This window comes from Colobus angolensis, unplaced genomic scaffold (assembly GCF_000951035.1).
Source record: "Colobus angolensis palliatus isolate OR3802 unplaced genomic scaffold, Cang.pa_1.0 Scaffold117, whole genome shotgun sequence".
NCBI classification, from domain to species: domain Eukaryota; kingdom Metazoa; phylum Chordata; class Mammalia; order Primates; family Cercopithecidae; genus Colobus; species Colobus angolensis.
The window spans coordinates 3,251,387-3,317,720 of NW_012112808.1; the positions used below are offsets into that span (position 1 = coordinate 3,251,387).

The 66,334-nt window shown below is 41.3% G+C and overlaps 2 protein-coding genes across 5 annotated transcripts; both read left to right on the plus strand.

Moving 5' to 3' along the window:
- The first annotated feature begins 27,912 nt into the window (after positions 1 to 27,912).
- SNRPB2 (small nuclear ribonucleoprotein polypeptide B) lies at positions 27,913 to 39,682 on the plus strand. 4 transcript variants are annotated; one of them, XM_011962713.1, is made up of 7 exons: positions 27,913 to 28,016; positions 29,629 to 29,730; positions 30,126 to 30,298; positions 35,495 to 35,635; positions 36,740 to 36,790; positions 38,234 to 38,322; positions 38,757 to 39,682. In XM_011962713.1, exons 2-7 carry the CDS (start codon positions 29,667 to 29,669, stop codon positions 38,914 to 38,916), a joined length of 678 nt encoding a protein of 225 aa, XP_011818103.1. In that variant the 5' UTR covers positions 27,913 to 28,016; positions 29,629 to 29,666; the 3' UTR covers positions 38,917 to 39,682. The 4 variants fall into 4 exon arrangements, with proteins under 4 accessions (XP_011818103.1, XP_011818094.1, XP_011818120.1 ...); XM_011962704.1 differs by having other exon boundaries at positions 27,916 to 28,116; XM_011962730.1 differs by having other exon boundaries at positions 27,965 to 28,016; positions 30,161 to 30,298.
- A 6,563-nt stretch (positions 39,683 to 46,245) lies between these two features.
- Positions 46,246 to 49,506, plus strand: OTOR (otoraplin). Its single transcript, XM_011962739.1, has 4 exons — positions 46,246 to 46,408; positions 46,758 to 46,897; positions 47,798 to 47,905; positions 49,002 to 49,506. Exons 1-4 carry the CDS (start codon positions 46,294 to 46,296, stop codon positions 49,023 to 49,025), a joined length of 387 nt encoding a protein of 128 aa, XP_011818129.1. The 5' UTR covers positions 46,246 to 46,293; the 3' UTR covers positions 49,026 to 49,506.
- Positions 49,507 to 66,334: the final 16,828 nt, after the last annotated feature.

The following is a 66,334-nucleotide window of genomic DNA, read 5'->3' on the forward strand; positions in this document are numbered from 1 at the left end:
TGGAATTATATAAGATTTATCCTTTTTGTGACTGACTTATTCACTTAGCATAGTGTCTTTAAGGTCCATCCGTGTTGTAGCATGTGTTAGAATTTCTTTCTTTATAAGACTGGATAATATTCTATTGCATGCACATGGCCCATTCTGCTTGTTCATTCCTCTGTCAACGGACACATGAGTTACTTCTACCTTTTGACTATCATGAATAATATTGCTGTGAACGTGGATGTCCAAATATCTATTATGATTTACTGTTTATATTTTTATCATCCAGTTTTGCATCTGCAACCAAGCACTTTTGTTTGGTCCCGAATCTTCCTTAAAACTGATATTCCTTTTAATTCACTTTTAATCTTCAGATTTTTTTTTTTTTTTTGAGATGGAATCTTGCTCTGCTGCCCAGGCTGGAGTGCAGTGGCAGGATCTCAGCTCACCACAACCTCCGCCTCCCAGGTTCGAGTGATTCTCCTGCCTCAGCTTCCCAAGTAACTGGAACTACAGGCATGTGCCACCACATCCAGCTAATTTTTGTATTTTTAGTAGGGACAGGGTTTCACTATGTTGGCCAGGCTGGTCGCAAACTCCTGACCTTACGATCTACCCGCCTCGGCCTCCCAGTGTGCTGGGATTACAGGCATGAGCCACTGCGCCTGGCCTAACCTTCAGTTTTAAAATGTTATCTCTTGTCCTGACAAGCTGTACTCATTAGGACTATTACTGGTCCCATTATGCCGACGAGGACATCGAGGTTGCTCAAGGCCACCAGAAGAGTGATGGGTAAAGCTATGAAAGACATATGCTATGTCTGAGAGACAAAGCATATATAGAAAAATGTCAAACTACTTCATCTATATTGGAGAATGTCTGCATTTGGGGACAGGAGAAGAAGGAAGACAGTGTCAGAGACTAAGAAGAAATGGACAATAGGCTATGAGGACCAGGACAGGGTGGCATTGTGAACAGTAGATTGTGTAGTCTTTAAGGTTCACCATTTATAGTTTATTTACTTTGGTCGTTAGCTAGAGTGGGTTCAGTTAACCACATTCTCAGGTCACAGAACATATGTTTGTATGAGGCCCTCTTGTTGTATGTCTTTATTCTCTTTTACTTCTGCCTCCACTTCTACCTCCACTTCCATCTATCTTCCCTTAATTGCTAGAATTGTCTTTGAAAATAGCCAAAACATTGAGAGGTTAATCTGGTAAGTGAACTGGGTAACTGGTCAAAACAATGACATTCATTCCAATACTAGATAAGTTACCTCTTTCAGTGATGGTTAGTTGAAATCCAAAAGCCTTCTTCAATTCATACAATACGTATTTATAGAGCATCCTCTCAATGCCAGAAATCTTTCTAGGCACTCATGATTTGGCAGGCAGCAAAATAGACATGATGCTTGTTCCTATGGATCTATGTTGGTTTGGAGCTATGTGATGAAATTATAAACGGATGTATCAACAGAAGAAATTCAGAAGAAAATTAAAACAGGTAGAAAACAAAACAGGAGGTTGTGACTGGGTTGGGGTGCAGGTAACTTTAGGCAGCATGGTCAGAGAAAGTCTCTCGGAGGTAGTGACATTTGAACTGAGACCCAAATGGCAAGAAAGAACCATCATGGTTCTTTCAAGTCAAAGAAAATAGGTTTGAAGCAGAAATATTAGCAAGTTCAAATGCCTTGAGGTGACAGAAGAGGCCCACTCAAGGAACAGAAAGGTTAGTCTTACTGGAACTGGCTAAGTAGATGTCAGAAAGAGACACTTATAAGGATGACATGTTTACCACACCATTGTTTACATGTTAAGTGATGAGAAATGGGCAGTTGATTTTATCATTTCAACTCATAATTCTTTGAAGACTGTGATGTTTTCAAAGAGAAGTGAGGTGGAGCGCGGTGGCTCACGCCTATAATCCCAGCACTCTGGGAGGCCAAGGTGAGTGGATCACTTGAGGTCAGGAGTTTGAGACCAGCCTGGTGAAACCCCGCCTCTACTAAAAATGCAAAAATTAGCTGGGCATGGTGGCGGGTGCCTGTAATCCCAGCTACTCGGGAGGCTGAGGCAGGAGAATCGCTTGAACCTGGGAGTCTCTGCAGTGACATGATCTCGGCTCACCTGCACTCCAGCCTGGCGACAGAGTGAGACTCCATCTCAAACAAACAAACAAACAAAACAAAACAAAACAAAGAGAAATGATTATGTTTGACAATGAAGGTCTTTAAAGTTTTATTTCTGAGCAGAAGAAAATGGAGAGTAATTTTTCAAGTAGACTTTCCCCTTTCATTCTTTAGAGAAATTAATGCTGCTCAGTGATGTTGCTACGGTCAAAAAATAAATAGTGAGGTCAGTGTGATATGACCTGGATTGAGATTGAGTTGCTTTCTATACAGACTGTGCAAGTAGTTGGGCACACAGTCAATACAGTGAACTCCCCATATAAGTGTGTGTTCTCTCTTGAGGCCTGCTTTGTGGCTAATTTTGTAGGATTTGGCTATTATACCTCTTGAATTAAAAAAAACAGGATTGATATGATTTGGCTCTCTGTCCCCACTCAAATCTCATCTTGAATTCTCATGTGTTGTGGGAGGGACCCAGTAGGAGATAATTGAATCATGGGGACAGGTCTTTCCCATGCTGTTCTCTTGATAGTGAATAAGTCTCACAAGATCTGATGGCTTTATAAGATGGAGTTTCCCTGCACAAGCTCATTCGCTGTTTGCCTGCTGCTATCCACGTAAGATGGGACTTGCTCCTCCTTGCCTTCCACCATGATTGGGAGGCTTCCTCAGTCACATGTAACTGTAAGTCCAATTAAATCTGTTTCTTTTGTAAATTGCTCAGTCTCAGGTATGTCTTTATCAGCAGCATGAAAATGGACTAATACAGTAAATTGGTACCAGCAGAGTAGGGTGTTACCAAAAAGATACGTGAAAATGTGGGAGTGACTTTGGCACTGGGTAACAGGCAGAGGTTGGAACAGTCTGAAAGGGCTTAGAAGAAGACAGAAAAATGTGGGAAAGTTTGGAACTTCTTAGAGACTTGTTGAATGGCTTTGCCCAAAATGTTGATAATGATATGGACAATAAGGTCCAGGCTGAGGTAGTCTCAGATGGAGATGAGGAAATTGTTGGGAACTGGAGCAAAGGTGATTCTTGTTATGTTTTGGCAAGGAGACTGGCAAGATTTTGTCTCTGCCCTAGAGATTTGTGGAACTTTGAACTTGAGAGAGATGATTTAGGGTATCTGGCAGGAGAAATTTCTAAGCTGCAAAGCATTCAAGAGATGACTTGGGTGCTGTTAAAAGCATTCAGTTTAAAAAGGGAAACAGGGCATAAAAGTTTGAAAAATTTGCAACCTGACAATGCCATAGAAAAGAAAATCCCATTTTCTGAGGAGAAATTCAAGCCGACTGTAGAAATTTGCATGAGTAACAAGGAGCTGAATGTTAATCCCCAAGACAATGGGGAAAATGTCTCCAGGGCATGTCAGAGGTCTTTACAGCAGACCCTCTCATCACAGGCCTGAAGACTTAGAAGGAAAAAGTGGTTTCATGACCAGACCCAGGGTCTCCATACTATTTGCAGCCTAGGGACTTGGTGCCCGGCATCCCAGCTGCTCCAGCTATGGCTGAAAGGGGACAACATAGAGTGTGGGCTATGGCTTCAGAGGGCGCGAGCCCCAAACCTTGGCAGCTTCCACATGGTGTTGAGCCTGTGGATGCACAGAAGTCAAGAGTGGGGTTTGGGAACCTCCACGTAGATTTCAGAAGATGTATGAAAACTCTTGGATGCCCAGGCAGAAGTTTGCTGCAGGGGTGGGGTCCTCATGGAGAACATCTGTTAGGGCAGAAGGCAAATGTGGGGTTGGAGACCCCTGCACAGAACCCCTACTGGGGAACTACCTGGTGGAGCTGTGAGAAGAGGGCCATCATCCTCCAGACCCTAGAATGGTAGATCCACTGACAGTTTGCACCATGCACCTGGAAAAACTTCAGACACTCAATGCTAGCCCATGAAAGCAGCCAAGAGGGAGGCTGTACCCTGTGAAGTCACAGGGGCGGAGCTGCCCAAGACCATGGGAACCCACCTTTTGCATCAGTGACCTGAATGTGAGACATGGAGTCAAAGGAGATCATTTTGGAGCTTTAAGATTTGACTGCCCCACTGGATTTCACACTTGCATGGGGCCTGTAGTCCCTTTGTTTTGGTCAATTTCTCACATTTGGAATGACTTTATTTACCCAATGTCTGTACCTCCATTGTATCTAGGAAGTAACTAACTTGCTTTTGATTATACAGGCTCATAAGTGGAAGGGACTTGCCTTGCCTCAGATTAGACTTTTGACTGTGGACGATTGAGTTAAAGCTGAAATGAATTCAGACTTTGGGAGACTGTTGGGAAAGCATGATTGGTTTTGAAATGTGAGGACATGAGATTTGGGGGGGTCCAGGGTGGAATGATATGGTTTGGCTCTGAGTCCCCACTCAAATCTCATCTTGAATTCCCATGTGTTGTGGAAGGGACCCAGTGGGAGGTAACTGAATCATGGTGGCAGTTCTCTCCCTTGCTGTTCTTGTGATAGGGAATAAGTCTCACAAGATCTGACGGCTTTATAAGGCGGAGTTTCCCTACACAAGCTCATTCTATTTTCACCTGCTTCTATCCATGTAAGACAGGACTTGCTCCTCCTTGCCTTCTGCCATGATTGTGAGGCTTCCCCAGCCACGTGGAAGTGTGAGTCCATTTAAACTCTTTCTTTTGTAAATTTCTCAGTCTCAGGTATGTCTTTATCAGCAGTGTGAAAACGGACTACTAACAAATATATGCATAAATATTATATTAAAACAATGTGATTAAAACCATTTCACTTGGACACAATCTCACTTTTGTGGTAGGCCTGCCGTAAACACTTAATGACTCTCCTCACAGGAAAACACAAATCAAGTGACAAGCAGCCAGTACTCTTCAAAATGGCAAGATTATGAAGAACAAACAAAGGCTGAGGAACTGTTCCAGATGAAAGGGAATTAAAGAAAATTATCAACTGTATTCAGTATTTGATCTGGGATGGCAGGGTGTGCCATCTTCTGGACATGAGTAATTTCCATTACCCTTTTTGGTTACCACCCCCTGAGTATGTTCCTACCTCTCTCCTTCAGGTGCCAGATTCAGTTCCTCTGCTTGGACTAAGTCAGTCCTGTTGAGCTCCCTCTAGCGCTATACAGAGGTAGAAGGGGAGGAGGAGTCAACCATTTGGCTTGTCTTGGTGGTAGTATCCCAACCAGTGATCCAGGTGCTGACATACCCTGATCCTCCCATACTCCCGGTTTTGCTAGCTCTGGGCTGGAAGCACCCCTGAAGACACCCTACATTTTACAGCAGTCTTCTCCTAATGGGCTTCCACTTTCTATGCTACAATCCCACTGTAGTAGCAAGCCTACTCCTATAGTCTGGATGTTTGTCCCTTCCAAACCTCATATTAAAATTTGATCTCCAATGTTGGAAGTGTTTTCGTCATGGGGGTGGCTCCCTCATGAATAGATTATGCCTTCTGTCCCTCTGGGTGAGTCCTCACTCTATCAGTTTCCACAAGAGCAGGTTGTTAATTCTCTTTCTCACTTGTTTCCTCTCTTGCCATGAGTGGAACCAGCACACATCACTCCCCTTTGCCTTCTGCCATGAGTGGGAGCAGCCTGTGGCCCTCACCAAAAGCCAGTGCTGGCACCATGCTTCTTGTAAGCTAAATAAACCTCTTTTTTAAATAAATTACCCTCCTCAGGTCTTCCTTTATAGCAATACATAATGGAGTAACAGCTACCAAAAACACCCTTCCTTCTTTTCTAACCTAATTACATATTTGTTTCCAAATAAATATCTCTGTTGCAATGTCTGAGATTTTGCAGTGAGAAGGAGAAGTTACAGAATATTCTCAGGAGTCTGTCTCTTCAGAATAGACTTGCAGAGTGTTTTCTTTTAAGTTTTCTTGCCCCAAAGTACAGGAAATAGTGTTGAATCTATTTATTACATGGAGTTATCTTTATATTCTATCAGGGTTATATTTCAGCTCCTTGAAAGCATATTGTATTATAGAGTTGCTCTTGTTAAAAGAGAAATCTTTGAAGGATGCCAAGGGTTATCTTGGCAGGGATCCACGGTAAACAGAGCTCTGGCTCTAAGAGATCACAATATGCAGCCTACTGGATAGATGGTCCTGTAAGAGGAGGCACAATTCTGCATCTGGTAGCATAGCGTGCCTGTGGGTGGGGGGGGGGCGCTTTTATTTGAAAATTTTTGTTAATTAGTGAAGAGCTATTGGCCAAGATTTGGAATTAAATTATGAATAAGTGTAATGAGAACTTGAATCCTTCACATGAGGAAGATTCTCCTAGGGAGGAAGAGATAAAATATAATTTCTGCCTTTATTCCAAAAAAAACCCCGGCAAATTCAGCATTGAGGTTTTCCTGTATGGTATGTAAAGTTTAGGTTTCAAAGAAGCCACAAGCCATTTCCTGTGGCTAGCAACAGAGCACTGTCTTCTCTTGAACTCACTTGTTCTATGCTCATCATTCATTCTTATATTCATTGGATTAGCTAACTTTTGCTTTGCAATGAACTACTCCAGCTATCAAAGACTTAAAAGGATAGCCATTGATTTAGCCTAAGAATGGGCTGGGCAGTTCTCTGTCTGGCCTGGGGTTGGCTGATCTCAGCTGGGCCTGCAGACTCAAGCATCTGCAGTCAGTTGGTGAGCTGGCCAAGGCTAATGGCTGAAGTGGCAGGGGCAACTGCTCCAACCGGCCCACCTGTCTCTCACTAGCCTGGATTCCATGTGGGGACTGGATTCCACTGCAGCAAGAAAGTATGCCCCAAAGCCTGAGCACCACTGAGGCCTCAGCTAGCTTCATCTTGTTAATGTCGCCTTGGTCAAAGCAAGTCAGAAAGTGAAGAACATGTTCAAACAGTGAGGGAGGGAAATAACTTGTGGCCATTTTGCAACCTACCAAGCCACATTTTAGTTAATTTTTTTTTTTTAAGATGGAGTCTCACTTTGTCACTCCTCAGGCTGGAGTGCAGTGGCACCATCTTGGCTCACTGCAACCTCTGCCTCCTGGATTTAAGTGATCCTCCCACCTCAGGCTCCCAAGTAGCTGGGATTACAAGTGTGCGCCACCACGCCCAGCTAATTGTTGTATTTTTAGTAGAGACAGGGTTTCACTATGTTGGCCAGGCTGGTCTCAAAGTCCTGACCTCAAGGGATCTGCCTGCCTCAGCTTCACAAAGTGCTGGGATTATAGGTGTGAGCCACCACGCCCCACCTAGTTAATTCTGTTAACGTGGTTTATCTATCCACCTGAACAGATTTCTCCACAGAGTTAAAAGTATTAAAGAAAATGCATAATGGGAAAATAACATAAATTACATAGTAATTTCTTATTATGAAGGAACATGAGATTAGATAGGAAACTGAGTTCTAACCACAGTTCATTTTGTAGCAATGTGACTTGGAGCAAATAATTTAGCTTAGGAGTTAGTTTTTACCTTTAGAGTGAGGAAGTTGGTTTATCTCTGAGGTTTCTCTTGGATTACCAAGATGTTGGATTATCTCTGAGCCTTCTCTTATCACGCCATTATTAGTAGAAAGAAATTTGACATGAGATGGATAAAAGCAAGCAGCTTTATCCTAAAGAATTTACCAACAAAATTTGTTTAAATCCAACAAAAATACAGGAATTTCTAGCCCAAGAATATGAGCTCTAAGTATTTCCAGATTTGGATTTTGAGTATTTAATCTCCAGAGAACTTTTGTTTTCTCCCAAAACTTCTCCTACCTGTCCACTCGGTCTTTGACCAGATGTTCAGGTTTACTATGAAGCTCTGACACCGGTGGATTGGGGCTTCATGTCCTTGCCTTGCCATATTGTTCTCCTGACTACCCACATTAAAAGATTGACCTCACTGAGGCAGACTGCATCTTCTTGTTCCTAGTAGTTAGCAAAGTGTCACATATCAGTAACCAATAAACATTAGTTGAATGAATGGAATACAATTGAGCCGATTTTTCATGAATAGCAGATGACTATGTTTTTTTTTTTGAGGACTGTAACAGTATATTTTGGGGACACTGGAAAACACTGGAGGCTCTACTTAGAGTTATGGTTTTCTGCCTTAAGCAAAGTGATTTGATTTGCTTTGACTGTGAGGAGAGGATTCAGGGGCTCTGTGAGGTGGTGGATGCCTCACCTCCTCTGGAAGGCAAATCAGAGATCCTGTGCTGCTTGGAATAGAGGAAGGCCGCCACGAAGTGCAAGTTCAGCCACCCCTGGGGCAACAGTGATATAGAGGGCTCAACGCCCTTGAATGGGGGGCACTCTAAGGTCAAACTTAGACCTGGCGCCCCCTTTCCCAGAAGCAGGGAGGCCAGACCATTAATGCAGTCCTATTGGGCTCCATAGCCTGCTCTAGCCCATCTCTCATGAACAGGATGAGTTCCAGGAGGGAAACAGGGAGGAAAACAGCTCTATCATGAGCACCCCAGAAAACCACCACTTGGATAATCAGATCAGCAGCTGATCGCAGACTGTTTTTAATCGTTCACTTTCCACTGAGGGTCTGTCATTTTACGGTCCTGGGTTTTGGCTGAGATTGTCTCTGAAGAAAAAAGATGAAAAGAAGCAAATCCATATAGGACTATGGAATTTCTTCCATTTACCATAAATAAGCAACAATAACAACAACGATAAAGCATATTAAAAGCAGAGAAAAAAGTCCTTGTCATTTTCATGGATTCACAATAGAACTACTAAATTTAGTACAAGATATTATATTGATTAACTCAGTGATGTGATACTAGAAATCAGTCTTGCAGGGGAAAAAATCTGATTTAGAAAAAATTATATTAGAGATTCATGTTCATTTTAAACCTCAAAGTGTGACTGGTAATGAAAAATTGAGGCCCTATGCTTCTGATTAAAACTGACTTAGAGGTGGCCTTGCCCACAGCCAAGAAAATTCAGTAGAAACCTCTATTAACTCTCTAATGTGGTTTTTCTCCAATTAATTAATTAACCCTTAATTATTCCACATAATGCTTCTGTGATGCAGGAAACTGGTGAAGTTACTGCTGTCTTAATGAGAAGGAACACGAGGCAATGGGATGTGAAACGATCTCTGGAGTCACAGAGGGAGCCCACACTGAACTCAAGAGAGAATGCAGAAAGCTGGGAATCTTCCTCTTCTGTGCAAAGAGGGGTTTCTCACAAGTAAGCAGACTACTGCTTTTGATTCTCCATCAAAGTCAGCCTCCTTAATTTAAAGCAGGAGGAAGTCAGACTCTGCACCCAGTTATCTGCAGGCTTTCAAGACAAGAAGCTATGACGCAATATAGAACCTACATTTCCAAATCTTGAATATTTAAAAAGAGTTTCAGAAAAAGAGACAAACATGGTTATATATAACCATATAATAATCTTTATCTTATGACTGGCTGCATCTGAACTGTTTATTTTTCTGTCTTCCAAACAGATGCAGAAATTTTAAGTTGGGAACATATTTTCAAAGCATGGTATAGGCGATGCATTGTGATTGCTCACAAATATTCCTTTTTAAACTTTTTAAAATGATTCTTCCAAACAGTCTTGAGGGATTGAACTAAATGAATGTTTTGGTGGCTATAATACACTTCTGGGTCCTAAAGTACCTTATTTCAAGATTAAGAAGACTAAGAGAAAATATAATCAGAATAAATTCTGAAAACTGGAAGGAGTAAGTGCTTTTAATAAGTGGGCAGATAGACTGTGAAATCCCATCCGAAGAGCAGGAACAATAGGGTTCTGCAACGGGGTCCTCATTCAAATTCATGCAAGAATAAATCAACAGTGTTTGAAGTGGCTCAGAGCAAGGATGACCATGATAAGCACAGAAAGGTTCACTGAAGCCATGAATTTGACTTTGTGTGGTAGGGGTTGCCAAAATCCAGTTTATTTACTTTTGAATCATTCAGAAGGAACCATCAAGAGGGGTAAAAAAGGAAGAAAAACAGAGTATAAACAGATATTTCCTTTTTAGTTTTTTTTAGCATGCACTCTGGGTGACTGGACACGCTTGCTTCCGTTGGTCCATAAAAGCCATCGTTGTATTATAGCTGGTGAGTTGTTGGATGACAAACAACAGGAGCAAAATCCTGTTGCAGGAGTTCCTCCCCTGCACGCAATGGTAGTCAGGGTTTAGGTCTGGAAAGATTCCCCTTTTTGTGAACATTGCTTGGGGAAAAAAACCTTCCAGCTCCGACTTAGAGGGATGAAGTTCGAGTCCATTATACTGGTGGACAAATCAAATTGTCCTCCCAGCTGTTATGGACTAAATTGTGTCCCTTTCAAACTTGTATGTAGAAGCCCTAACCCCCAGTGCTTCAGAATGTAACTGTGCTTGGAGATGGGGCCTTTGAAGATGTAATTATGTTAAAATGAGGCCATCAGCGTGGGCCCTGATGCAACCAGGTTGCTGTCCATATAAGAACAGGAGATTAAGACACTCCTGGAAAGACCAGGAGTGCACATGGAGGAAAGGTCCCATGAGGACACAGTGAGATGGCAGCTGTCTGAAAGCCCGGGAGGAGGCTTCAGAAGAAACCAAACCTGCCGACAGCTGGATCCTGTCTATCCAGTTTCCAAAGCTGTGAGAAAATAAATTTTTGTTTCTTGAGCCACCCAGTCAGCAGTATTTTGTTAAGGCAGGCCTGGTGAGCTAGTAGATCAGCTTTGGACCATGTGCTGTTCAGCACTCATGTGGAATTGAGCAGACTTTCTACGTCCAGACATGCAATGGCAGTTCAGTGGTATGTGTTGAGTGAACGAATGGATGATCTTCCTTTTCACAGTTTCCTTATTTTCGGAAACAGGCCTCGTTGTAATATCTCCATCACAAGGTTGTAGCTGTAAGTACCTGTAAAATGCTTAGCACATCCACTGGCACACGGTCAACACCATAACAGTGTTTGTTCCAATGATTTTTACTGTTAAGCATTGTATTCATTTTTATCTTTTGGTAGTGTTATAGATAATGATTCTTAAGCTAGGCAGTGGGACACATTCATGAGCATCATGAGTATTTTACTTCCTGCAGTTTCAATAGAACTTGGGCTGTTTTTCTCTAACGTACTGCATTTGGTCTGTGGACCAGGAAACCATAGGAATCAGAAATGGATGAGATGGGCGCCATCACATTGGGCTTATCTTTTCGTAGCTGGATTAGGTGGTTTGATGACTCTTTGGTATTTTGCATCCGGGGTGGGAATGGAGGGTTGAAGGAACAAACTGATGTTCTTCCCTTTTCTCGATTTCCCACTTCGAAAGTCCCAGCAAACACATCGGACTCAAAGCAGACAGAACTTGAGCCTAAACTGTGCTTTAGGGTGAAGGGAAGGAGGAAGGCTATGTTCCTCAAGTGTAATGAGTGACAGAACTTTCACAGTTTGTGTCTTAACAAGTCTTCCACGATGGACTAGATTTTACTTCTCTGGGCGAAAATTTTCTTAGCTTTATTCAGTTACCTTCAGTTAGTCCCCTTTCTTCAGAAATAATCTTCCACAGTAAAAACCCCCAAATAAAGTGCACAGAGCTAACTTTTGTGCTCTCTGTATTTCATGATTATTGAGCCAACCTGCTGCATGCTCCATTAATCTCTCAAACCAGCCTCAGACTTGGGCTTCGAGGAAAGTGTTTCCAATTTTAACCTGTCTGCATTCCATGAGGCTTTGTTTATGAAATTGACACTGCCCCAGAAGGCCCCATGGCCCTTCAGTGTCCCTTGTGTCATTTCCATTTCATCACTGTGTTATTATTAATTTGAGGCTTCTCATTGTTGATTACATATGCATTTGTCCTCATCTTGGAACCCCTGTAGGTGGGGAGCTGTGGACAGCCTGCCTGATGTCCTTTGTGCTTCTTGTTACCTGTACTACTGCATGAGCACAGCGTGCCCCGTAATGAGCTGATGGGATGGGAGCAGCTGGCCACGTGTCCATTTTCACCTTCCATCAGTCTGTGCATCTGTATCGCCTCTATTTTATTTTCTCTCCTTGACTATGTTTTTTCTGAGCTGTGTAGTGTAGCACTTTGAGATTGACAAGTATGCCATCAAGAAAGCAGGCAGAGAGAGAGAGAATGTCTTAAATTTTTAATTTTGAAATGCTCTGCACCACCAGAAACAGCAAACAGGGCAGGTTCAGCAATTTGGGGCTGGAAAACACAGCACACAGAGGATACATGAGCTCACAGCAGCGGCTGCCATAAGGAGGGTTAAGACAGATGCCAATGAGAGAAGAGAAATACAGGCACTTTTCCCAGCCAACTGTCCATCCTGAAAGCAAATGGTGCCAGCCCAGAAGGCCTCTGACAAGGAAAGAAAGAGAGAAAAGGGGGTCATGGAAGAGAAGATGAGGAAGAAATCTAGAAAATGTGATTGTAGCAGCAGCCTTCCAGTCTCTCATTCTTCTGTAAAGGATGCTCTGCTCTGCCACACACATGGGGAATGGTTAGCTCCAGCACAGTGGGGCGGTTTGCCCCAGAGCCCCCTCCCTGGTGACTGGAATTTCCTACGATGGCCTAAAATGAAATAATTTTTTTTCTAGTCTTTTTTCAGTGGGATTTTAATAGACGCTTAGAACCATATTAGAGCGAAAGCATGTCTGGGTATTTTATAGCGTGCCGTAGCATGTGGAGACCTGAGGATGGGGGTTGCCTACTGCATCCCACAGCTTGTCATTTTTGGTGTTTGTTTTCTAGTGAACTTTTTATTAAGTATAACATACTCAGAAAAAATGCACCAATCATAAATATACAGATCAGCGTCCTTTCCACAGAGTGAACACATCATATCCCTGCAACCAGAACCCAGATTAAGAGCTCCACACTCCCGTTGGCCCAGAAGCCCTCATTGAACACTGCTCCTTTTCCTCCCCAGCAAGGGTAACCACTACCCTGATTTCTAATAAGATAGATTAATTTCACCGGTTTTTGAAATGTACATAAATGAAACCATACAGTAAGGCCAATTTTGGCTTCTTTCACTCAACATTATGCTTGTGAGATTAATCCAGGCTGTTTGTGTGTAGAAAGAGTCTGTTCATTTTTTGTTGCTGTCTTACACTGTACTGTATGAACAATCTACATTTAATGTTTATCCATTATACTGTGTAATTTCCAGTTTTAGGCTATTATGAATACTGCTCAGAACATTCTAGTGCTTGTTTTTGTTGTTTTTGCATATGCCTGTGCATTTCTGATGAGTATTTAAACTTAGAGTTTCTGAGACATAAAATATACCTATGTTCAGCTTTTTTTCATTCTCTCTCTTTTTTTTTTTTTTTTTTTGAGGAATTTTGCTCTTGTCACCCAGCCGGAGAGCAATAACGTGATCTCAACTCACTGCAACCTCTGCCTCCTGGGTTCCAGCGATTCTCCTGCCTCAGCCTCCCCAGTAGCTGAGATTACAGGCAACCACCACCATGCCCAGCTAATTTTTGTATTTTTAGTAGAGTCAGGGTTTCACTATGTTGGCCAGGCTGGTCTCAAACTCCTGACCGCAAATGATCCACCCGTCTTGGCCTCCCAAAGTGCTAGGATTACAGGTGTGAGCCACCGCGCCCAGCTGTATGTTCAGCTTTTATAGATAAATGTAACTAGTTTTACACAGTGGTTGTAAAAATTCGCTCTTCCATCAGCAATTGTCTTCTTCATTTTAGCCATTCCGAAAGACATAATACAGTTTGCTTTTGAGATTCAAGTAACTGAGTACTTTTTTTCCTTAGCAGAAACATCCAATGAGCTGGTTGATATATGCGCCCCCTTGTTCTGCTGCCTGCTGCCAGGGAAACCTGTAGGATGCTATCTGCCTGGAAATATTTAATGCCTAAAATGGAATGATACAAAAAAATATGAAGCAAGGACTCTGGCCTCAAAGAGCTCACACTGAACTTGGAAAGATAGTAACTCTACATACTAGCAGGCCACAATGAAGTACTGAAGTGTTTGGGAGTAATGTTAAATGTTTGCTTCATGTTTCTGAAATGTTGATACTAATGGTAAAACGCAAACAGTGGAATCAGTCCCCAAGTACAAAGAAATGAGAGATGGTAGAACATTGGTGCTGGGAAAAGCCTCAGGAAAGAAATGGAACTTTGCTGAGTCTTTTGAGTGTAAGATGTTTGCAGATGAAGAAAACTGAAATATTTCAAAACTTTTTTTGTCATGCACATTACTATGTATATGACACTGAGCAAATATCTCAATATTAACAATGGCCTAAGTTGCTGGCTTTGTCACTTAGCATCGGAAACACAAGTTAAATGGAACATCTCCTTGAATGTTTCAGAACTCCTTGAAGTTTCTAATCATCCTCTTACCTCTTACATTAGCTGTAACTTTAGTGATTATGTCAAGAGAGTGAATTGTGCTTTGAAATTGGGGAGGCTGAAAACATGGTTTGTATGCTGTCAACTGTTTAGGGTGGGGAAATGGATTCTACAAAATCTGCTTTCCGTCTTTGATTTCAAAATATTGAAGGAAATTTCACATTTCTTGTAGGCAATTAAAAAGGAGAACTGTTGCAATTTTATATCACTAGAAAGGTCTTTATGATCCACGTAACTTGGTGGGTAAATATTTTTAAAAAATCTCTTAAGTAGTACATTTGACGGAGAGGGCTTCTTGCTTCCAAATATTAATTTTTACTCTTTGCCTTCCAATAGCAAAATCTTGGGCAATATCTCCTACCAAGAAACTACATTTCCTGGCCCCCCCCCCTTTTTTTTTTTAACTTAGTGAGCCCATGTGACCGAGTTCTATCCAAAGTAATACAGATGGAAGTATAATTTTGAAGCCTACCTGAAAGACAGTGGGGGCTGGCATAGTGGCTCACACCTGTAATCCCAACATTTTGGGAGGCTGAGGTGAGAGGATCGCTTGAGGCCAGGAGTTTGAGACCAGCCTGGGCAACAGAAGGAGACCTCATCTCTACGAAAAAGAAAAAGAAATATAAAAATTAGCTGGACCTGGTTGCATAAGCCTGCAGTCCTAGCTACTTGGGAGGCTGAGGAGGATCACTTGAGCCCAGGAGTTCGAGGCTGCAGTGATCCATGATTGCAGCCTGGGTGACAGAGCAAGACCCTGTTTCTAAAAAAAGAAAGAAAGAAAAAAAAGACAGTGGGCAAAGCCATTCTCCTTTCTCCCTACCTGGAACTTCAGCAGCCATTTGGAACTGTGAAGTCACCTTTTGAATGAAAGCAGAAAAATAGATCAAGAAAATAAAGTGGAAAGATAGAAGCTCTCTCAGTCCGTGAAGACTCTGTGGAACAGCCTTGAACTGCTGATCTTCAGGTGTCTTTTACACAATAATCCTTCCTGAGTTTCAGCCACTGCAAATGAGTTTCTGCTGTTAGTAGTTGAACACAGCTCCCCCATGATGTAGATGGATAGACATGTAGAATCCATACTTTCTCAGTCTAAAGATTAAGAGGTCCATGGATTCTGATGGCGTTTTCTTCTTCACAGGATCCCCAGTGGAGAGGGATGTGCAATCTACCTTGGTACTTGGCTTCCTCCACTGTTTGTGAATGTTACTATCAGGCTTGTCCAGTTTATTCCCCTTCCCTTCAGCTCTGGGTTGATCGCAAGACTGTGGGGAAAATAAGAAGTATTAATATCTCTCTTCACATAAAAACTGCAGACTCTGTTATGGCCTCTATATCAGAGGCATCCATGAAACAAAAGGCTTGAGGCACCTTGAGGAAATTCATGGTGACCCCCACCCATGAAGAAGTATGCAAAAGCCATTCCTCTAGACAGCCCGTGAAACAGACGATATATTCTTTTTTTTTTTTTTTTTTTTTGAGACGGAGTCTCGCTCTGTCGCCCAGGCTGGAGTGCAGTGACCGGATCTCAGCTCACTGCAAGCTCTGCCTCCCGGGTTCACGCCATTCTCCTGCCTCAGCCTCCCGAGCAGCTGGGACTACAGGCGCCCACCACCTCGCCCGGCTAGTTTTTTGTATTTTTTAGTAGAGACGGGGTTTCACCATGTTAGCCAGGATGGTCTCAATCTCCTGACCTTGTGATCCACCCGTCTCGGCCTCCCAAAGTGCTGGGATTACAGGCTTGAGAAACAGACGATATTTTCTAAAAGTGGCTATAAGAATATCTCTGGTCCCACACAAACTTCCAGAAATGTTCTACTTCCCTCATCAAGACTAGAATCTACATCCCCTCTCTTTCAATCTAGGAAGGTCTTTGTGACTATCTCAATTAATAGAATATAGCAGAGGAGATACTACGTGACTTTCAAGACTGGGTCATAAAAGGCAATACAACTTCTGCCTAACTCTGTGTCTAGGAACAGGTGTGTTTCTAACTCTGTAAGAAGCCTGCTACCATAAAGTCACCATACTAGAAAGACCACACAGAAGTAAAGATGCCCATGAAACTCAACTGCTCCAATCTGTTTAAATATTGATAGTCCAGATACCAAACGTAGGAGTGAGGAAGTCAAGATGAACCTAACTCCAGCCACTGTCTGACATGAGAGACCCTGAGCACCAACCACCTTGCTGAGCCCAGTCAATCCTCAGAACTATGGTCAGGTGTGGTGGCTCATGCCTGTAATCCCAGCACTGTAGGAGGCTGGTGGGGAGAATGCTTGAGTCCGGGTGTTTGAGACCAGCCTGGGCAACATGATGAGAGCCCGTCTCTACAAAATTTAAGAGATTACAAAATTTAAGAAAACTAGCCAGGTGTGATGGCATGTGCCTGTGGTCCCAGCTACTCAGGAAGCTAATGTTGGAGATTCATTTGATCCCAGGAGGTCAAGGCTACAGTGAGCCATGATTACACAGCTGCACTCTAGCCTGAGTGACAGAGGGAGCAGAGGGAGGCCCTGTCTCCAAAAAAAAAAAGAAGAAAAAAAAACCAAAACTCTCAGAACAATGAAAGATAATATAAAATTGTAGTTTTAAGTTACTGACTTCTTCACAGCAATGTAAAACTAGATCAGCCCAACAAGCTGAATGCCAGGGCTCTGAGATGCCATTTCTTTCTGCCCTACATCTATGCTTACATACTTGCAGAGGTGTCTCTGGCAGGTCGTCCTTCCCAGTTCACCTAGTAACAGGGATTCACTACCCTTGGGAAGCCTGGATAATTTTTTATCTGCTCTAAAAGCTGAAATTCTGTCTCCCTGTGGCATCCACCTCTTGGTCTTAGCTCAGAGATGTGGGCCCATTCAGAGCAAGCCAGATTCCTCCTCCACAAGCAACCTTGAAACTACTTGAAGATATCTTTCTTGCTTCTTGTGGGTTTTTGCTTCTCTAAATACTAAGCATTGCTTTTTTATGTCATTAGTCTCTTCATGAGCACCCCTGAGGAGCTAAGAGTGAGAGAAAATGGCATGAAACCAAAAACTTTCTGTGCAGGGAAAATCTTCAGATTTCTAGATGTTAATAGAAGGTAAAAAGGCAAGATGTGAAATTATATATTCACTAGAATTATAATTTTGTAAAATAAACCTATGAAATAGGCTTCAAGGAAATATCCTCAATAGAAATATTTAACTAAATGGTCAATTTTCTGCCTGATTTTTTTTTTTTTGAGACGGAGCTTCACTTTTGTTGCCCAGGCTGGGGTGCAATGGAGCAATCTCGGCTCACTGCAACCTCCACCTCCCGGAATTCAGGCGATTCTCCTGCCTCAGCCTTCCTGAGTAGCTGGGATTACAGGCATGTGCCACCACACCCGGCTAATTTTGCATTTTTAGCAGAGATGGGGTTTCTCCATGTTGGTCAGGCTGGTCTCGAACTTCCGACCTCAGATGATCTGCCCGCCTCGGCCTCCCAAAGTGCTGGGATTACAGGTGTGAGCCACTGCACCCGGCTCTGCCTGATTTTCAGAACTTTTTATACCGTTGTTAAATTGCTAACATATAATGCATTTGAGATCTTCTGAAGGGGGAAAGGATGCTTTTCAGCCTAGGGAATGTGAAAAGACTAATGAAGCCTTTCATTTCATCCAGGCTTTCTAGACTTGCCACAAATGTGCCACACTTACTCTCAAGGGTTTTTACCACATCTACAAAGAAACAAAATGAGTGTATGTAGCATCCTTGCTCAAGGTCACACAGTCAAGCTGACCTGTCAGGTGGCTGCCCACAAGTCAGTTTATCCCAAACAAGTAAACCAAATTCACTGTTTCCAGACCATCCAATTTTTATCTCCCTTTTCTCCTTTCTCTTATAAATTATGTATTTGCCTTGGTTCACTGGCCGTCTATGGATTATCTTCCTTGTAGGAATAAAATTTGCAAGCACGAAAACTAAAAATCTCTTTTTAAAAAAATATAAGAAGAAAACCAAACCTTCAATGACTCCCCCTTTTTAAAAAAAATTATTTTACTTTAAGTTCTGGGATACATGTGCAGAAGGTGCAGGTTTGTTACATAGGTATACGTGTGCCATGGTGGCTGGCTGCACCCATCAACCTGTCATCCGGGTTTTAAGCCCCACATGCATTAAGTATTTGTCCTAATGCTCTCCCTCCCCTTGCCTCCCACTCCCTGATAGGCCCCAGTATGTGATGTTCCCCTCCCTGTGTCCATGTGTTCTCATTGTTCAACTCCCACTTATGAGTAAGTGAGAACATGTGGTGTTTGTTTTTCCGTTTCTGTGTTAGTTTGCTGAGAATGATGGCTTCCAGTTTCATCCCTGTCCCTGAAAGGGCAGGAAACTCACTCTTTTGTATGGCTGCCATGACTCCCTGTTTCATAACATCAAAAATAGAAGCCGCTCACCACTATTTATTCAAGTTCCTTTCACATTTCTTTACGACTCTAACATTCTGGTAAAGTTTATTCATTTGTCCCCTGAATGTGACCGACAAATTCTTACTTGTCTCTATCTGTCCTCAACATGCCTGTGTGGTTTTCTTTCAGAGTCAAGCTCAAATTCCTCCTGTACGTGTGTGTATATAAATTTATGAGCCAAGACTTGACAGTCCATGAACACGAGTGTCACTACCCATTCAACTGTTTGATTGTAAAATATCACATACTCTGTTCAAAGGGCCCCTTTCATTGCTATTGGGATAGAACCAAAGCTTTGCTATTGGGATTTATGGGATATGAGAGCAGGAAGGAACCTTGAAGAGACCATTCAGAGCAGCCATTCATTTTATAAATAAAGGCATCGAAGCCCAGAGCAGGTAAGTTAATTGTTCAACTCACACAATTAGTAGCATGAAACAGGACCTTGAGTTCAGTACTGTGCTGAGACCAGCTTGTTCTAGCTTGAGACCCAGTTTTCAAATTTTCAGAAACTTTTTCAGCCAGCTGGGGTATTTACACCATAGAAATTGGCAGATTAAAAATTGGGGCATTCTTCTCTTCTCCTGTCCCTAGAGAGCTGGTTGTCAAGCATTTATCAGCACATCATTGACCTTGATTTTTCTCCATTTTCTTGAGAGGTTAAATGGAGGTCCCTTGGGTCCCTTTTTTCTCTATATCATAATAGCCAGTTATCCTGCACTTGCTTGTCACTCAGCAGGGTACAGTTTCCAAAACATCCAGACTTGCCTATCCATCTGTCTGCTTCCCGTCTCTACCTGGATGTCTTACAGTCAACTGAAACTTAAGCTATCCAAAATGAAACACCTGATTCCCTACCAGCCACCTCTAGCCTGCCACTGCCCCAACACCATCCATTACTATTCCTCCAGGTATTTGCTTTGGAAACCTGGAAGGTACCTCTTGATTATTCCTCCCTTTTCCTTATGTTTTGGGTTGAATTGTGCCCCCGCACCCCTCCTAAAATAGTACCCGTGACTGTGACCTTATTAGGAAATAGGGTCTTTGCAGATGCAATTTGATGTAAATTGAGTTAATTCTAGAGTACGATGAGGCTTTAATCCAATGTGACTGGTATCCTTATAAGAAGGGAAGAGACACAGAAAGAGATATGCATGTAATGACAGAAGCAGAGACCAGAATGTTGTGTCTATAAGCCAAGGGATGCCAAAGATTGACAGCAATCATCAGAAGCCAAGAGAAAGGCACTGAACAGATTCTCCCTAGAGCTCTCAGAGAGAGCATGATCCTGCTGATACCTTGATTACAGACTTCTGGCCTCCAGAACTGTGAGAATAAATTTCTGTTACTTTAAGCCATCCAGTTTGTGATAGTTAGATAGAGCAGTCCCAGGAAATAAATACACCTTCCAACGCTCACCCCCTCCATGTTCAATCCATCAGCAAGGCTTTGAATCACATCTCTAAATAGAACTGGGATCTATCTACTTCTGTGCTGTCACTTTAATTCAGGCCACCTTCATCTCTACCTTGGACACTGCCACCATTTCTTCACTAGCCTAGACTTGACCCCTCCATTCCATTCAGAAAGATCCACACAGCGTTATATCATATCTTCTCCTGCTTAGAAGTCTGACTTCTATCGCTCTTAGCATAACCCTCAAATGCCTTAACGTGGCTTATAAGATGCTAGCTGATTCTGGAAAGCTCATCTCAGTAAACTTTCTCTCTCATCTCCTGTGTTCCAGCTGTAACTGTCTGCTGCTTTTTTGTTTGTTTTTTTTTTTTTTTTCAGTTCCTCAAATTTGGCGAAGTCCTTTCCATCTCAGACCTTTGCAAGAAGTATTCTGCCTGAGGAACTCTCTATTGCCTTCCTCCTACTTACTACTTTTCTAACAACCAGCTCCTTCTTACCTTTAAGTCTAGAAAGCCTGTCCCACCACCAGAATAGTCTCTTCCTTCCCAGAAGTGGTCTACAATGTAAATTTTTCCATTCTCACATCAAGTAATGGAGTCCAATTCCCTTCCCCTTGAATATAAGCTGGCTGGCCTGATAGCTCACTTGCAGCCAACAGAAATTGCTAGAAGTTTTGTTGTGTGATTTTCCAGGCAAGGTCCAAAGCATCATGAAGCTTCCACCTAATTTCCTTGGAATGCTTGGTCTGGGGGAACCTGGCACCTAGGTAAGAAATCCAACAACCCTGAGACCACTAGGCTGAAAACAACCTCTGTAGCTTCTCCAGTTGACAGTCTCATCTGAGCTTAGCCTTTATAGCCACTGCTACCATCAAACATGGGAGTGAAACTGTTTGGATCCTTTAGACCAGGCCAGTCAGACTGCCACAGTCTGACTGAATTCCTGATCTACTGGGTTCATGAGGCATAATCTAACAGTTGTTGTTTTAAATAATAACTTTTTGAGGTAGTTTGTCATGCAGCAACAGTAACGGGAGCACCTCCATAGTAGTTATTCACAACTCCCAAACGCTGACATGTTGATTTGACATCTGTGAGATGGGAAGCTCTGTGATAGCAGGGACCATGCCTGTCTTCCTCACTACTGTATCTCCAACAGCTAACATAGGATTTGCTATGTTGTAGGTGCCAAATAAAGGTAAGACAGTGAAGGTGCCCAATAAAGGTAAGACATAGAATTTTCTATGTTGTAGGTGCCCAATAAAGGTAAGACAGTGAAGGTGCCCAATAAAGGTAAGACATAGAATTTTCTATGTTGTAGGTGCCAAATAAACGTAAGACAGTCCCAAAGTCTTAGTATGGTTTTAGGCTACTTAAAGCATTTAAAGCTTGACACTGTACAAAGACTTCTGGGATATCTTATGTTAACCGAAGGAAGGAATGAGCTCTTCCCATCTCAGCCTCTTGTAATGGAATCTGACATTTGCAATTTCAGCCACAAGGAAACAAGTTAGAACTAATTTCTTTCAGGCTTCTAAACTGACCAGTCTTATTCATAATCCTCTACTGAGATGACAAAATGTATTATAAGTTATATTAATATCTTTGGAAAGTTGAAGTAATTTGGTAACATTAAATGTCAGGAAGTAGCTTCATATTAAAGCTGAACAAAGACTATGATTAAAGAGCGACCATCCAATATCAATGAGACAAACACAATTTCTTATTTTTTCACCACCAATTTTAATAAACTCATTAACCCTCGTGATGATGTTTCTGCCAGTGGATGATAGAGAAATTTACAATACTTGAACTGACCCACATTCACCTTAAAATAGAATAGGAAATATCAGCCTCATTTACATAATTGTTTTGGATTCCCTAGACAGAAATAATTTTCAGGGTTGTCATGTCTGTGCATAATCTGCAATTCAAACTAGAGGCTTCAGAATTTTTTCTTTCAACTTCTTTGTGGTAAGAATCCAACTTGTCTCCTGAGGTTAAATCTTGCCTGATACGTTTTATACATACCTGATCTTGTGTTGCAAGATGATTCTACCAACCTAAAATTAGACCGTGAGCATGGTATCTCTTTATGTCTTCAGAATCCTTCTCTAAAGATTTGTGAAAATGCTACCAACCACGAATTCTTCTCTAAGCTTGGCTCTAACATATTTTCTCACATATAGTCATCTTACATAGGTGCTTAATAAATGTGGGATTAAATTACTCAATAAAGGTCACTCGGAAGATGGATCGTATAGCTATACATTGATTACTTTGTTTTGTTTTTTTTTTTTGAATGTCAGTTATGCAGAAGAACATTGATTACTTTGACTTCCCCTTTAAAAGGTATGGGTCACCTCAGACATATAATCTCTTATGTACCAAAAATAGTTTGTAGTAGTGAAATAGTTCAAAACTCTTTTGAACTTTGTGAGAATTCTTTTTTTCTTTTGAGACAGAGTCTTGCGCTGTCGCCCAGGCTGGAGTGCAGTGGCAGGATCTCAGCTCACTGCAACTTCCACCTCCTGGGTTAAAGCAATTCTCCTCCCTCAGGCTTCTGAGTAGTTGGGATTACAGGCGCATGCAGCCATGCCTGGCTAGTTTTTGTATGTTCAGTAGAGATGGGGTTTCACCATATTGGCCAGGCTGGTCTTGAACTACTGACCTAATGCAATCCACCTGCCTCAGCCTCCCAAAGTCAGGTGTGAACCACCACGCCCAGCCAAGAATTATTTCTCAGAGGTGATTTTGATCAATGTATAAAGTCAGGAGGGGCTAGGCTATGCTGCATTAACAAATATCCCCTAAATATCAGTTAATTATTTCTTGCTTATATTACATGACCAATTTGAACGTGTGTGTGTGTGTGTGTGTTGGGCAGGAGGAGGATGTCCTTTAATCATCAAGGCGTACACTTGACAGAGGTTCCATCTTGGGATATGTTTCCAAGATCACAAGGAAAGGAAAAAGGGCACCTGGCAAATTGTGCACTGTCCTGTGATGTTCCTACCTGGAAGTGATGCATGTCTTATGCTCTCACAATTCATTAGCCAAAGCAGTGACATGGCCATGCCCATTTTCAAAGGATGTAGAGTAGTGCAAGCCCTCCATGAGCCTGGAAGGAACAAGAATCACAATATTTGTGAACAGCTGAAATGACTACCACAAATTAGGAAGTGACCCAGGGCTCCCCAAACAAGCAATCGCCTGTTAAAAAGAATACATATTCCAGACTTTCTTTCTCTCACTTCAGGTTTATTTCCAAATGCCCAGTAGAAGGTAGTTAAAATAAAGTTTCAAATAAATACAAGCTCTGTTGAAAGAAATAGTTGATTTGTGTTTGGATAAGAAGATAGGATTCTGTATCTGATAGAATCTCTGTGGCTCCAAAGATAACTACGGTTTGATACTAGAACCATTCTTTCTTTCTTTTTTTTTTTGAGATGGAGTCTTGGTCTGTCACCCAGGCTGGAGTGCAGTGGTGTGATCCTGGCTCACTGCAACCTCCGCCTCCTAGGTTCAAGCAATTCTCCCACCTCAGCCTCCTAAGTAGCTGGGACTACAGGCATGCACTACTGTGCCCGGCTTTTTTTTTTTTTTTTTCAGTAGAGACGGGGTTTCACCACGTTGGCCAGGCTAGTCTCAAGCTCCCGACCTCAAGTGATCCACCCACCTCAGCCTCCCAAAGCTCTAGGACCACAGGCATGAGTCACCACGCCTGGCCTACCAACCATTCCTTTTTTTTTTCGAGATAGAGTCTAGCTCTGTCACCCAGGCTGGAGTGCAGTGGCGTGATCTTGGCGCACTGCAACCTCCGCCTCCTGGGTTCAAGTGATTCTCCTGCCTCAGGACTAGCTGGGATTACACCCACACCCAGCTAATTTTTGTATTTATAGTAGAAACACGGTTTTACCGTGTTGGCCAGGCTGGTCTCGAACTCCTGACCTCGTGCTCCACCCGCCTTGGCCTCTCAAAGTGCTGAGATTACAAATCGAGCCACCACGCCTAGCCCCAACCATTCTTAAAAAAGAAATGTTTAGGTTCTTGCTACCCAAAATGCGGTATGGGACCAGCAGCATCAGCATCATCTGGGAGTTTGCTACAAATGCAGCTTCTCAGCACTGGATTAAGATATCTGGGGAATGCCCATGAAATCAATGATATATCACTTTTGAAATTACAGTCAGGGCCTGGCAGTCTTTTTTTTTTTTTTTAAAGCTGTTCTTTTTAAAATTTGTATTTCCAAACTGTCCTAAGGCTTAAGACTCAAAAAAATTTACAGTGATTAATTATACGAGAAGCAAAACCCACTATATTTAAAAGTTGTGTGTGCATAATATTTCGTTTCATGCGGGCATCTCATGGGACTGAAATCTTAATTTTCTAGTCTCAAAGAGAACGGCAGTTGTATGATGCTACTTTAGCTGGCTTTAGGGCAGGGCAGGTGATACAATACTGAGCACAACCTACACGTCTCACAAAAAGTTCACCAAAAAAGTTCAGGTTTTCCCCACACTTCTTTGGATTAATGATCAGGTCCTCAAAGAAAAACTACTATTTCCAAACTTTATGGAACGCGCACATTCTCACGACCTTTCTGAGATATCACCCATTCTGGGGAGAGGGTATTTTGGTGCATGTGAAAGACACACTATTCTTAACATTAATACAGTAGTACACATCAGAGGCGATAGTCATATTTGGGTTTTTTTCATTCCTAAAAACAGGACTGTATCCACAAAGAATGAAATAGTAAGAAGTAAAATGAAAGAAAATTAATTGCACAAAATTATTTCCTCCCTGAACTGGGGGAGGGAGAGTGGTGCTTTTAAGGAAGTTTCAGTCAATATTGTCCCAACCTCCCAGGAAAACATAAACCTGATTTGATGCTCAACAATAATGCCTAGATTTGTTTAATGCTTGTTGTGAAAATAATTTCCCCCTAGATAAATTTCTTAATGTAATCAGCATCTGGGGGAAGAAAGAAGATACAGACGAATTGCCATACATTTTGTGGCTCTATCTAACATAAATAAGACAAAATTTATCCACCAGTTTTATGATGCATTTTCCTTTATACATGGCTCCTCAAAACTACTGCAGCAGGATACCAAAAACATTTAATGAGAAACATAAAACAGGTGCAGATAAGGTAGAAAATATATGTGTATTCGGAGTCACTAAGAGACACCTCAGTTATCATCCTTATAAGTTAGACATCTTGGCACAGTTTTATTCCCTACTGTTTGTAGTAATTTTTCTGCTACTCCGAAAATAAGCGAGTTTTATCATCTGCAGATACATGACACTTGGATAGGGTGGTTATGGCACTGCCTTCTTGTTTCTCTTGATTAAAAAAAACCTGTTTCACAGGAAAGTAAATCATGATGCCTAACCCAAATATAGAAGAACAGACTGAGCAGAACTAACAAAACTCATTTGCCCTTCTAGTTTTTAAAAATGTGAGTTTTGGACATCTGATTCTTGATCTGACCCTCAAGAAGTGGATCTGGTTATAAAGTGATAACGTTTTACAGTACATGTGACCATAGTTTAGCTGCTATAATATTCTTAATATAGTTATATAACCAGGCTATGCAAGGTTTCTCACAAAACCAGAAAAGCTACTTGATCCCTATCATTCCCTTCCTGTACTGTTTTCAATTACTGGTTTCTCAGATCATTCAGGAAACCACTGAGAATCATTAACAGGTTATTGGAATGCACAGAGTGACTGCCCAAGGACAGTGCACTGGCTCTTTTTAGAAGAACCTGGAAAAGTGCATGCAGACCATTGCAGCTGAGTTGGCAATGGATGATTTGCTTCTCACAGTGTAATGTACAATAGCTGTAATTTAATTGTTAATAGAACATGATATGCAGTCTATCTTCAGACCTCTGTGTTTCCTGTGGTATTTTCTTCTAGGTTGGAGTGTCTTTGCATGATCACATCTTATTCTCTTTTAACAGTTATCAACTCTTTGCTAGATCCCCTTATATAATAAAGAGTATAGTTTATTCTCAGTAGTTTAGCCATCCTCATTATCAACAAATAGAACTAACTGTTGAGATGCTCATACTAATATGCAGAACAGCTTGTCCTTTGTTATTTAGAAATTGTTTATATTAAGTTTATATTCTCTTTTAATTTGTTAAAGATATACTTATAATTCTTTGAGATAGGAATTTCTCATTTATTTATTTCTTCTCATTTATTTATTTATTTGAGAGATGAGATTTCACTATGTTGCCCAGGATGATTTCAAACTCCTGGCCTCAACCAGTCCTCCTGTTTCAGCCTCCGCAAATGCTGGGATTACAGGTGTGAGCTACTACACTCAGCCATTTCTTGTAGTACTAGATCTATATAATAAAAGGATGTTTTTCTGTGATCCCTTAACATTTTCTACACTCATCTGCATGTTCAAAGCATACTTGTTTACTGTTGCCTAGTTTTCCATGTCATTCATTCATTTATCCAATACATATTAATTATCAGTCAGTATTCTCATTACTAAGGGTACTTGAGTGAACAGAGCAGACAAAATCCCCACCCTTAAGAAGCTTATATTATTTTCAAGTTGTTGCAACTTTAGGTGTTTTTTAAAAAATAAAAATTCCCAGCTGATAAAACCAACTTATTTGACAGCTACCTGCCTCACCAATATAACCAAGTTATAGCCAGAACTCAGAAATAACATTTTTGAGCCTCACCAATATAACCAAGTTATAGCCAGAATTCAGAAATAACATTTTGGAGCATTTATTTTGTGTCTGGTAATGTGCCAACCACTTTACATTTATTTTAGCTCATTTAATGCTTACAACAACTAAAAGGAGATACTATTAGGATCCCTATTTTACAGACGAAAAAAGTGAAGATCAGAGAGATTAGTTAAGCAGAGGGTACAAGATTAGGTTCCACTTGACTCTTAACAACCATTTCATATTCCATGTAATGCTTTACAGACATCTGATGAATGGATGAATGAATGAAAGCATGGGAATTTTTTTGGGAATTCCCATTCAGCTTGGCATAAATACTAACTCGTTAGATTACCCTAGAAAAATCTAGACTTTTTGTGGGAAGAAAAGAGTGGGAAGGGTGGTAGGGAATTATTTTTTCGAGATGACTGGGTTCTACTCAGCATGGTTGCCTTATCTGGTGAGAGATGAGAATTGGGCAGACACCAGTTCTGTCTGCCCTGGGCCCTCAAACTGGGTAGCCTCTGAGATTCAAGTTCATCAGCAGAGTGTTGGAGGACAGTTCCTGCAGAGCCCCAGGAATCAGAGGAGACTTGGAGGCAGGAGGAATCGGCTATCCTAAAGGTGATTTTAAACCGGGGCAGCCAGAGCCCAAAGAAGGGCGAAACCAGAACTGCCCAGTAGCATGAGGGGCACAGCCTGTAAAATTACATAGGATTTGTAAAGGCGGAAGGCATTCTTGCGCGGGGTAAAGCTTCGCAAGGTCGTGGTAAGGGAAATGATTCACTCTTCTTCCCTATTCCCTCGCAGCATGCTCCCCACAAACCCCGTCCCTTTCCCCATTTCCATTTCCGGACTCTTCTCCTGCCCGCAGGGCATACGCACGCGCAAAGAGATTACCAGCCCGGGCCGCCAGAGACTCGGAAGCATCGATCTGCTCTGCGCTCGGCTTGTAGACTTGTGGGCGCTCGATTGAGGAGCGTGGCAACGTTACTTCCGGTGCCTGGCTCCGTTTCCTGCTTTTGGTTCTTACGGGAGACGGCGTAGGCCTTAGGTGGGTTCGTGCACGTTTTACCTCGCTGTTTCGGTTTTCCTGGCTCCTCGGCCCTTTTCTCCCTTGTTGCAGCTGGGAACGGACGAAGCGCGAAGCTGGGGTGGGGACGCGTTTGGCCCTGGTTTGGATCTCGGAGTACCCGGGTAGGCCGGGGGCGAGGAAGAGATGGGAGACTGACTCTGGGGCCGGGCATCGCGTGGCAGCTCCCTTGGACTTCGTTAGGGGGCCTCAGGCGAAGGTGCTTGTGTCTGGAGAGGCGGGAGGCTTGCGCTTAGAAAGTAAAGGATAATGTCCGTCTGCTTGTGCGAGGCGTTGACAGTTCACTGCGCTTTCAGGTGTCTTCCAGCGGTTCCCTTTTGGTGGTGGCGGGTAATTCAGGGTGCCCCTGTAACAATCCAGCCCACGATCAAACCTCGCATGAAACCCCGCAAGAGCCTCCCCTTTGTCCCCCTCCCTTCAGTTTGACCTCTGCCTCAGTCACTTCCCTTTCGTCGTCTCCTTTGTGACCCTTGCCGCTTCTCCAGATTTCGATTTAGGGGGTCCCAAGGCTTGGAGAAGCGTTACGTTTTACCTGTTACCTGCACAAGTGCAGCCCCTGCTTGTAGGCTCTTCCCTTGTCAGTCATCCAATGCTGTTCACGTACAGTGGATGCTCTGTAAATATTTGTGAGATAAAGGAATATGTGGGGCACACAAGGAAATCAAGCAAGTTCACAATTTGCAAGTAAAAACCACGTAAAAAAATGCAATAGTGTGGTAGACGAGGAAGAGAAGTGTAGAGGAGAAAGCAAGGGCTGAATTTCCAGGCCTGATGCTTATTAGCTGTGTGACCTTAGGCACGTTCCTTAACTGGTAATAGCTGTTAATAATAGCTACTCTAAGTGCTTACCGCTGATGCAAAACTGTGCTAGAACTCATTTAGTCTTCTGAGTTCGATTGGGTAGGTTCTGTTACCATTGTCATTTTACTGATGAGGACCTGACAGATTAAGGAACTTCCCTCAGGCAAACAGCTAATAAGAAGCATAAATAGGATTTGAATTCACATCTGGCTGGTACTAGAATCTGAGTTTAAGGGTCATGCCACACTGCTGTCGTTGAGCTCCTTTCTTTCAAGTCGGTTAGAGGTAACCTTGGAGTCCAGATAGCTTGGTGATGCTGTATACAAATTAAGTAATAGGTATGGAAGGACTTTGTAAGTGCACCCAAGAAGTAGTTGGCAAACTCCATTAATGTCTAACCTTATGATTTTCACTGGATGTACATTTACTACTATGTCATTTTTCTTCAAATCTGCATTTTAAAATTATTGAGGAGGTGGAAAGAACATATTACTTGTCATAAGTGAAAAGTAAGTGTGAAAATAAATGTGTTGAATTAAATGATGTTACTAAAATCTGGCTAGGTATTGGTGCTCCAAGTTTTGAGCATGAGAAACTCTTCTCCTTTTGTATGAAAAGGAGGGCTAGTAGGTGCTGGAGGTACACTAAAGGCTTCAGCCAAACTGACATTTTCTGACAATTGGGATTGAAAGAGAAGTGAAAGGTTAATAATTCTTGTGTTGTGTCCTTATGCCACAGTCCAGTATAATTTACTCCTTCCTTTTTATAACAGAGTTTTTACTGTCTCCTTCTGAAGAATTTAACACAAACATGGATATCAGACCAAATCATACTATTTATATCAACAATATGAATGACAAAATTAAAAAGGAAGGTAAGTGCTTTTTAAAATACTTGTTCACTACTAAAATGTGTTTATTTACTACTGTCTTAAAAATTGTATTGCCTCAAAACCTCTCACGTCGTCATCTTAGTGCCTGAAATAATGGTTTATCCCATTTCCTATAGGGATTTGAAGGCTTTTAAAAAACAAAAATAGGTAGGAATTGACAGTGTGTACAGCCTGTTTCTACTCATAGATATAATGGTTTCATCTGACTTTTAAAATTGCATATAGCCAATGGGAATAGTATATGTTTTTATAAACATTAAATATATATAACTATAAATAAGTGAATGGTGGGGAGGCAACTCAATGCAGTATCATTTTATGAAGACTTTTGTCATTATCTTATTACCAATGACTTGTTTCTTTTCTAATTTGGACAGAATTGAAGAGATCCCTGTATGCCCTGTTTTCTCAGTTCGGTCATGTGGTGGACATTGTGGCTTTAAAGACCATGAAGATGAGGGGGCAGGCCTTTGTCATATTTAAGGAACTGGGCTCATCCACGAATGCTTTGAGACAGTTACAAGGATTTCCATTTTATGGTAAACCAATGGTAAGCCAATTCCATTATTTCACTTTAATCAAGAAATTAATGATATTGATGGTGCAGTAGATTTGTAAATATGCTTGAAACTGTGGCTGTTGCTTTCTGCTTTTAATTACGTGTGTTTGGGTTTATGTGTTTTTATAGAAAAACAATAGCAGTAGAGTTTAATTTATGACGGTTAAGATGGCTGAAAACAAAATACATTGAGATGTAGAATATTTAAAAAAATAATGGTAGTCTAGGCAATAGTCTTATCTCAAAAAGTTAGAAATTAGTAATAACCTGGAAGACTTGAAAAGAAACCTGTTTGTAAACTTGTAAAACATTACAAAAGTCAAGAGCTACAGAGGAAATTCAGTCTGAAGTTTTAGAAAATGCTGTAGTGAGGTACTATATGTCAGAAGCTACATGGTCTAGATGAAACAGTGATCTAAAGAAAAATGATAGGTTTAAACTCATAGGTTTTAGGAATAACAATGGAAATGAAATGGTTATGCACGGAGAGTTTTAAACTCAGGAATGTCATAATGAGATTCACATCTAGCTGCTGGATGAAGGTCGCATTGTGGTTGGGACAGAAAGGAAGTGGGAAACTCAGGAGGCCCTTGATGTAAATCAGAGATGTAGAGGATCAGATAACGGTGACCACAGAGTGTGAAGCAAGGGGTTCTCTATGTCTGAGGGAATATACTGTACCTTGGGTGTGGATTCCAAACTGCTTTTTTTCTGCGATTAGAATGTGATGTGAAGGGGTGTTGGACAAAGAGCCAGAGACTAGGGTTTAGAGGAGCTGGGTCTTCATTCTGGTTGTACTATTAACTGGCTCTGTGCATGTAGTCAGTTTTACCACCTCTGAAGTGTAAACAAATTGATTCTTTGGTCTAATGCAGGCATCAGCAAAAACTGTAAAGAAGTACCTAATACTTTAGGCTTTGTAGGCCATATGTGGTTTCTGTTACCTATTCTTTTATGTGCTTATGTTTTTTAACAACCCTTTAACATTATCAAAAAAAGTTCATGTAGGCCATGCAGGCCATGGGCAGGGTTTGGCTCAGACTGTAGTACAGACCACTGATCTAATCCCTTCATTTTACAGATGAAGAACCAGGCACAGAAAGTTTAATTGTTCATCTAGGTTATAGTAATATAACCAGTGGCAGCATCAGGAGTTGACAACTAATCCAACAGCTAGTATTGTGATTTTTTTTTTTTTTTTTTTTTTTCTGTATTACAGGTCAGCAAACTTTCCGTAAAGGACCAGATAGTAAATACGTTACACTTTGCAAGCCAGATAATCTGTGTTGCAACTACTACTCAGCTCTGCTTTTATAGCAGGAAGAGCAGTCACAGATAAGAACAGGCAGTGTTCGCTACAGACAGTAATGTGAGGACTCCTGTTTGTATTTATTTATTTATTTATTATTATTATTATTATTATTATTATTATTATTATTTGAGACGGAGTCTTGCTCTGCCGCCCAGGCTGGAGTGCAGTGGCGTGATCTCAGTTCACTGCAAGCTCCACCTCTCAGGTTCACGCCAGTCTACTGCCTCAGCCTTCCAAGTAGCTGGGACTACAGGCGCCTACCACCATGCCTGGCTAATTTTTTGTATTTTTAGTAGAGATGGGGTTTCACTGTGTTAGTCAGGATCGAGGACTGCTGTTTTCTACCACGATGTTTAATTCAGGACTGAGCACCTTCTGTTACTAGAGCAAATTCTTCTCATTCTCTATCCAGCTCTTCTTTTCCCATCACTTCCCAGCTGACTAGACACCATTTTTGTGGACAGGCCTATCCCAGGAAACTGTGGGATAGTACCTGTGTAATCTAATTTTTAGTAAATTGGTGTTGCCTGAAACCAGTGGTTCTCGCGTAGTAGTATGAAGAAACACCATATTGGCAGCAGCATAGGGTCTGGGTTTTAGCTTACATCTAAAATTACTTTAACTTGAAAGTAATTTTAACTTGAACATTTTAACTTGAAAGAAAGTTTCTTCCCATGGAGGGTTTAGAGCTATTTTGCTAAGTGGAGATGACAAGTTTGCATGTGTCTGTTACTCAGATACAGAAAAGGAAATTGTTTGCTGTGTTGTGCACCAGCTTCACCTTGCCAACTAATTATTTTTTAAAATGAGTAGGAAAAGTGTATTAGATTGATTATTGTATTGAAGCATTTTGGGAGGTCCATTCTTTTCCTACAGAAAGGTAACAGAGAACTGCCAAATCTCCAGCATCTTAGAAGAGGGGAAATAGAGTTTTTTGGGCTGTCTTGTTTATGTCTTATTGTGGTTTTAGTTGCTCTTCTGTTTTAACTCCAACATACCAGATCAGAAATGAACAAAATTTGCTATAACTTGGAACTCAGAACAGAATTACTCTCTGATTCAAGGGCATTTAATTAATGCCGAAAGTACCTTAGTAAAATAGAACCGTCTTCCTAAAGGCTTTGTCATGAAAACTTTGGCGTAAGTAAATCTTGCCCTTCTCTAAGTTGTGGTTAGATTTTTATCTCTAACAGGTATTTAGTCTAGACTAGGGTTTCTCAATCCTGTCACTTTGGACGTTTTGAAATGAATGATTCTTTGTTGCAGGGTGCTGTCTTGTTCATTACAGGGTGTTTAACAGCATCCCTGGCCTCTACCCACAGGGTGCCAGTAGCATAACAATGAGTAATGTCTCCAGCTAGTGCCAGTTGTGCACTGGCAGACAAAATCACCTCTGGTTGAGAACCACTGGTTTAAATGAACCAGCTAAGAGCTATTGCTGAGATCAGATATTTTCACAGGTGACTCGGTCATAAGGACAGACAAATCAGGTCACCCAAGATCAGTTCAGGTCAGGCACAAGGTTGCAGAGCCAAGGGAGTTGTGAGGGAACCCTTAGGACGAAGTCAGAAGTTAGTCTAACCCTTCAACTTGTCTCCTTTCGGTTAGATGATGATGGCAAGACTAGCAGAGTTGCACGCAGGGATAAGCACACTTAAAGCCACTGTGGTACAGCGGCCCAGGCCAGCCAGAAAGAGCCTGGGATTCTGAGGTGTGGGTTTAGGCTTACTCCTTCCCCTCTTGTTTCCCCAGTGTAGTCATCTCTAGCTGAAGTAAAAGAAGAGGAAGAATTGATCTTGGTTTTGACAAATTCTCTGCTTTGTTAATCCACACTACTTTAAAATGTTTCTTGTTCTCTTCAGATCAAGATCAAATTCTTGTTACATGAGGCAATAAAATTTTGCATACCTATTTTATACAAAGTAATTTGTACAGATGACTACAGAGCAGTAATTTGTAGGATTATTGCATTTTGATCAGAGAGGTAGTAATTCTTTCAGCTCCAGGGAGGAAGAGTTTGCTTGAAATGGAGGTTGGAGATTACAGATAGTCATATGTAGATAGCAGTTTAACTCATGGCAGAAATACTCAGACAGTTCATTGGCTCTGAGTGTAGTTATGTGATCATGCTTCAGGCCAGGGCTACTCAAAGTGTGGTCCCCATGCCAATAACATTACCACCTTTGTGCTTGTTAAAAGTGCAGAATCCCAGGTTCGCCCAGACCTACTACATCAGAACTTTTACCTGCTTTCCAGGCATTTGGAATGCAAACTATAATTGATGAAATACTATCCTGGACAAGTTTTTGAACCTTTCCCTGTTGTAACAGGTGCCTGTTGGTGCCGGCATGGAAGGCATATGCAAGTGGTCCAGTCACACTGTCCGTGATTTCATTCTTTTGCTTTCTTTTAAAACATTTTAAAATTTGGTAAGTTGTTTCCACTGTTAAAGTCACTTCACGTAAAGGTGATAGATCCAAAGGAAAGTCATTCCCAGTCTTCTGTACTTTAACTGTTGGAAGTAACGTTCCATATGACACATCCCACAGCTGATTGACACGTTGTAGCTTCTATTGAGAGTCACTGGTAAGGGGAAGGCAACTCTCCAATGCATTTTTTGTTGTTGTTGTTTTCTTTGTGCATCTGTTTTTTTAAACACACGTGCTTATAGCAGCTTTATTCATAATTGCCAAAAACTGTAAACCAAATATCCTTCATTGGATGATGTAAAACAAATTGGTACATCAATACAATGAAATACTACTTGCCGTTAAATGCAACGGCATAGATGAATCTCAAAGGCATTATGCCAAGTGAAGGAAGGCAGCCTCTGGGTTACGTGATGTATGATCCTATCTGTGTGACATTCTGGAAAGGGCAGCAGGGACAGAGAACAGATGAGTGTTTGGAAGAGGAGGGATGGGGTAACAAAGGGGAAGCATGAGGGGATTTTTAGGTGACAGAACTGCCCTATGTCCTGTTTGTGGTGGTAGATACATTAATCTATACAAGTGTTACAACTCAGAGCAGTACATCCAAAAAGTTACCATGCAAAAAAGTTATATTTAAGGCCCCAAATTTATGATGTTTAGAATTCTGAAAAATGAAAAAAAAATTCAAATAAACTTATTAAAAATGGTTTGAAAGAAATTTTCCATCTAATTTTCTGCCAGAAAAGTTGTTCTGTGGGGGCTCTGCCACACTAGCTCTAGCGTTCTGTGGGCCTATTCTGTCTGTAAAACAGGATTAGTCTAGAACAGTGATTTTCTTTCTTTTTCCCAAGCTCCCTCAAATTGCATCCCCGGGTGCTCCCTCTGTGACTGTGGGGTGCGGGTAGGTTTGGAGAGAAAAAGGCGTTTGGCCTCCACTGGACTCTGGAGCCCAGTTCTATGTCAAGCTGAGCAGTTTTGCTTTTGTTTGTTTTATATGTTGTTTGTTGAAAACATCTGGATTAGAATAGCTGGTCTTGAGCCGGATTCCCAGGCACCGAGGAGGTTTGAACAGTTCTGGATTCCAAAGCCCGCTGGTGGAGCCCACTCATTTGTCCCTTTAACACTTCAATGCAGTTTTCTCTGTTCTTCGATTAAATGGAGAGAAGCCGCGGCACAGATATTTCAAAAAGTCCTATGTTTCTCACATGAAAATGTATGGGTTTTTTAATCTAATAAACACACTTGAATCTAACTTTGTCTAAATTATGAATTATATCCCACAGTTTATTTCCATTTGGCACTCAGTATATTTTGACAGATTTCTTTAAGGATGTGTTTAAAATTAGCTTGTAGTGTATTTGCGTAATGAAATTTGAAATATTAATGACTAGTGTAAACATCCTTCAGCATGAGAAGTAACCTGTTTTCAAATAATTAAAACAGCGAATACAGTATGCAAAAACAGATTCAGATATAATATCTAAAATGCGTGGAACTTTTGCTGACAAAGAAAAGAAGAAAGAAAAGAAAAAAGCCAAAACTGTGGAACAGACTGCAACAACCGCAAACAAAAAGCCTGGCCAGGTAAGATAAACCAAAAAAGTTCCTGTTTGTCTTGATGTTAAAAACTTGATAGATGCTTGTCTTACAGGTGAAGAATGATCTTAGGCTTGTCTGTATATGTGCATAAATGTGTGTTTAAAAGGTGGTTTTAAGAAGCTAGAATAGTTGACTTCTAAAATTCAGTATTAAGAAACAAAATATAAACCTTAACATATGCAGATTTATATTAAGCAATTTTAAATTTGCATGGCTTAATTCCATCATTCTCTAAAATATGTTAATACCTTTTGGTTTATTTCTCAAGTTTTGCTGCCTATAAATAATACTGTAGTTATTATTTTTAATCAATAGTACTTCACTCAAAGTGTCTTTCTTTGAATAATTCAGTAATACAAAATATAATTTGAAATACCAGATAAAAGTGAAATTAACTGCTGGGCGCCATGGTGGCTCATTGCTATAATCTCAGCACTTTGGGAGGCTGAGGTGGGTGGATCACCTGAGGTCAGGAGTTCAAGACCAGCCTGGCCAACATGGTGAAACCTCGTGTGTACTAAAAATACAAAAAATTAGCTGACTGTGGTGGTGGATGCCTGTAATCCCAACTACTCAGGTGGCTGAAGCAGGAGAATCGCTTGAACCCAGGAGGCAGAGGTGGCAGTGAGGCAAGATTACGCCGTTGCACTTCAGCCTGGGCAACAAGAGCAAGACTCCATCAAAAAAAAAAAAAAAAAAACGTGAAATTTACCAAAAAGTAATTACTTCTGGATTGAAAGTGATTAAAAGTCAGTTTTACTAAATGACTTATGTCCAGCTGGTTTTAAAAGTAAGACTAGACCTTGGTTTTCTGTTATATATTTATTCATAATTTTAAAGCTAAGAGGTTAAATTTTATAATATACTATTTAAAGTTTAGGGCTAGCCTTAACAAAAATAACCGACAAATTAAGAACATGAATGTTTGAGTCAGTGTTAAGATATAAATTCTTAAAGTAAAATTAGATGGAATAAGAAGGATATCTGTTGGAATTAACGTTATTTTTAATGCAGTATTTATAAATATAAATACCTGCTGCCTTTTTGGAGGGATTGGATATTTAAACTCTCCCTATTTCTTTTGCTTAGGGAACTCCAAATTCAGCTAATACCCAAGGAAATACAACACCAAATCCTCAGGTAATTTTTTTTCCATGTCGTGCTTACCTTGAAATAAGATTGTAAAAATTACAATAGTGGTATACAACAATTTGCATGTCTCCAAAAACAAAATGATTTCATCTACAAGACATAGTGCGTTAAATTGTCTCCACTAATGTAAAAGCTCACTCCTAAAGAACATTTTAATCCTTTTTAGAGGGAGAAAACAACACCTGACTTTATTTCTTGTTTTCCATAATGAATCAGTGACAGAATCAAAATGATAAACTTTAAACTCTGCGAGGGCTGGGAGCAAGCATGTTTGTTTTCCCTACAGTACCTAAAGCTTTCCACAGTTGCGTGGATGAGGGTTAACTGGCAGGGTCAGGGGCTCTCTTCCATTCCAGTTGGTTGAAACACTAGTGTTTTCTGGAGACTCACACACTCTTTGGGCATACAGTTTTATAGTTACCTTTGCACTTCCTGAACACAAATAAATTTCAGCCTTTTTTTTTTTTTAAGCCTCCATGTACAAATGTTTTGGAAACTCTGTATTAAATCTCCCCACGATGTACCTCAAAGAGAAAGCCTCAGTAATGTGCTGATGGTTTCATACTTTTGTTTTCAGATGCTGGAGTCTGGCGAGATCCTTAAATCCATAGAATTCTCTGTACCACTGAGGTTTTTCTCCTCTTGTTTTAAGTTACTTGGATTTTTCATCTCCTCAGCATTTATAGTCCAGTTCACAAATGCCAGCACTTAATCTTCTAAGCCTTGAGTTGTTCACTAATTGTTTTTTACACTTGCTCTTTTCTCTTTAATGAAAGCAGCCTGAAGACAGAGCTCTTTTCTTACATACAAGACCCTTTCTCTGGTGCCCCATAACCTCTGGATGGGACATCAAATGAGTAATATCTAATAAACTAAGTGTTTGTTACTGCTTGTTTGTATGTAACTAGATGCTGTGCATATCTCATTTACTTGCCAAAAATAAGTGCATTAAAAGTCCCTAAGCAGTGGTTCTCAGTGGTAATCGTTCTAGTTCTGTTTTTGTTTTTTTTTGTTTTTTTCTTTTTTTGGGTTTAATATGCTGGGAAGTAGTAATAGTAAAGAGGAATCAAGTATCTGATACTGAGTTTGGTAACCAGCTATGGAGGGGTGACATTGCTGGCCATCTATAATTTTGTTAAGATCTTTGATTATGTTATCCAGGTGACAAAATTCTCCAATCACGACTCACCTCCAGATGTGTAAAACATAATTGTTTCATATACTGTTAAACACTTAAGAGATTTGTAATTTTCCAAACCTTTAATGTCTTGACTTGAATGTCTGCCTTGCTTAGTTACTGTAAGGTTTTGATTTATTTCTCCAGTGTCGTTGTTTTTCAGTTTTATTGTTTGATATAGTAAGATTTCACGTGCCTAGCTTACGATGCTGTTTAAACTTACAAGCTAACTTTGCCTTTTTACTTTTTAATAGGTCCCTGATTACCCTCCAAACTATATTTTATTCCTTAATAACTTACCAGAAGAGACTAATGAGATGATGTTATCCATGCTGTTTAATCAGTAAGTTTTTTCATAAATAAGTCTGTTTTCTGAGAGCTTCCTCACAGGACAAGTAGCACTTCCATGGGTTGAATACATTGATCACACAGCAGTAATTCCTTACAGGTTCATTGATTTGGTCTGGGATGAATCATGAATTGGAGCCAATTTGCCGATTTAGCAAATAAAGAGCTAAATTTCCTCTAATGTTTGAATTCTTAACTCTAATTGATATAACAACAAAGCTTTGATATAATATAAAATAGAATTAGTTTATTCTTGCCGTTCCTCCATTGGTGTCAATTATATTTTAGGCTCTTCCATCTACTCAGTATTCTTGGCTAGGGTATGGTTATTTTTCTTGGACTAGTATTAGGAAGTTGCTTAACAAATTTTAACACAAAGCCAACATTTATGTACTTGCTGTATACGTGAATTGTTTTTCTTCTTAATAGGTTCCCTGGCTTCAAGGAAGTACGTCTGGTACCAGGGAGGCATGACATTGCTTTTGTTGAATTTGAAAATGATGGGCAGGCTGGAGCTGCCAGGGATGCTTTACAGGGATTTAAGATCACACCGTCCCATGCTATGAAGATCACCTATGCCAAGAAATAACATTTGGGACAGTCGTCTTTAAAGGACTTGGTGTTATTTATAGTGTTTGTTTTGATAACATTGGCCTGGGTCATTTTAATAGTTAGAGATCTAGGGGGAGTAAAAGTGAAATTGTTGTGAAGGACTTAAATTATCCAGTGTTTCTTTAGCCTTGGTGAACTATGAAATACAAAGACCTTAATTTTGTACAATAAACTTTGTATTCTGTGTATATAATGCTTTCTTTATTGACCTATTGCCCTATCATCAGATGACTGTTCTGGTCTAGAACACACTTAAGGTTTATAAAATTGTATAATAGGATGCTTTTCTAGTGTTATTTTGGTGGAGCTAATGATACAACATCATTGAACCATTTTAATAAAAGTTAAGTAGAATTAGATCACAGAAGTTAGTAGATGACTGTTGTATTAATGGTAATAATGATTGTTCTGGGTATTAGAAGAAAATGAGACCTAGGCGGGATCTAAATTTGATCTTTGTATCCTTTTAAGAAAGGAATATATTATTTTGCTGGTAGTAGGGATTCCACAAGTTTTCTTCATTCAGTATTAAATAAAGGCTGTGCTTACTGTTTACTGAGAAAACGGAAAGGGAATGCTGTCTTCAAACTGCATTTAATGCGCTTTCCTTCATGAGGCAGGACTGTTCTGAGGTTAATACCCAACCTCTTTAGTGAAAGACCTCCGGGGTAAAAATTTTACGATCTGTAGTCTTTTTTTTTTCCCCTTAAGACAAATAGGCTGATTAATAAAGAGTTGCCAGTACTAAGTTTGCTACTTCTTTGTAATTCTTAAACACCAATGTTCAAATATTTCCAAAGCCCATTTTCTTTAGCTTTTGATTTATATTTAAGCCTATCGATTCAGTCCTCTGCTGAATAAACCATGGGTATCTCCAGAAGTGGACAATTTGTTTTTAGAAATATGGTACATACTGATAGTAACAACAACAAAAAAGAAAACAGTACTTTTTTTTTGGTATTTCTGTTTTACTACTCCTTGAACAAAACTTCTATCACTTGGAATTTTTATTGTCTACTTATGGAAAGACCACTTTTAGACTTATGTAGACAGATGATCACATCACTCTTATGCACACATAAAGAGGGAAAAAATTTTTCCTATAACTTTTCCACATTTAGTCTGACTCTCCTGAGTAACTTTTTTAACCCAGTTGTCAAGCTCCTGTACTTTTGTAAAATATATTAACAGTGAATTACTAGAAAATGGGCCATGCTCTTGTATATTACAGTGATGTCAATTGCTGATAAAGTTTCTAACTGCTCACTCTCGGATACTGTACTTTTCTAAGAACTGGATATAATTCACAGACTGATCCCATGCCCAGGCCTGGCCATGCTTTGAGTGGCTGTATTGGAGCAGAAAGGTCAAGGTGGCTCACCTGGGGTGAGAATGAGGGGGGTGAATAGTAAGAGGGGTCGTGTAGGTCTTCTTAAGGATTTGCTTATACTCGGAGTGAAATGGGGAACTATTTTAGAGAATTTTTTAATGTGGTTTAGAATTTACGTACAATAAAGTTCACCCATGTTAGTGTTCCATTTGATGAGTTTGGGCTATTGTATATAGTCACGTAATAATTTTAAGTACAGAGCTTTCCATCACCCCCAAAAGTTCCTTTGTACCCCTTTGCAGTCAGTCTATTTCCCTCTACTCCTGGCGCTAGTCAACTACTGATCTGCTTTCTGTGCCAACAGTTTTGCCCTGTCTAGAGTGCTTTGGAAATGTATCTATTGTTGCCTATACCAGCAGTTCCACCAATGAATGGGCATTTGGGTTCTCCAATTTGAGGCTATTAAGAAAGTAGCTATGAACATTTACATACAAGTCTGGGCATATGTTCTGTTAGATTTCAAGCAGAAGAGTAATAAGTTAGTTTGATACAATTTCTGATTTATATAAAAGTTGCAGAAATAGTACACAGAACTCTCATAAACACTTCAAATTAATCGTCAATGTTTCTAGGCTTCTGGGCTATTTGAGGTTGTGGCTATGTTGACCTGATTCCCCATTATTCCATGGTACTTCAATGTGTGTCTTAAGTACAAAACCACCCTCCCACATAACCACAATATGACCATCAAAACCAGGAACTGTGGCTGGGCGCAATGGCTCATGCCTGTAATCACAGCAGTTTGGGAGGCTGAAGTGGGAGGGTCATGTAAGACCAGCTGGGGCAACAGTGAGACCTTGTCTCTACAAAAAGTAAAAAAATAAGCTCGATGTGGTTGTGTGTGCCTAAAGTCCCAACTACTGGGGAGGCTGAGGCAGGAGGATTGCTTGAGTCCAGGAGTTTGAGGTTACAATTATGTGTGATCATGCCACTATACTCCAGTCTGGGCAACAGAGTGAGACCTTGTCTCAAATAAAACAGGAAATAATCCCATGTTATCATCCAGTCCAAGTTTTGTTTATGTTCCAATAATGGCTCAATAATCCAATCCAGGATCGTGTTGCATGTAGTTGTCATGTTTCTTTAGCCTCCTGCTGATTCCTCAGCTTCTCATCTTTCATCATGTGAATTTTATATAGTCTGTCTACCTTTGGATATATCTACACAGTTATGTTAAAAACTATGAATGTATAAGAATGTCTCTGCAGTCTTAACAGCGTTGAGTTCATCCTGGCTTTCCCCCTTCCCCTGTGTGTAACTCACTTCTTCACCAGTCCCATTAACTCCAATGTATTCTATTCACTTGTTTTCCCAAATCTTTCCTGTGCAATCAAACTCTATAAAGTAATCCTTCAATAGGGAGCAGGGGAAAGGAAAAAGGAGTTAGCAATGCTTTAAAGAAGATTTGATCAAACTAAGATCTTTTGACCTTCCCTATCTCACCCATCTTTAGGAATGTGAGTTTTGAGGAATGATTGAAAGGAGTAGATGTTATTTAATATAGTGGTTCTTAACTTTGGCTGCATATTAGAATCATCTGGTAGCCATTTTCAAATACCTATGCTCAATCTACACCCCAGATCAATTAGTCTCCAGGGATGAAGCCTAGTCATCAATATTTTTATAACCCCACCCCCTAGGGTGATTCCATTGTCACCCAAGGTTAAGAAATAACAAAGCAGGCTTCTACTTTCATGAAGTAGGGTATAATAGATCATTGGCTCAAATGATGATTTTCAAAAGCAGTATATTGATAAATAGAGGATAATGTTAGATCTGGAAATGGTTGTGATGCAGGGCAGGCAGGCGTCAAGCTTGGGGCTTAGCCCAGGAGGGTTCTTGGCTTCACCCAGGAAAGAATTCAAGGGTGAGCTGGTGGTGTTAAACAACAGTCTTTGGGTAAACAGTACTGCCTCTTGCAGAGCAGGGCTAATTCATACACAGTGTGCCCAGAGTTGGCAAAGTATTGGCTCTTGGCAACTGCATTTACACCCAGTTAAACTCACTTTTAGTTACATGCAAATTAAGGGGAGGCTCAATACAAATTGAGGGGCAGATTATTTAGAACTTTCTAGGAAAGGGGTGGTAACTTCTGAGTCATTGCCATGGAAAGCGGCAGTAACTTCCAGGTTGTTGCCATGGCATTTGTAACTGTCATGGCACTATGGGAGTGGGTTATGCTAATAAACGATGAAGACAGCTGAGGATCGCTTTCCTTGACATCTCCTTGTCCCTGCTGGTTTCTTCACTTTATACTGCCTGGACCAGATCCTGTTCTGGTCAGCAGGGTTGTGACCAGAAAACAAGTTCTGCTGGTCTCCTACTTCAGTTGCAGGAGACTCAGAACTCCATTTTAAACTTTAAGCCTTAGAGTATCTTCTGTTTGAGTATTTAACAGGCATTTGTTTTCCCTTGAAAATATATCCAGCCAAGACCTTATGAAGAATGTGAGCTAAAATTACGGTATTTTACTTGCCTGGGAACAGTACTTCTCAAACGTTAATGTGCATACAAGTGACTTGAGTATCTCGTTAAAATGTAGATGTAAGATTGTGTCTCGGAGGTGAGGTCTGAGAAACTTCATTTCTATAAAGTGATGTCAGAGTTACTGCTCTGGGGACCATGTTTTGGTGGCAAGTTGCAAGACCTCAGAATTTCTACCCTGATGATTTATTAAATGACTCTTAGAGGTGTTATCAATCTCTTTTTAAAGCCAGGGACTTTGCCCAGGGGAAAAATACATACATACATACACACACACACACACACACACACACACACACACACACTCCCACCCCTATGCATACAATTTCAGAGCAATTGTGCATTCATTCAGTGAATACCTATTTAATGCACACCAAGTATCTTTTCCGGGTGCTAATGACAGAGTGAGGAACAAGATAGCAAAGATCCCTGCCTTGTGGAGCTTTCATTATCGTGTTGAAAGACAAACCGCCACCAAGTAAATAAAGCAGGCATGTCAGCTATGATACGTGCCTTAGGACAGTGTACTGCAGCGACACGATACAGGGATTGGGTGGAGGAAGGTTTGAAGTGGCTCTTTTAAATTGTTGTGTCTATGGAGGCATCTTGGCCAGGGACCTGAATGCTAGTATCTGGAGAAAAGCATCCTAGGCAGTAAGTTCAGAGTGCCTGAAGCAGAAATGAGTTTAGTGTTTTCAAAAGACAGAGGAACTGGTATGGGAGGAACAGAGCGAGTAGAGGAGAGAGCAAGAGGTGAAATCCCAGAGGTAGAGGCGCCTGATCCTACAGGAGCTTGTAGGCCATGACAAGGAGGCTGCCTGCACTTCACCGAGTCCATGCTTAGATCCTAAAGGAACCATAGCCTCCATTTAAGAACTCCAGACAGAGAATCTAATTTAGGAACTGAAGGGGAAAAATGTCACTTAGGGATTAAATGTTTGGAGAATACATCTGAAAATCCAGAGGAACAAGTATGCAAACTGGGGCCAGAACCCTTACTGAACCCCCAGTGGCCCCAGTGTCTTCGGCATAACTGCCAGACACAGCTACTTGCTGAATTATTGCAAGTTCAAATTCCTATTTGCATGCAGTTTTACCAAGAAGCCTCTAACTTCTGTCTGGTCTCTGCCACTTCAGAATGCCTGAACATCACAAGCTTTCACAGGCTGCACTCAGAAGGCTTGGTTAAATCATTACTTTATTTCTTCACCTTCAAATGTCCAATAATGGCTTCACATTAGCATTAGCCTGATTTTCTAAGTCGTGATAGTTTGAAGGTCACATTTTGCTTTTTGTTTTTAATCATTTTATTTTGCTTTGGAGGGTCTCTATATGCTCCCCAATGGGGAGTTTTTGCAGTCCCCATTTCTTCAAGTGCCTCTTAAATGACAATTGTCTTTTAACTCTCCTATGCTGAGGGCTGGTTTGAGTCTGGAACAGTCCATAAAACAGCTGCACAATCAGAATTGAGAAGATTTAATCAATGCTTTAGTTTTCCCAGAAATTTAGACCTTTAGATTGAGTATAGGGGAAAAATCGCAGAGGCATTCTGCTTTCAAAAATAATTTCGAATTCAATCTTTCCTTGATGTGAAACAGGAAATAAATGATTTATTCTAATATGTGAATTCTAAGTTGACAGTGATGAACTGAAACAGCACCGAACCATGATCCCTCTGGTAACCTTTAGATAGGATGGTTCAAAAAGACCACTCTAGGACAGGCGCGGTGGCTCGTGCCTATAATTCCAGCATTTTGGGAGGCTGAGGAGGGCAGATCACTTGAGGTCAGGAGTTTGAGACCAGGCTGGCCAACATGGTGAAACCCTGCCCCTACTAAGAATACAAAAATTAGCTGGGCATGATGGTGCACACCTGCCATCCCAGCTACTCGGGAGGCTGAGGCAGGAGAATTGCTTGAACCCTGGAGGCGGAGGGTGCAGTGAGCCGAGATCATGCCAGTGCGCTCCATCCTGGGAGACAGAGCAAGACTCTATCTCAAAAAAAAAAAAAGCAATGAAAAACAAAAAGATCACTCTGGCATTTGCTGTGCCTCAGTTTCCTTGTCTATAATGAAGATATTGAATAAAACGAACTTTCCAATCAGGGCCAGCTATATAAAAGATCCTCCCCTGAAAGTCACACACACATACACACACAGCCACACATACCCACACCCATACCCACACCAAAACTCTTTTACATACACACACAGACACACTCAAACAAAGCAATAAAACTCTATCACACACACACATACACCCAAGACAAAAAAAGTTTTTATTATATTTTGCTTTACCAATTTATCCCTTGGAAAATTGTTTTGCACCAAGTTATTTAGCAAGTTAAGTTCTTGTCCCTCATTTTATGAGGTTATGAGTTTGGGGTTGGGGGAGAAGCCACTGCTCTGAAGTCACATCATCAACCAAGGTGGAGAAGGCATCCTGACAGGGATCTCTATTCTAGAAGCAATGGATAACAACAGGGGAAGGGCCAAATTATGGGAGAGATGCCAGCCTCAAACACGCTATAAAAAGCAGTAACTTACTGTCTCTCTTCTAATAGAAAGCAACCCTTGGGGCCAAAATCTTTTAAAAAATGTACTGCTATATCTTGAGTGCCCAGAGCAATACCTGGCACAGTAAGTGCTCAGTAAGTATTTGCTGAATAGATGGAGCTAGGTACTGGTCCACTTTGGTGCCTCTAAGAGTGCTCCTCTAGCCGTGGGAAACATGCTCACAAGTAGGAAGTTCGGGGTAACATAAACTTATATTTTCACTCTCTTCTCTTTGACCTGTCACCCTTTAGCATTTGAGACTGAATTGCAAAAGTCTTAGAGAGAACAGGTAGGGGAAAGATTGGCCCATTTTTCCCAACCCACCCATCTCTTTCCCCACTGGTAGGGTCTGAATGTGGCATCAACTAGTATGTTAGAATTCATCTTTGGCCTGGGACAGACATGCCTTCTAAGAATCCTACCATGAAAGATTTATAAACATAAGAATCCTTAATTTATCTATTATGTAAATCCAGATTTATTAACTGAATTTGTTTAAATCAAAATTATTTGTGCTATAGATCTCACATTGTCAACAGATTCCTACAGCTGGTATGTTTTTGCTCAGAAGCTGAAAGAAAACTAGGAGTGAGTTAAAACTAAAAATGGTTTGAAATTCTCATAGTCCTCTCAGCAAAGCCCTGCTGATTGATACAATAAACCACTGCTAAAGCGGCATTAACAATAGTGGACCATTTTGGATATTATCTGTGTGTAGAAAGACACAGAGTTTGACTTTGTTTGGAAAATCAGATGCTAAATAGCTCCTGAAACTGGGTAGCTTGCTATGAAAACAGAGGGGTGGTAGGCCCTTCCAATTGGCCAGAGTATTTACCCAGAGGTCTGGCTTTCACATAAAAGGCAGGAACCACTGGAGTCAGTCCCCACTTCCACTAAGAGTTCGAGCTAAAACAGAAAAAGGAAGATGGCAAGAATATTGTTACTTTTCCTCCCGGGTCTTGTGGCTGTATGTGCTGTGCATGGAATATTTATGGACCGTCTAGCTTCTAAGAAGCTCTGTGCAGATGATGAGTGTGTCTGTAAGGATTTTTTTATGCTTTTCATTATCTTTCTATTACATAATTGAAAATATATCCACTAATAGCATAAAATTGAATTGTACTTTGAAGTGAGTCTTCTCCAATGTGTATATTATCAACTTTGCTTCTTCTGGTCTGCATTTTGGTGTCTTACTATGGAGAATTCACTTGGCTGAGTTTTGTTGCAGCTTTAATATCTTGGCTGTCTGCTTTCTCTTGGAAAGACACCAGCTGTAAACTGGAAATTATCAGTCACTCTGATTTCCTAGTTTTTCTAATATACACTGCCTTTTACTGTTATAAAATTCAGGAGCCTAAAATGTAATCGTTTATTTATTTTTTCTTCCAGATACTATTTCTCTGGCTAGAGCTCAAGAAGATTATAATGCCCCGGACTGTAGATTCATTAATGTTAAAAAAGGGCAGCAGATCTATGTGTACTCAAAGCTGGTAAAAGAAAATGAAGCTGGAGAATTTTGGGCTGGCAGTGTAAGATGAGATAATTTAAAATGAACACCTGTTGATACATATTGCTCTTAACTTTTCCTTGATTACCTACCTTCAACCTATTTTAAAGCTTAATACTAGTTGTTAAGAACCATGTAGCGATTGTAGATGGAAATGCAAAAATTCAGGTATAGTTGCTATTATTGCACTTTAAAGAAAGAAAGATCAATTTCATAACAAAACGAAATGTAGGTTAATGTGATATTTTGGCAAAAAAGAGTCAAATACATGGGGGCTTGAACATCCCAAAGAATTTGAATCTTATCTGAAAATGTCTGAGATTTGCCAAGTAGTAGGCATGTGTGTTGGCAGTGAGTCTAAGTATCAATATTCTTTCAGGAAACGTTGCACCCTCATTAATTCCAAAGAATCAGCATTTTTCGGTTAAAATATACAGGGGTGGTCCCTGGGGAGGGATGAAGCAGGGTTGATTTTCTGTCCTCATCTGCAACCGTAAAGGTGAGTTCTAAATTAATGAAGGATTAAATTTAAATCCATTTAAGTCTGTTCATTTGAATTGTTGAAAACTGAGAAATTTGCATCATTTAAAATAAGCGTCTACAGTACTTTAAAAAATGTACTGTCTTTATATATTTATGGGTTCAAAAGAGATTTCAGGCAACTCACAAGACTGCATAAAATAAAGTCATGTTAAAGTAGTGAAATTAGGCTGGGCCACTAAAGAGTAGATGCACAATTCCTGCGGATTAACTTAGTGCTCCAAGTAAACTTCGGATTTTCCGCAGAGCCCCCTGGACCCCAGGGTGAAAGGGAGGTATTGGCAGCTATGATTTTCACCATCAGCAAAGAGGATGCCTGCGGGTTTCTCAGAAGACACTCAGCATCAGCTTTTTCCTGATTGCTAGTCTTCTGGGCACTTAGGTTTATGGCGATGGCCAGGACGAGATGGGAGTCGTGGGTTATTTCCCCAGCAACTTGGTCAAGGAGCAGCGTGTGTACCAGGAAGCTACTAAGGAAGTTCCCACCACGGTAAGCATCTCAAAAGTGACTAGACAAGGACTCAGATCTTGGGGCAACGTAGACTGGTGTCAAAAATGCATCATGCAACCTACAAGATGTATAGAACAAAGACCCCAGCTTTCAATGGCGACTTTTCTGAGATAGTGACGTTTGGGGGACTATTTATAACTATTGTCAACGTTGAAAGATGAGTAAACTTTCTGTGTACCACCCCCTTTTGTTTTATTTCAGTTTACTATTTTTTTGTCTCAACTTTTTTCTTTATTTTTTCAGCTTCATTGGGTTATAATTGACAGATAAAAATGATATACATTTAATGCATACATTATGTTTTGATATAACTTGTGAAATGATCGTCACAATCAATCTAGTTAACAGATACATCACCTCACATAGTTACCTTTGTGTGTGTGTGTGTGTGTGTGTGTGTGTGTGTGTGAAAACATTAAGATCTACCCTTTTAGCAAATTTCAAGTGTACAATACAGTACCTCTTTTGTGTTAGATGCAAGTTATCTTGCAAAGCAGTCTATGTAACAAAGAAAGAAAACAAAGTCAGTACTAACTGACTCTTACTGACGGTTTTCACTAAAGATAGGCTGAGAAAAAAATTATCACATGTTTTTGATCAAATCAAAATATTCTACAACAATCTTTGAATGTCTTATTTTTGTGGTAAATAGATTCTATTTATGTATAAAATAAAATTATACTCTTCCTAATGCCCTGGGGTCCTGTAAACTCAGGACAGAAATAAAAGATGCTTTCTGAGCTACTTTGCAAGATGCTTGTTTTGAAGTGATTCTCCTGGAGCTAATTGCTGTGCTTCAAACACTGCCCATCCTACACAAATGGGACTCAGTTGTCATCACTTCTTAGCATTAAGCTGAAGTCTGTCAGATAACCGTAAATTAAAGGTTCATGTGAGGACCTTCATTGTAAGTAGTTTTTGACTTAAAGTGGTAATTATTTCATATTTTTTTGAGGTCAACCTTTACTTACTTGAAATTCAAATTTCTCTGATTAGAAATGATTTTAAATACAGAATCTACATCTGTTTTTTAGCCTAGCCTGTTCAGTTCATTTTTGTTTTCGTTTTTTTCCAGGATATTGACTTCTTCTGCGAGTAATGCATTGGTTAAAACTACAAATAGAAAGAAAACACCAAAAATAAAGAAAAGCGCAAAAGTGACCAAAAAATGCATGTCTGTAATTTCTGACTGACAGTTTAAGAATCTGTTACCTTACAGAAGAGCGAGGGCTTAGGGGTTGGAGGTGGCAGATAAAAGAGGATTTTCAACTCAAATCTTGTTTCCTGCTGGCCTGGTCTTCCCACGAGCAAGAGCCGGGAAATGTTGAGCTCAAATGGATAAATTGAGACCAGAAAATTATTTTTTCAACCTAGAGAATCTCCTCTTACAGGCGGATGCATATAAAAGATCATGTATGTGTAGTTATTTCTAAGTAGTGATTCTTCCCAGCTCTTTGATTTCCCGTATTTAAAATAGGTGGGTCATAGGTGGGTCATGTTCCCTTTAGACATGACGTTTTCTACTCATTTGTCTTTCTAGTCAATTGGATTATTAATAAAGGGGCTGTTTTGTCAAGGAGTATTGTAGTATTTTTGTTACCTTTAATATTTGATGCCTTTTGGAGGTGAAGCTGTTGAGGGGGAAGAAGAGTTTTTGGACCCATAGATGTTTGGATGATGTCTCTAATTTGTCATTTAGAAAAATCTCAAAAGTGATTTCAGTTTAATAACTTGCCTTCTAAATGATCAATTTACTTCTCCCCAGTTTTAAAGAAGTATGTGTATATTTAACAGGGGAAGGTAGTTTATCGAAATATTTTTAATGGAATAGTTTTCCCTTAATATGTATCTTTGCTGGATATTATTCAAGCTTCAAGTCATCAAAAGACCCAGCCAAAAAAAATAAAAAAAAGTCTGTAGGTTATTTTCTCTACTTCCATTCCAACTTTGAATTTCCTCTTCCTGTGCAAATTCCTCTAGTCAAGTGTGATATATCAAGAAATCTGAGGAGGATGCAGGTTTTGTGGCCCTGATGGGCCCACAAGTTTTTCTATATTTAACTGGAAATATGCTTTGATTTTGTGTTATTAATATAATTCTTTTGATGTAGTCATGATTTTTTTCTTTGTTTGCATATAATTAAAATGCCTGTACTCTACTTAATGTCAAAATTTCTGAGTTTTTTCTTAAACATTTTTCACCTTAGAGAATCAAAGTGTGGGGGACTTGGGAATGAAGCTTGTTTTTCAGTTCTCTGTGATCTGGACATCCCCTAAGCATGAAGAAGAGAGCAGAAGAGGATGTTTAGGGTTAGTCACAGACTTGGCCCAGGGTCATTTTTTAGCTCTGTCAACTGTGATTTTGGGTGAATATCTTTTTACCAAATTCTTATCTAGGTCAGTCAAATAAAGTGGTACCAAAATGCATAAAGTGGTACCAAAATGCAAAACACAATAAAACAAAATACCAATGTTGATTTGTTTCTATTACTTTATTCCAAAGAGGTTTCAAGTAGCATCTAGGGCTCTCGACACAATTTTAGAGTAAGAGGTATTTATCCTATTTCTGCTTCTATCTGCCTCTCGCTTCCTGGCCTTTCCATTCCGGAAACACCAAGAATCCCTGAGATGCCCAGCACCCCCATTGCTCCCACCTGGCCTTAGATACGCAGCTTCACTCCCCATGCGTGGGGCTTCCAGGGCGGAACTCCCTCCTTAACTCAGTCAGCTCCAACCCACGAAAACTGAGCTCTTCCAGGAGTTGGAAGGCCATTGACTGATTTATATCTCCTGGGGCCTATCTGCATTAAATGAAAGCAAGCACTTGCAGGACTTTAAACACACATCTGTCCTCTAAAAATACAAATGGCCAACCCTGGACCAGCAGCAGCAGCAGCTGCAGCTGGGCCTCACCTGGGAGCTGGTTAGGAGGCAGACTCTCTGCCCACTGCATGCCTTCTGTGTCAAAATATGCATTTTTAACAATAACTCAGGGGATTCCTGTGCACATTAAAGATTGAGAAACACTGATTTTAGTTCCCTCTACTCATCTTACAGAAAAAGAAATAAACAAAAGCCTAGAGTACATAGGAGATAGAGCAACTCTCTCCAAGTTAAACAACAGGATTGCAACATTCTCATCAGTACTTTCCCAACCCTGCCACAGCACTGTCTTGATTCTCCACTGATGTCTACCCAGAGAAAAGGAGGCAGAGTGGTACCAGGGTGAGAGTTTGTGGGCAATGAGGCTTTCTGGGACCCCTTTCCAGTTGATGAATTGTTTCTCTCCCCTTCCCACTAAGAGAAAGGGCATCTTAGCACCTCTAAAAGGTTGTCAACTGTTAACACAAGAATTTTAGTCTAACGATCCTTGAGGGAACCCTAACTTGTAGGCTTCTTGATACCCCAAGCTAAACGATGTATATCTATATATCTCTCTATGTATCTGTATTAAATATATATATATTTTAGGCAGCCCAAGTCTTTGCTCTAGTTATTAATCATGTACCAGGTAGTTGGGCCTGGCCACTTGAGTACCTGTGACCCAGCTCCATTCTGGAGAGTCCCCGGCTACCCAGATGCATTCTGTTTCAGCCAAGATTAAACAGAACAAGGGCGCTGCTACCGTTTGTCTTTTAGTCTAAAGATAGTTAATTTCATTTAGGAAGGGCTTAAGTTTTACTATGCAGCTTGTACTGCCTCCTTGTGAGAGAAAAAGAAGACGTTTAATCCTCCACCTCTGGCCTCACAGAGTACAGGAAGTAAGACTCCTACCTATGGAAGAATAAAGAACCAATGCAGGGCAGTGGATGTGGAGAGGGAAGGCAGGTAGGTTTCATGAGCCAGCTTAGGGCAAGTGGTAGACTTTGCCTAGAGCAGAGCCCTTGCAAGGTATTACCAGGGCAGGATGAGGCAAGTAAAGAAACTGATCAGAGGTGAGAGGAGTCAGGGCATGGCACATGATAGTTGGCAACAAAATGAAATCATGTTGAAAGGAAGTGCGTTGGGTGGCACTCGTTGCTCTGAAAAGTTAGGTGATGATAAAAGATCCCAGGGCACCTTGGAGCTTTGAAATAACTGGGCTGCCATCTTCTAGCTGTGCGTACTTAGATAAGGTTCTGACTGTAACTGCAGGACCAGCCCAAACCAGAACTACTCTGTCGATAACAAAATGTTGAGTTGCCTTTTAAGTATAACAGAGCCCAAACCTGCAAGTCTTATTGCCCAGGCATGCACACTACAAAAAGCTTTGACCCCTAATGATACCCAAAACCAACAAATCCTCCCTTTGGAACCAAGAAGACCAGGACAGGACTGGAACCTGAATGCGAGAACACTTTCAGAAGTGAGGGGTCTGTTGGCCCTAAAGATCTGGGACTAAAATCCTCCTTAACATACCTTTCTGTAAATGGTCAAATTTAAAGCCCTCCAATCAGACCCTGCCAAGCCAACATTCCCAAATCCTTTCTTTTGCCCACGGTGATGGTTAACATTGAGTGTCAACTCGATTGGATTGAAGAGTGCAAAGTATTGTTCCTGGGTGCGTCTGTGAGGGTGCTGGCAAAGGAGATTAACACTTGAGTCAGTGGACTGGGAGAGGCAGACCCACCTTCAATAGGGGTGGGCACCATCTAATCAGCTGCCAGTGCGACTAGGATAAAAGCAGGCAGAGGAACATGGAAGGACTAGACTGGCTGAATCTTCCGGCTTTCATCTTTCTCCTGTGCCGGATGCTTCCTGCCCTTGAATGTTGGGCTCCAAGATCTTCAGCTTTTGAACTCTTGGACTTACACCAATGGTTTGCCAGGGGCTCTTGGGCCTTCGGCCACAGACTGAAGACTGCACTGTTGGCTTCTCTACTTTTGAGGTTTTGGGACTCAAACTGGCTTTCTCACTCCTCAGCTTGTAGATGGCCTATTGTGGGACTTTGCTTTGTGATCATGTGTGCCAATTCTCCTAGTAAACTTCCCTTCATATGCACATATACCCTATTAGTTCTGTCGTTTTAGAGAACCCTGACTAATATACCCACTGGCCTCCAGAATCTCATGTTCTTCTCACATTGCAAAATATGATAATCCCTTCTCAATAGTCTCCCCAAATTTTAACTCATCCCAATATTAACTCAAAGTCCAAAGCCTAAACTCTCATCTGAGACTCAGGCCACATACCTCCCGTCCATGAGCCTGTAACATAAAAAAAAAATATTTACTCCCAAGATACAATGGTGGTACAGGAATTTGGTAAAAATTTGCATTCTAAGAGGGGAAATAGGCCAAAAGAAGAGGGCAGCAGACCTTACATGACTTTAAAACTCAGTAGGGCAGACATTAAACCTTAAAGCTCCAAAATAATCCTTGACTCCACATCCTGTATCCAAGGCATTCTGGTGCAAGGGGTGGGCTCTCAGGGCCTTGGCAGCTCCACCCCTGTGTTTTTGCAGGTGAGCCCCCATGGACGCTCTCATGGGTGAAGTTGAGTGCCTGTGGTTTTCAGGCTCAGGGTGCAAGCTGCTGTTGGCTGCATCACTCTGGGGTCTGGAGGATGGTGGCCCTATTCCCACAGCTCCACTAGGCAATGCTCCAGTGAGGACTCTGTGTGGGAGCTCCAACCCCATATTTCCCATCAGCACTGCCCTAGTAGAGTTTCTCTGTGGGGCTCTGGTACTCTTGCAGCAGGCTTCTACCTGACCACCCAGGCTTTCTAGTAAATCCTTTAAAATCCAGGTAGAAGCTGCCAAGCTTCCTTCACTCTTTTGCTCTGTGAACCTGTAAGCTTAACACCACATAGAAGCCACTGTGGCTTACAGCTTTTGCCTTCTGGAGCAACAGCCCAAGCTGTGTCTGCAGTCTTCTGAGCTGCAGCTGGAACTGGAGTTGCCAAGGTGCAAGCAGCAGCATCCTGAGGTGGCATAAGGCAGCAGTGCCCTGGGCCTGGCCTCTGAAACCATTCTTTTTTCCTCCTAGGCCTCTGGGCCTGTGATGGGAAGGGCTGCCTCAAAGGTTCTTGAAATGCCTTCAAGTCTGTTTGCCCATTGTCATGACTATTAGCATTTGACTCTGTTTTAGTCATGCAATTCACTCTAGCAAGTGTTGCTTCCCAGCCTGTTTGGATTCCTTTCCTGAAAATGCTTGTTCCTTCTTTAAGACATGGCCAGGCTGCAAATTTTTCCAAATTTCTATGTTCTACTTTCCTTTTAGTTATAAGTTCCAATTTTAAGTAATTATTTTGCTTCCATCTTTGATTGTAGGTTGGTAGTTATAGCAGCCATACCATATCTTGAATGCTTTGCTGCTTAGAAATGTCTTCTGCCAGGTACACCCTAGGTCATCATTTTTAAGTTTAATCTTTCACAAATCCCTAGGACATGGACACAGTGCAGCCACCCTCTTTGCTGGGGTGTAACAGAGATGACCTTTGCTCCAGTTCCCACTAAGTTCTTAATTTCCATCTAAGACCTTGTCAGTTCGGCCTTCTCTGTCCATATTTCTATCTGCATTTTGGTCACAACTATTTAAAGAGTATCTAAGAAGTTCTAAACTTTCTCTCATCTTCCTGTCTTTATCTGAGCCCTCCAAACTCTACCAACCTCTGCCTGTTACCCAGTTCCAAAGCCACTTCCACATTTTCAGGTATCTTTATAGCAATACCAGACTCCTTGGTACCAATTTTCTGTGTTAGTCCATTTTGCATTGCTATAAAGAAATGTCTGGGACTGGATAATTTATAAAGAAAAGAGGTTTATTTGGCTCCTGGCTCTGCAGGCTGTATAGGAAGCATAGCACTGGCATCTGCTTGGCTTCTGGTGAGGCCTCAAGAAGCTGGTACTCAGGTGGAAAGTGAAGGAGGGCCAGCACGTCATACAGCCAGAGAGGGAGCAAGAGAGGGGAGGAGGTGCCAGGCTTTCTGAAACAACCAGCTCTCACACAAACGAATAGAGCCAGAACTCGCTCATTACCTTGGGGAGGGCACCAAACCATTCATGAATAATCCACCCCCATGACCCAAACACCTCCCACCAGGCCCCACCTCCAACATTGTGGATTACATTTAAACATGAGATTTGGAGGGAACAAACATCCAAACCATATCACCATCTTAGCAAGGATCACCATCTTAGCAAGGATGGTGATATGGTTTGGAGGTTTGTCTTCTCCACAGCTCATGTAACAACACCTCTGGGGGAACTGATCTCAAAAAGAGAATTTCTCACCACAGTGTAAGCACCTTGAGTTTCCATAGCGTGATGACACTTGCTATGAGGATAGAAGTGTATTCTGTCCCTTTGCTTTCTTGATGCTAGAAGTCCAAGTCTCTGGTTAGAAATGTTGAACCTCACTGTGATAAGAGTCTTGTGCAAGATCCAAAGCACAGTGAAGAGAAAATGCCTCCATAGACCACAACAGGTGCCCGTCTGGGGACTGAGGTACTGGGGCTTTTACTCCTTCGTATTAGTCTGTTCTCATGCTGTTAATAAAGGCATACCTGAGGCTGGGTAATATATAAAGAAAAGAAGTTTAATTGACTCACAGTTTCACATGACTGGGAAGGCCTCAGGAAATTTACAATCATGATGGAAGGGGAAGCGAACACATCCTTTTTCACATGGCAGCAGGAGAGAGAATGAGAGCCGAACAAAGGGGGAAGTCCCTTATAAAAGCCTTATTTTAAAACCATCAGATCTAGTGAGATAGTGAGAACTCACTCACTATCACAAGAACAGTATGGGGGAAACTGCCTCCGTGATTCAATGATCTCCACCTAGTCCCGCCCTTGATACATGGGGATTATTACAATTCAAGGTGAGATTTTGGGTGGGGACGCAGCCCAACCATATCATCCTCCAAAAATGTATACATGGATGTCGGATGCACGCCAATGAGAAGTTTATTCTGGATAGATTATGAGATTGCATAATTTTATTTTGAATATAACTTTTTAAAGTAATCCTATAATAAATACGAGTGATTTGAATAGGCTATGTTTGACTGGTTTCCTCATATTATGCAAATGTCAGTGGAAGACATGAAGTGGGGTTCATTATAGGTCTCAGAACCTCAGGAATTATTCCACATTGTGAAGAATGATGGCTCAGGCTTCTTTTGTTTGTGGGACCATGTTCATCTAACCACTTACTTCCCAATTCACTTATCTAAAAAGTGGGTAATGCCTTTGGGGGGTAACCAACTTTGGGATAATTGTGAGGATTAAGTTAGATACTGCATGTAAAATAACCGTGTATGCAGTACACGGTTTTGTGTAATAAATGGTAGTAAAATTACATTTTAAAATGAGAGAGTTTTAAAACATTTTGAAATGTTTGAAGAACTAGACTTCTTTCTAGTGAATTAAAAGTATATCTTGAGCATCTTTTCTTTCTAGAGCACTCTTGTTTTTCTCCACAGTTTTTTCTCAAATGGTCTGCAAGGCATGTTATTAATACTTTGCATAATGATGAAAACTTTCTCTCTCTCTCTGTCTCTTGAGAAACGTTATTCTTTTTTTTTTTTTTTTTTTTGACGGAGTCTCGCTCTGTTGCCGGGACTGGAGTGCAGTGGCGCGATCTCGGTTCACTGTAAGCTCCGCCTCCCGGGTTCACGCCATTCTCTTGCCTCAGCCTCCCGAGTAGCTGGGACTACAGGCGCCCGCCACCGTGCCCGGCTAATTTTTTGTATTTTTAGTAGAGACGGGGTTTCACCGTGGTCTCGATCTCCTGACCTTGTGATCCGCCCGCCTCGGCCTCCCAAAGTGCTGGGATTACAGGCGTGAGCCACCACGCCCGGCCGAGAAACGTTATTCTTAATGTCTGGATGGGTACTAGGAAAAGAGAACAAACCAGGAAGGTCTTGTTCTCTTATACGTTCCCATGTTCCTACCTTCAGTCCTTCTCTCCCCCAGTCTCTTGGATCCTGGAATGAACAACGTTGCAAATGGCAGGAGGCCATTATACTCTTCCTGCTATCCGACACTCAGCCAATAGTGACTTCACTCGACTGTAGCCAATTCTGTGAGCACTTGTCCTTGGGACGACTAATACATAAGCGGCCAGTGATCCTTTTGAATAAAACATTTATAGTGCTGTAGAAACTATTAATAATGACCTAGTTAATGGGTTTTTACATCTGCAGGACACCTCATTTTCAGTGGATGGGCTTTTGAGTTCCCTTTCTTGGCTGCTTCATGGGAACAAACATTCAGGAAATAGCAAGAAAGAGCAATTTAAGGCAGGGCTTCGATTATCTGCTGAAAGCACCATAAGCTCCTCCCCGAAGACTGGGTGGCATATTGCTGTTGTAATAGACTCCTTTTGTTAAAAGTTATGCCTCTTTTTCAAGGAGCATGTGGTTGAAACTGCTACTTTTGTTTTCTGCAAAACTGTAAGAGGTAAGCCGGGAATCAGAATTCCCATCAGATGTTAAGATTAGAAATCAGTCCTTTAAATACCTGGCCAGGAATTCATAAGACCCTTTCTGAAGCAGGCCTAGCAAGAGCTTTTTTTTCAGAATTGCTGTGTGAAATGGCAAAGTGAAATGGAATAGCTGAAGTAATTGCCGGAATTGTCAGTAGAGTTTTACCAGAAGAAACATGTGGGTTATTGTAGTTGCCATCGCCCTACAATCCCCTGTTCCCACTCCTGAACTGCTTTTGTGAAGACATAGTCTGTGTGAAAAATATTTGAGTCACAGATGACTTAGTTCTTTGTTCACAATGAACATTGTGACTAAATTCAGCAGCAGTTTTTGTGCAGTAAAGTTTTAGAAAACCATGGTGTATTTCCTAAGCTTAGAAGATGAGAGTGTCATTCTCTCATCATCCACTTCTGACCTCAGATAAATGGGGCCCATCACTGCTTCTCATGTTTATTGGCTGAGGGGATGTGAATATCCTCAGGGATCAGGTTTAGTACAGGGAAATATTCAGCTTATTCATGTAGTATTTAAACTAATCTCTGGAGGAGGTGGGTATTTCTGCTATGAGTGAAGAGAAGAAATAAGATCAAATGCACTAGGAAAAAAAATCTCATTTCTTCAACAATCATCCTCATCTATCTGAAAATGGTGAAAACAATAAGAAAAAAGCTAATAATATTCCTTGTTATACCATTGAAACACAATTTCACCATGTAAAGATCTTCTTTTGTGGAAGAAAGAAGTTCTTTCTTTAAATTACTACTCTTAGTGCTGCCACAGCATTTGCAATGCTGGTCTGTTCTGCAGGAAAGGGCCAAGGGGCACGGAGGCTACTCTAGTAACTTAATCAGAAGAATGATGTATTGATCCACATACTTTGTAAAATCTACCCTTTGTGTAAACTAGCCCATCATTAACAAAGAGAATGCTCCCCATCTTTTGATTTAAATATTTTTCTAAATGGAAATTACTTTTCTGTCACATGTGAGCAATTGTTTTAATCATTTTTCTCAAGTGCACGCTATGCTAAAGTCAGCATGTTGTGGGGGTAAAAAAACAGGTGGTGCTGCTAATATCTCACCACTTCTGCCTCCTTCCATCTCTTCCAACTCTCCCTGCCTTTTCTCTATTCACTTCAGCTTGTGAATTTATTCTGGCCAAATGAATCAGTTGAGACGAGAACACTGATTTGTTTGAGCAATGCTATGTTGAACTGGGAAGAAAAAAAAAAAAAAAGGCAATGCTGGTGTTTAGGTTTCTACAAACCAAAGGCAGAAATCCTGAGTCACAGCCAGGTTTTTACCCAGGTGAAACACCCACCCAGGTGTGCACCCTCCCCTCTCACTGGATCCATTCATGGCTTGTCAGATCTCTTCTAGCTCCTTCACCTACCTTGCCCCTCATGACTCTGAACTAACTTAAGGATCTTTTTTATCTGCTCTTAGATCTTTCCCTGGGCTTTAAATTACTACTCTTAGTGCTGCCACAAATGGATTAGCAGACAAAGTTCAAGCCTGGATTCCCAGGAACCGCAAGCAGACACATTGGTTTCTGGGAAACACTTTAGCAATGCCGTGATGGACAGTAGACACGGAGAGGTCAGCTGAGCCTGCTGAGGCCCAGGAATAGATTTGCAATGCTGGTCTGTTCTGCAGGAAAGGGCCAAGGGGCACGGAGGCTACTCTAGGTAATATGTGTTCCCAAATCCCACGGTTACCTGAAGCAGCCAGGTAGACAATCATGGGGCAAGAAATCAAAAGTTTTGAGCATCAAGTTTTAAACCAGGGTCTTGGGTCAGATTCCCCAGAAGCAGACCCTAGAATGAGGATTTATATACAATGATTTATCAAATAATGACTCCCAGGGAAAATAGGTAAGGCAGAGAGGGGCTGCAGGACACAGAAGGGGAGGAATCTCAGACAAACTGTAATCTCAGGCAAGGTCCTATAGTGGCTGGTTTGTGCCTGATCCCACAGGGACCTCTGGGAGCTGGAAAGTTACATCTCAGGGTTGCCTGGACCTAAGGAGAGGAAGCTGAGCTTTCTTGTGGCCTGTCAGTTATGGATTCAGGGTTTTGGCGAGACAGCAAAATTTTTAGGCAGTTTTGCATATAGATAAAGAGGTCTCAAGGCAGCTGGAAGTTCTGGCATTGGCAATAAAATCCACCGAAGCCAGGAGGTGTGAAAACACACTACAATGGCATTCAAGGGCATTTGGGTGTTGCATTGACTTTATTGGCTCCACCCAAGGTGGCTTTTCATTTCATTTCATTCCATTTCATCCTTTCACAATCTAGTCCCTGCCACATCCTCTGTGGGTCAAGTCGCTAATACAGCCTCACATTTCCTCCTTGATTTGCTTCTGCTGAAACTTTCTGCTGTGCACATTAGCCTTAAGTGAGAAGCTTTGTTGGGACAAGGATGACCTCCAGTGGTTAGTCTGAGATCTGACATCCAGAGAGACATTTCTGGACCAGAATCAACAACCCAGGGTGTGAGCGGTTCTCAACAGCATTTGGAATTCTCACTGTCAGGGCTGCCTTCTCAGGTACTCTCCAGACTTCCCCTCACTCTTAGCACACATGAATTTAAAATCTGCTTGACACATGGCATAGATATGGGTATTAACATGCCTTTCTTGCTAACCTTATAGTAAATTTGATTGATTTTGAAAATTCACATATTAGGGGAAAGCTGACATTTCACTTTCAAACCTATTTGTATGTTTGTTTTGATATGGAGCCCTGCAGAGTTCTTAGGTAGTTTTAATTGATTTATTCCATTTATAGAAAAGCAGCAATAGCACCTTGAGCTCAGAGAGTAGAAACTTCCTAGAAAACGATTAACACAACCTGTAGTTCCCTCCAGGGGCACCATGGGGTGGTTGGAAGGCACAGAACCTGGTGTCTCAAGTCATTCTCTCTGGAAGCAGGGATTTGAAGCCAGATAACCTGGCTTCAAGACCCACAAGCTGTCCACAACACCCTGCCGGAATATGATTAAACAAACGTAAATCTGGGTTTCTACTTCATCTAACAGGGTGGTTCTCAACTCAGGGCTATTTTGACCTCTCATTCCTCCCCTCTTCCCCTTTCCCCAGGGACATTTGGTGATGTCCAAAGACATTTTTGCTTGTTCCAACTGAAGGGAGTATCTAGTGGGTAAAGGCCAGGGATGCTGCTAAACATGCTACAAGCACAATACAGCTCCTCACAAAGAAAAATCAGGACCCAAATGACAATGTGCCAAGGTTAAGAAACCCTACTCTAAGAGATGATACTAATCAATCAGTGAATTTTGAAAGAATGATAAATGCTGAAAGGTCTAAGCAATGATCTGGGTGTGCATTTGTTTTCTAAGTTCATTCTGGGGCATATTTGCTCAGTAACAAGCCATTGGGTAGAGCTGGTACCCGAGAAATAGATTTGTGCAGGCTTATCCTGGCACACATCTCATCACATTGGCCAGAGCTGTCAAGACAGAACCTTCATTCTGCTTGTTGCAAATGAGCACTGGCGATTCCTCTTCTCCATGATTTTAAGCACGTTCCTTTTGCTTCATGCTCGAGTTGTGCACATCCTGGCTCCTGATTTAGCATTTCACCAAATGCCCTTCATGTGCTCCAGCAAGCCTCCCAGGGTGAAGGGTTGATACATGATGGGGTCTGAAGGCTTATTTGCATTTCTTCTTGGGTCTGTTTTCCGTCTCCTCTAGGAGACTGCTTAATTGCTTTTCAAACAGCCATCATGTCCTCCTAGCTTTACAGCTTCTTCCCAAAGATGATTACAGCATCTTATCATTTTTCAAGTAAAAATGGTGCTTCCTTATCCCCTCTGTAATATGTGCAGTGTCCATTTCAATAGCACCAGCTGTCTCTTCCCAACATGGATCTCTTTTTTCCTTTATTTTCCCTCCTTTGCTATTGTCATCCTGTTTAACCTTTCTCAGAAGAGCTTCCTCAACACACAATTATATTTATAGAGTCTCTATGCATCTGTGGATACAATTAAAATTTAAACACTGCACATTTAGTCTAATGTTGTCACTATTCATTTTGTAGAGAAAAATTTATTTGAATATTAATAACTAGATGTGAGAAGTACTTTTCAGTGCATCAATTCTAAGACAGGGAGAAAGAGATCATGCAGTTCTCATTTATTAGAATTGTGAGTTTGTTTGAAATGTATGTGTAATTGGAGACCCAAAGACTCATTTGAAACGTGTTACTTTATCTCATATTCCAAGCATCTGTGAACATAGCTTTTGAATGAATCCTAAACTTAATCCCTGTTCTAGGCCAGCCCATTATTGGTTTTGAGTTTGAATAGGGCTTGCATGACCTTTTATGATGTTGCTATCAAATTTAAGTTTACAATAAATAAAACATTCCCCACTCTTCTCCCAAAAACCTCCTGCCCTGCATTTTTCAAAATAGATGATCTGAACTAAGAAAGTAAAAGATGGCTAAAATACATACTGGGGATTGGAAGTCGGTTTGATCACCCCAAACCCTGCACTCTGTGCCTTCTCTGCTCCTGAGACCTGCCCAGGGAGGGGCACCCACAAGGTGAAAGAACCCAGTGGGCTGCAAACTGTCACCTTAATTAACCATTAGATAAGCACCCAAAGATGCCAGCATCTCCCAATAAAGGGCTTCTGTGGCATAGGGTGGACTCGATGATGGGGCTCAGCCTGGGAAGTAACATGGGATTTTCTACTTCCTGCTTCCTTGAATCTAAGTCACCTGGTCTGTGAAACAGGATTCACCTAGCCATTTAGACCAATGGCTACTGCTGTCAACTACAGATGGAGAAACTAAAGCAATAGAGAGGAAGAAGATTAGGTGCTACTGACACCTGGTCCACACCTCCCACATCTTTTTGTCGGATGGCATTTACGGTCATCAGAGTTTGCTCTATACTCTCATGGCAGTTTGGAAGTGCAGGCAATGACCATCCCCCTGGGAAGGCCATTAAGCAATGACTGACAGGGGTTGATGGATAATAATATATCAGTACGCTCCACCCTGTGAGGGCATACCTCTTAGGTGTGCAGTCTCCACTGTCTCCCAGAGGTCTGGAGTGAATGAGCGTCGGGGACCCACAGAAATGGCTTTGCTGATAACACACCCACCCTTTGTGGCTTTTATCTCTTCCCTGCCTCACTTTGCCACTGTCTTACTGGTGTTTCTTGGAAGCACCTCCCAAATAAATTATTTGTGCTCAGATCCGTAGTTCAGTGTCTGCTTCTTGGGGAAGCCAGTACTAAGACCAAATGTATGACTGATTCTGTCCTTTTTCTTTTTTTTTTTTTTTTTGAGACGGAGTCTCGCTCTGTCGCCCAGGCTGGAGTACAGTGGCCAGATCTCAGCTCACTGCAAGCTCTGCCTCCTGGGTTCACGCCATTCTCCTGCCTCAGCCTCCCAAGTAGCTGGGACTACAGGCGCCCGCCACCTCGCCTGGCTAGATTTTTTTGTATTTTTTTAGTAGAGACGGGGTTTCATCGTGTTAGCCAGGATGGTCTCGATCTCCTGACCTCGTGATCCGCCCATCTCGGCCTCCCAAAGTGCTGGGATTACAGGCTTGAGCCACCGCGCCCGGCCGACTGATTCTGTCCTTAATAGGCAGATCCTGTCCAAAGCTGCTGAAAGCATGGAGCATGGGAAGGACCTGGGAAGAACACCTGGCACTCAAAAGCACAGGAGGTGAAAGAAAAGGTGTCGACATAGCTGCATGCCCTCTTGGCCCTGTAGTGTCCACCTGCTATGGTTTAGATGTTCTCACAAAACCTCAAGTTGAAATTTGATCCCCAGTGTTGAAGGTGGGGCTTAAAGGGAGGTGCTTTGGTCGTGGGGGCAGGTCGTACCTGAATAGACTAATCCCCTCCTTTGGCTGGGGGAGGAAGTGAGGTTTTATTCTATTAGTTTCTGAAAGAGCTGGTTGACAAAAAGAGCCTGGCACCTCCCCTCTTCCTCTTTCTTTCTCTCTCACCATGTGATTTCTCTGCACATAGTGACTCCCCTTCACCTTCTGCCATAAGTGGAAGCAGCCTGGGGCTCTCACCAGATGCAGACACCCAACCTTGAACTTTCTAGTCATCAGAATCATGAGCCAAACATACCCTTTTTCTTTATAACGTAGCCTCAAGTATTCCTTTATAGGAACACTAAACAGAGTGAGACACTACCCACTAGTAGAACGTGGTCCATGAGTTTCTCAGATTCTGACCAACACGGTTTCCAATTCTTTCTTCACTGGGGAAGTGACAGTGGAAAGCACAGTAGCAAAATAATTGAAAAATTTATTTTCAGGTTCGCGTTTCACACTCCACACTCCAAATAAAAGAACAAAGCTGAAACAAATATTTCTCCTCACTGTAGTTCAGGTTTATCCCAGGCTACTTCCACTTCAGAGTAGCAGACGTTTCAAGCTGCCCTCGGTCACAACTCTCTGAAAGCTCACATCCCTGCAGGAAGAAGAAATACTATTTGTCTCTATTTCATATTCAAAGCTTTTTACCATTCCCAGCCACCTGTCACTTTCAAATTCATCAAGCTAGGACTGACTATTCAAACAAGACAGTTCTTTAATTCCTCCACTTTCTGGTAGGAACATGACTCAGAGCTACGAAAACCTTGTAGTACAGCCTTTTGGGTGCATTTTATTAAAAGATAAGATTATGCTCGAAGCAAAGGTTAGGCAAACATTTGCTTAATGCCTTAGAACTCGACAAAGAGGGAACATTTTCTCAAGTCAGGCAGCTGAATAAAATGGCTGCTAGGTTGAGAAAGGTCTTTACTTAAAGGTCAAGCCAAAATATAATGGGAAAGAAAAATAGTTTAAAATAGTTTTTTTTTTTTTTAAGGGAGACTGGTGGTTCTAAGAGGAGATTTGCTGCTTCTTCTTTCAAAGTTTCAAAAATTCGTATGTCAGTTTTGAAACACAATTCTTCTCAAAAACAAATGTATTATTGAAGCAGTGCCACTAAATTGGCCCTCAGCACAGCCTCCAATTTAAACAGGAGGCAAGTTCTCAAGCATTTGGAGATGCCAGCCACCCTCTTTCCCAGCAAGACCTAACCAGCTCCTTCACAGCACCTGGCTTCTCCAGGCAGCTCCATGTTCCAGATTGCCAGACTGTGTCCTGCTTGCTGCCATTTCACCCTTTCCATCGGATCCCATTTCCCAAGGGCATGTCTGGGTTGGGAAATGCAGCAGCAACTCTTGAACTTGTTCTGGGGTCAGAAACATTACACTTCACAGGTGCAGCTAGCCCAGTGCCTTTGTGCCACAGGGAGGAATTGTGGGGCTGGCAGGGAGCTGGGTACAACACCCAGGTCTGGGAAGCTTCTCAATTTTCTGGGAGCCACACATGTAGGAGGCCACCAAGAATTTGAGCAAGCACCAGGCAATACATACTTGTTGCATGGCCAGATGAAGACTTGGGGATGCTCTTTTTTTTTTCCCAAGCTCTTAACCATGCTCTCTACATTCCAGCGAATTTTCTCATCCAAATCTGATTTAATCAAACCCTCTCAGGAACTTCTTTGGACTTGTTATATTGTGTAGAAGCAGCACTTTGAATACCTGGATTTGATAGATGTTGTTGCCTCTGTGAGATGTATGGAAGGTAGATCAATTCGTCTAGATACATGGGTATCAGTTGTACCCATATATTTGGAAACACTTCTTTACTAGTTGGTACATAGTTATTTCCCTGAAGCCCCCAAGAATGTTCCTTCACGGCCACACCTGCCTCATAAGCCCCTCCCCTGGTATCACCAGGACCTCAAACAGTTACAGGGTGAATGTCTGGAAGACCATCTGTCCTCCAGGACTCTGCTCCATTCTGATGGGCTGGTGCCTGCTCTCTCTCTATTGTACTAATTCAATGAGACTGTACTTCCTTCTCTCTGGGATCTGTTTCTTTAAGACCTCACTGGTTTGGTGGCTCTCTGAAAGCACAAACATGTTCATATATTTTGTGCAGCTTTTCTGTTTTCTCTTAGTGGGAGAGTTGTTAAGTCATAAGCCAGTCTATCACCACTAGCAGCAGGAACCATCAGTGTATTATGTGAAACAGATGTGTCCCTTGGGTTAAGAGTTTGATTACTTGCAGCCAAATGAATTCTTTTTTTTTTTTTGAGACGGAGTCTCGCTCTGTGGCCCAGGCTGGAGTGCAGTGGCCGGATCTCAGCTCACTGCAAGCTCTGCCTCCCGGGTTACACCATTCTCCTGCCTCAGCCTCCGGAGTAGCTGGGACTACAGGCGCCCGCCACCTCGCCCGGCTAGTTTTTTGTATTTTTTAGTAGAGACGGGGTTTCACCAGGTTCGCCAGGATGGTCTCGATCTCCTGACCTCGTGATCCGCCCGTCTCGGCCTCCCAAAGTGCTGGGATTACAGGCTTGAGCCACCGCGCCCGGCACAAATGAATTCTTAACCGACAAGCTTGTTATGGCCAGGACTGTGCTAGGTGTGGATCTATGCTATGTTGATGTGGATCTATGCTATACTTGGGTGTGTGGTCTAAAGGAAGGAGACTGGGCAAGCTGCCTTCATCAGAGAAGAGAACTATAACAAGCAGACTCCAGAACAAAGTAAATACTTAGGGTAATCAGAGAAGGATAATTTGGATTTCTTCATTCAGAAACAAAAGGCGAAGAGATTCATAAAGTATACTAACAGGATAAAACGGTTATTAGAGAGAAAGGTTTGGAAACTGCTGAATGTAATATTTCTAGGTTAATAAATTACTGAAACTCAAGAGAAAGTCATTTTGTTTTAGCTTTGCCATTAAGCACAAAGCTGAAACTTCTTGGCACATGATTTATAACACTCAGAGCTCTGCAGATTTTATTAAAAAGTATTAAATAAAGCCTGACACCTCCCAAGGTGTCCCACAGCCTGCGATATGGAGAGAGAAAGGGCTTTTTCCAAGGTCAGATGTTAGGCATGGATATAAGTGGATTAAAGGAGACACACAGTTAAAATGCTCATGCACG

Coding starts and splice junctions, on each gene's coding strand:
- SNRPB2 (XM_011962713.1), top strand. CDS start 29,667: ATGGATATCAGACCAAATCATACTATTTATATCAACAATATGAATGAC. Junction 35,636..36,739: donor CAAACAAAAAGCCTGGCCAG/GTAAGATAAACC, acceptor TCTTTTGCTTAG/GGAACTCCAAATTCAGCTAA. Junction 36,791..38,233: donor ATACAACACCAAATCCTCAG/GTAATTTTTTTT, acceptor ACTTTTTAATAG/GTCCCTGATTACCCTCCAAA.
- OTOR (XM_011962739.1), top strand. CDS start 46,294: ATGGCAAGAATATTGTTACTTTTCCTCCCGGGTCTTGTGGCTGTATGT. Junction 46,409..46,757: donor TGCAGATGATGAGTGTGTCT/GTAAGGATTTTT, acceptor TTTTTCTTCCAG/ATACTATTTCTCTGGCTAGA. Junction 46,898..47,797: donor GAGAATTTTGGGCTGGCAGT/GTAAGATGAGAT, acceptor CTGGGCACTTAG/GTTTATGGCGATGGCCAGGA.